Source organism: Pyrus communis, chromosome 8, assembly GCF_041283825.1.
Source record: "Pyrus communis isolate YQ-2024b chromosome 8, ASM4128382v1, whole genome shotgun sequence".
Taxonomy (NCBI): Eukaryota; Viridiplantae; Streptophyta; class Magnoliopsida; order Rosales; family Rosaceae; genus Pyrus; species Pyrus communis.
Window position 1 is genome coordinate 6,897,448 of NC_142572.1, and position 68,991 is coordinate 6,966,438.

Below are 68,991 nucleotides of genomic sequence, written 5' to 3' on the forward strand. Positions count from 1 at the left end.
CTTATCTCGTACTAGTTTCTTCGTCTCCTTAGGAATTTCTGCCCAAGACTGCCACTGCACAGGAAAATTTTGTCGAATAACAACTCCACAGCTACTAACGACACTGCTACGTTGCTGTAAGGTAGCCGCCCCAAGATATCGCGAGTCATACGCAATCTTGATCTTGGAAGCGGTCTGACGTACACTTTGTACCAGCTTCAGCATTCGATTAGGCCCTCTGGTGTTTTTGTTAGCTAGCAAAAATACGTAAATGGTGAAAACCTAAGCTTAAATTTGTACCAAAAATTCGACACGACCTCCCCTAATAGTATAGCATTTCCCAAAACCTTAAAATAGTAAAATAACAGTAATTCACAACCTACAACACATTTTCACATTCCAGCAAATTTTCACCATCATAAAAATAATAGTTTTAAAATGAAAAAAAAAAATACAACGTAATGAGAATTAGAAAAAAATACTCTCGACTCTGGATGTTGAGGAAGTGTGATCAGAAGGCTCCGGTGAGGCTGTCATGCATTAAGCGGCTGAATCGACATTGATGATGTCGATGAGGCGGACACCTGGGATGCCGTAGGAATAGCCTCAGTAAATGGTGTAAGCTCCCCAATCAACGGAGCACTCACGCCTAGAGCAGTAGATGCTGATGATGCGGGAAGCACATTGGTCACACTCCGACAACGAGTGATCAACTGCAACATCTATACACTTTTTGAACCATAAAATTATAACATTAGAAACTAATCCTTTCTTGCATTTGTTCACACACACAGATATATATATATATATATATATATATATAAAGCAGTAGTGTAATGGTAGAAACAATACTAATTAAAGATGGTTAATAGCCAAAAATTAAGAGCAAGAATTCCTGTAGAACTGAAAGTAATAGTAGATAAACTTAACAAATCCCAATAAACAACTAAAATAAGAAGTACTCTATAATAGATAACACTAGTGACACATCAGCTTAAGTGAGCTGATGTGTTGTCTTAAGATAGTTAAGTGGTGTAAATATAAGTTTGCTATGTAGTGAGCTATATATATTATCCTAAAGGGATAAGGTCTGTAATGTTCATTCTTCACATAAATAAGAAAATCAGTCTTCCTCTCTTAGCTTTTATCTTCAAGCTCTCTCTGTTACATGCATGGTGGTTTATGATTTCAATCATGGTATCATCGTGAGCCATATGCTTAGCAGCATTTAATTTCTTCGTATCTCGTCGTCTATGCTTCGTTTGGTACTCATTCTTCGGTTCGTCGACTATGCGATCTATCTTGGGACTTCACGATTTCCACTCGCCATTGAGGTTTTTCTTTCGGATCTGATTCTCGTTGCACTCTGTTATTTGTGGAATTTAATCAATCTTGCTGCTATCTACGTTCTTGTGCACTTAAATTTTATTTTTAGTCAGGTTGGATGTTCTGATTGATTTGGACTTGAAAACCCTAGCTCTTGATCTTTGCAATTGCTTTGAATCTCTGATTTTGGGAAGATTTCTTGTTGCTGATTCTCTGCTTTATTGTTACTTCTACTAGAAGTTGTCAATTGTCTGGAATTCATCAATTGTGCAAGTTTATCATGCCTATCTCTAACTCTTCCGCTATGGATATTTTTCGCAACATTTCTGATTTCATGTCTATTAAATTGGATGACACAAATCATGTGTCTTAGAGTGCTAAAATCCAACGATTGTTGAAAGGATATCATTTGCTTGGGTATATTGATGGTAGTCTTCCATGTCCTAATTCTACGATTGATCATGATACCGTTATCATGAACATGTTTATTGCTACCATAACTGAGGAGGCATTTTCTGAAATAATGAATTATGAGACTTCCCTTGAGGCTTAGGATACATTGTAGGAACATTTCTCTTCTATTTCTGAGGCAAGTCTTATGCAATTGAAAACTAATTTGCAAACCATTCAAAAACAATCAGACTCAATTGAAGTCTATTTGAGAAAAATTAAGACCGCTCACCAACATTTAGCTTGTGCGGGTTTTACTGTCACTGATAAGGATATTGTTTTGATTACATTGAATGGCCTTCTGGTTGAATATAATCACTTATGCTCCTATATTCGAGCTCGACCGGTTGCTATTACTATACCTGAGTTACGTTATCTACTTATTGCTGAAGAAAGTGATATTTCTAAAGCTAATACTACTATCATGAACGCTCCAATGCTTGCTACCATGGTTGCTAAGGGTTTATCTTTTTCTACATCTTCCACAACTGAACCTGTACTTAATTTTTCCAGTAAGACTTATTCTCCGTTAACTCAAATTTGTCTGAACATATGCTTGGAAGTTCATCTTAGCCACCATATTCTTAGGGCAATTCATATGACGTTTCTTGGTCTCGTGGAGGCTATACTGGTGCTCGATTTAATTGTGGAAAAGGAAATTACAAAAACAAATATAATGGAGGGGGTCGATATAATGGAGGTTACGGTCGTTCTCAATATTCTGGCCATAATTCTACTTTATTTCCAGTTGGTGGACCTCAGTTTTCCAATGGCGGACAATCTTTTCACCCTGGCATTTTTCAAAATCGTAATCATGGTTATAATGGTGGACAATTTCCTTCATTTCAATCTGGTGGATTACAGTTTTATAATGGGGGACAATTTCCTCAATCTGGTAGTTATCAAGGTTCTTATGGTGGTTCCTCTCAATTTTCCCATGGAGAATGATCTTCTTCACATGGAGGTGGTTCATACTACTATGTTCCTCCACATAATGGACAAGGAGTTCTTGGTCCAAGTGCACCATTATATCTTACACCACCACCATCTCCACCAATTTCTAGTGTTTCAACATCTAGCTCATCCATAATACCTTGTCAGATTTATAAGCAGCTGAGTTATACTGGTGTTGATTGTCCTCATTGCTACAATTATGTTGTGCAAGGAAACAGTCCCCCTTCAGTGCAAGCCTTCACTGCCATGTCTCAGTGCCATTTCAACCTCCAAATATTTGGCTCACAGATGGTGGTGCAACTCATCATATGGTCTCAGATATCAAATGTCGTACTGCAGTGCGACCTTGCTCTCTAATTGATACCATTACAGTAAGTAATGGTGTTGCATTCCCTATTTAACATATTGGGGATGCTACTTTAACTCTTGGTTCTCAAGTTTTTCATTTGCGTAATGTGTTGCATGTTCCTCAACTAAGTCATCATTTTTTATCAGTAAAACGATTTTGTTTGGACAACAAATGTTGTTTCTTCTTTTTATGAGGTTATTTTTGAAATTCAGGAAAAAATGGGGAAGGTTATGTACCAAGGCCAGAACACTGATGGCTTGGCACCCCATTCTTGTCCAAATTAAGCTTGATCCAACTTTTATCAAACGTGTTTTTCTTAGTTAGAAGATCAATTCACACCTGTGGCATCAACACTTTGGTCATCTGCTAATGATGTTATTTCTATTATGTTGTCTCATGCTAATATCTCTTGTTCTATAGATTCATCTTCAATGATTTGTCAATCTTGTTTAAAGGGTAAAATGACTCGTTTGCCTTTTTTTTCTAGTGTAAATAGAGCTAGAGAAGCTTTTCATAAGGTCCATACTGATGTTTGGGGGCCAAGTCCACATGTTTCTATCTCAGGATATTGATATTATGTTGTGTTTGTTGATAACTGTACTCGCTATTGTTGGATCTATCCACTTGTGAATAAATCCGAGGTTTTGGGATATTTTGTTCAATTCTATGCATATATTTCCAATTATTTTTCAAAGTCTATAAAGATATTACAGAGTGATGGTGGTGGTGGTGGTGAGTTCATTAGTAAAGTGTTTCAAGAATTTCTTGGATCTAAAGGCATCCAACACATGAAATCATGCCCATACACTCCACAACAAAATAGGATGGCAGAGAGAAAGCATCGACACTTGGTTGAAACAGCTATTACTCTTCTTTCTATAGCCTCATTACCTCTGAAATTTTGGTTTCATGCTTGTTCCACAGCAAACTATCTTATTAATCGGATGCCAACCAAAGTTCTAGATATGAAGTCTCATTTTGAGAAGCTTTTTGGTTCACTTCCTGATGTTACTACTCTTAAAGTTTTTGGTAGTGCTTGTTATCCACTATTACGATCATATAATCACAATAAGTTGCAAGAAAGGACTGACCAATGTGTGTTTATTAGGTACACTCTTGACTGACCAATGTGTGTTTATTGGGTATACTCTTGATTACAAAGGCTACATGTGTTATCATATTGCATCTGTAAGGGTTTATGTATCAAGGCATGTTATTTTTGATAAAGGCGTGTTTCCTTTTGCATTAATTAAGGCCATTGATCCTACACCGATGACTAGTTCATTTTTTAATCTTATTACTCCTTTATGTGCTACTCCAAGGTCTTCAGAAGCTATAAATTTGGCTCATATCCATATGCAGTCTGCTGATACTTCTACAGTGGTACAAAATATTCCTCCTCGAGTCAATCAAGATTCACAGCCTCCAGCTGCTCATTCTGTTCCAAAGAATCATTCTGCTGCTTCTATGTCATCTGCATCCACTACTTTTAATTCCTCATAATCACCATCCTATGATCACTTGAGCAAAGTCAGGAATTACCAAGAAACGCGCACTTCATGCCTCCATTTCTCCTAATGCTGGTCTTGTTGAACCCAAGACATATCGACATGCCATGAAAGTTCCTGAATGGTATAAAGCAATGCAAGAAGAATACCAAGCTCTTCAACAACAATAGACATGGTCTCTTGTTCCATTTCTTGCTTTAAGGAGCTTAGTTGGTTGTAAATGGGTTTTTAAACTCAAGAAGAATGTTGAAGGTTCAGTATCTAGACACAAAGCCCGATTAGTTGCCAAAGGTTACTTGCAAGAGGAAAGAGTGGATTATGATGGAACCTTTAGTCCGGTTATTAAGCACACTACTGTTCGAATTGTTCTTGCCCTTGCTACTAATTTTGGTTGGACAATTAAGCAATTAAACGTCAAGAATGCCTTCCTTCATGGCTTTCTTTCTGAGGAAGTATACATGCAACAGCCCCCTGGCTTTGTGAATTATACTTCTCCTCACTTGGTTTGCCGATTACACAAATCTCTATATGGTTTAAAACAGGCTTCACGAGCCTGGAATGAACGTTTCGCTACTCATGTTTTGGGCTTGGGATTTCAGCAATCACAATCAAATTCTTCTCTATTTGTTCAACGCATAGATTCCGTTGTTATCATTTTATTACTCTATGTTATTGATAGTCTCTTAACTGGGAATAACTCGACTGCTTTGGATTCCTTTGTCAAGACTCTCAACTCCGAATTCGATATGAAAGATCTTGGTCAGTTGTCCTATTTTCTTGGGCTTCATATTCATTATAAACCTGAAGGTATCTTTGTGAATCAAGTTAAATACGTAACTGAGTTACTGTTGAAAGTTGGTATGACTGAGTGCAAACCTTGTGCAATTCCTCTTATTCCAGAAGCCAAACTATTAAAGTATAAAGGAGAACCTCTAGCTGATCCATTCTTGTTTCGGAGCTTAGTAGGAGGATTGCAATATCTTACATTTAGTAGGCTTGATTTATCTTTCGTTGTTAATACGATTTGCCAATTTATGCATAGACCTACTACACTTCATTTCATGGCTGTCAAACGTATACTAAGGTATCGTAAGGGCACTATTGAGTATGGTATTCAATTTTCTAGAGGCAATTTAGATTTGCAAGCCTATTCAATTTTCTAGAGGTAATTTAGATTTACATCTGGTTTTGTTATCTTTTTGGGCCGCAATTCTATTGCTTGGGGTGCAAAGAAGTAGCCTACCGTGTCTCGCTCTTCGACCTAGGCAGAATATTGAAGTTTGGCTCAAACTGCTTATGAGTTACACTGGATCCAACAACTTTTATGTGATCTTCATCTTTATCTAGCTAGACCTCCTAGTTTGTGGTGTGATAATATCTCTGTAATTGCCTTAGCTCGTAATCCTGTCTTTCATGGTCGTACTAAACACATCGAGGTGGATGTTCATTTTATTCGTGAACGTGTTCATAAGAAAGATTTGGTGATTTCTCATGTCTCTAGGTCTAATCAAATTGCCGATATTATGACCAAGGGGATTCATTCCCCTCAATTCTTATTTTTACGTAGCAACCTCATGCTACAGAATCCTACCATGAGGTTGAGGGAGGCTAATAGATAACACTAGTGACACATCAGCTTAAGTGAGCTGATGTGTTGTCTTAAGATAGTTAAGTGGTGTAAATATAAGTTTGCTTTATGTAATGAGCTATATATACTATCCTAAAGGGATAAGGTCTGTCACGTTCATTCTTCACATAAATAAGAAAATTAGTCTTCCTCTCTTAGCTTTTATCTTCAAGCTCTCTCTGTGACATTCATGGTGGTTTATGATTTCGATCACTTTATGGTTAATATTAGGGGTGGGCACGGGCAGGGCCGAGCCCAATTTTGAAGGGACCGAACTGAACCATGATTTAAAAGAGACGGGCTGGGCCAGGCTGGGGATAACACTTTCCAATATAAGAACCGGACCTTACCCGGCCCAATTCAAACGGGCTGGTTCGGACCAGGTCTATATATTCTCCCAATGCAGTGTGCATATTTTACAATTTGCACAAATTTACTCCCTGCATAGATTCTCCTAGGGAAATGAATAGCCTTATGGTAAAGTTCCTTCGTTTTTATTCCTAGTTAAATTGCAGTAGGCCCCCTTGACATTTGAAGAGGGCTAGCAAATTTACTTTAGGTGAGATATGGACATGATGTCAATCCCAAAAGGGTGTTGGAAGATCAATTTGATGAAATATTTGTCGGAATATCATAGCATGACCAAGCATGAAAAATCGGCTACATTGCCCACAAAAATAGATTAGGATTTAGGGTTAGAATATGAACTGATTTAATTGGCTCTGCCCCATCAAAGTTTTAAGGGGCACTCGGGCCCTGAAAAAAAAAAAATAAATAAAAAGAAAAAGAAAAAAAAGTGATACAATTGAGGCAAGCTTAAATATGGTTATGGTGTCAATTTACAAAATAGTGAAATGAAGTTTGTTCCAGAAATGTGCATCAATGACGGGTTAGATGAAGGAGCATGACAGGCATGACTTCTTTCTTAAGAAAGAAAAGAAAGCAAAGTTGAGCTTACCTAAAACCTTCTTCTTCCTTTGTCCTTATAGCTTGGGCAGAGTATATAGTTGATCCAACTGCAATTGCATAATGATTAGGAATAAGAATCAATACAAGACATAGTTGAAGAAGGATAAGGAGAAAAGCAAACTATAAGTTTACACACATTCCCGAATTTTTTTGGTTTACCAAATTAGGGGCTGAGGTTGAGAAGACAGAAACCATGTTACATGTACCTGGAATGAAGATGTTTGCCGCCTCCTTCATGGAACCTATATCTGTTATGTCTTTGGCCTGTCCAACTAGCATGTATCAAATAAATTTGTCTTACATTAGCATTTATCAAGCAATTTAGAAAGAATAGATAACGGAATTGCCTAATGTGGATTCATGACGATATAAGAAGATGTTATGCTTCTAAAACCTAATCAACAGTGAACAAGATGGTGACTTTACTCTAAGATATCTATACATATTGTAAGATTTATAACTAAAAAAGCCAAAATATCTGAAGGCTCAACAAGTAATGAAAGGTGAGGTTTTCGACAGAACATTACTGAAAAGTAGGCATAGTTTGTAAAAGTAAGACCACCCATGATACATGAGCTGAAGAGGAAGTCAGAGAGAGAGATCTAACTCTAAAATTAAAACCATCAACTGAAACCATACATGCTATGAGAATATTTGGATGACAAACTCCAATCAAAAACCAATCTAAGAGGAGATAAACAGCTAAAGTATGTCTATATAACTGTAAAAGTTCCACACCACCAGCCATCTCCTCACATAAATAACACCAGAAAAATATATCAGTATGCTTATGCAAAAATAACACTACCCTTATGTCCATAACACATTCGGTTTGGCCAGATACCACCTCAATAAACAATTAAACACAGTGGTTACAAACCAAAAAAATTAACAAGAAAGAACGGGGGAAAGAACAAGAAAAAGGCACGACATTCATCAAATTAACGCAGTACTATTGTTAATTCATGTATGTGCACAGACATGCTTTAGTAATATAGCCATAGGGTAAATCAGTGACTATCACTACCAACCTCTAAAAAGGTGATCTTGAGTGAATTGGATAAGTGAATTCAATATCAAGGATCTTTGTCTAATAATCAAAATGAAGGAATCCAATATTAATACATGGGAAGAAAAAAAAAACATTGGAGAAACAGTATATAAAACAGAACATGAAACACAGACATTCGATTGTAAATTTTAAGAAAACCCTAAATGGTGGCAACAAAACAATCATCAATCTACAAATTCTAATTTAAAAACCCTAAAATCCCTACACCATAAATTCACATTAATAACAAAACCCTAATTCAAAATTACCTAAATTTTAGAGGGATGATGGCTGGTAGCAGTGTCCTCGACGACAGTGACGGGGTGATGGTGGTTGCGACGACGGGGGTGTTGTCGAAGTGGAGAGAATTGACGGTGGGGTGAAGGGTTGATGGCCTGGGTTCTCTAGGATGTCGTCGAGAAGGATGATGGGTGGTGTCGTTGTGTTGGTCGACAGCGGTGATGGCTGGTAAGCACTGTGAGGAGGCGGACGATTGAGAGTTGGAGAGTCGAGGGACTGAGAGTCTAAGAGAGTGGAAGGCTTTTGCACAAAGTGCCTATTTTAAAAATTTTAAAAAAAAAAAAAATTTGGGAAAACTGGGGAAATTTTTTTTTTTAAAACGCCTATTTTTTACTATTGCATTGCCAAAATTATCCCAAATGACGTGACGCAGGTATACATTTCGATGTAGCGCAAAGTGCTTTTGCGCAATGACCACATTGTGGCGTCGTGCAAGGTTTTTTTTTTTTTTTTTTTTTTAATATTATAAATTATAATGAAAATTTACTTAATAAATGTATATACCTTTGAACTTGATGGGATATGCATTGTATGAAACTAATTCTAACAATCCAACTATCAAAATTGTTTGTATATATTCCGAGATTGCACATGCCAAAAATTGCAAAAAACAAATATTCAGAGATCAAGTAACGGGACAAAACTTTTCGACGGTTATAAACGAAAAATCACAATTTCACGGTTATTTTAACTCCAATTTTGATGATTTTTTACAGCTACACTCCTTGACCCTATATGAACACAACAAACTGATTCGATCGTCAATTTAAAATATTTACATAAGTGGATACCACAAAATTTTATGTTATACTTAATGAAAGTATAAATAAACTCTAAAAGTTAGGGAATCTATCGTTTTGATGGGATACGCATTCTACGAAAATAATTTCAACAATCCAACTGTCAAAGTTGTTTGTATATACTTCGAGATTGCATACACCAAAAATCGCAAAAAACAAACATTCAGAGATCAAGTAACGGGACAAAACTTTTCAACGGTTATAAACGAAAAATCATGATTTAATGGTTATTTTAACTCCGATTTTGTTGATTTTTTACACCTACACTCCTTGACCCCATATGAATACAAGGAACTGATTCAATTGTCAATTTAAAATATTTACACAAGTGGATACCACAAAATCTTATGTTATACTTAATGAAAGTATAAATAAACTCTAAGTGTTAGCGAATCTATTATTTTGATGAGATATGCATTCTATGAAACTAATTTCAATGATCCAACTGTCGAACATGTTTGTATATACTTCGAGATTGCATACACCAAAAATCGCAAAAAAAAAACATTCAAAGATCAAGTAACAGGACAAAACTTTTCGACGATTATAAACGAAAAATCACGATTTAAAGGTTATTTTAACTCAGATTTTGATAATTTTTTTACAGCTACACTATTTGATCCTATATGAATACAATGAACTAATTTGATCATCAATTTAAAACATTTACACAAGTGGATACGACGAAATCTTATGTTATACTTAATGAAAGTATAAATAAACTCTTAAGTGTTAATGAATCTATCGTTTTGATGGGATACGCATTGTACGAAACTAATTTTAACAATCCATCCATCAAAATTGTTTGTATATACTTCGAGATCGTAAAGCAAAAGATCGTAAAAAACAAACATTCAGAGATTAAGTAATGAAACAAAACTTTTCGACGGTTATAAACGAAAAATCACGATTTAAAGGCAGTTTTAACTCCAATTTTGATGATTTTTTTACAGCTACACTCTTTGATCCTATATGAATACAATGAACTAATTCGAACATCAAATTAAATTACTTACACAATTGGATACCACAAAATCTTATGTTATACTTAATGAAAGTATAAATAAACTCTAAGTGTTAGTGAATCTATCATTTTGATGAGATATGCATTGTACGAAACTAATTTCAACGATCCAACCGTCAAACTTGTTTGTATATGCTTCGAGATCGCATACGCTAAAAATCACAAAAAACAAACATTCAAAGATCAAGTGAGGGGACAAAACTTTTCGACAGTTATAAACGAAAAATCACGATTTAACGGTAGTTTCAACTCCAATTTTTATGATTTTTTACAGCTGCACTCCTTGATCTTATATGAATACAATGATCTAATCCGATCGTCAATTTAAAATATTTACACAAGTGGACCACAAAAAGCCTTTGCGTAACGAAGACTGGCATCGAGCTAAGCAGTTCTGCACGAGATAGGTATACAATTTGACGTTGCACAAAGTATTTTTGCGTGATGAGCACATTAAGGCATTGCCCAAGGTATTTTTTTTTTTAAATTATTATAAAAATTACTGAAAATATGACTTTACTCATTTCAAATTCAATTTTTTTTTTTTAACATAAAACCCATAATAACATATTTTTCTAAAAAAAACCCACAATAATTTTTTTTACATATCATTCAATTTCTTAAGTGTTATAAGTACAAAATAAATAAATTTAAATCTACTTAGTAAATATATATACCATTGAACTTGATGAGATACGCATTATATGATACGAAACTAGTTTCAACGATCCAACTGTTAAACTTGTTTGTATATACTTTGAGATCACATACACCAAAAATCACAAAAAACAAACATTCAGAGATTAAGTAACGGGAAAAAACATTTCGAACGTTATAAACGAAAAATCACGATTTAACAATAGCTTTAACTCCGATTTTGATGATTTTTTACAACTACACTCCTTGATACTATATGAATACAATGAACTAATTCGATCATCAATTTAAAATATTTACACAAGCGGATACCACAAAATCTTATGTTATATACTTAATGAAAGTATAAATAAACTCTAAGTGTTAGTGAATCTATCGTTTTGATGGGATACGCATTGTACGAAACTAATTTCAACTATCCAACCGTCAAACTTGTTTGTATATGCTTTGAGATCGCATATGGCAAAAATTGAAAAAAACAAACATTCAGAGATTAAGTAACGAAACAAAACTTTTCGACGGTTATAAACGAAAAATCACGATTTAACGATAGTTTTAACTCCAATTTTGATGATTTTTTTACAACTACATTCCTTGATCCAATATCAATATAATGACCTAATTCGATTGTCAATTTAAAATATTTACACAAGTGGATACCACAAAATTTTATGTTATACTTAATGAAACTATAAACAAACTCTCTGAGTGTTAGTGAATCTATCGTTTTGATAGGATACACATTGTACGAAATTAATTTCAACGATCCAACCGTCAAACTTGTTTTTATATGCTTCAAGATCACATACACCAAAAATCGCAAAAAACAAACTTTCAGAGACTAAGTAATGGGACAAAACTTTTCGATGGTTATAAACAAAAAATCACAATTTAACGGTAGTTTAAACTCTGATTTTGATGATTTTTTTTATAGCTACACTCCTTGATCCTATATGAACTAATTCGATTGTCAATTTAAAATATTTACACAAGGGGATACCACAAAATTTTATGTTATACTTAATGAAAGTATAAATAAACTCTAAGTGTTAGTGAATCTATCGTTTTGATGGGATGTGCATTGTATGAAACTAATTTCAACTATCCAACCGTGAAACTTGTTTGTATATGCTTCAATATCGTATACGCCAAAAATCGCAAAAAACAAACATTCAGAGATCAAGTAACGGGACAAAACTTTTTGACGATTATAAACGAAAAATCACAATTTAACGGTAGTTTTAACTCCGATTTTGATGATTTTTTTATAGCTACACTCTTTTATCCTATATGAATAGAATGAACTAATTCGATTGTCAATTTAAAATATTTACACAAGTGGATACCACAAAATCTTATGTTATACTTAATGAAAGTATAAATAAACTTTAAGTGTTAGTGAATCTATTGTTTTTATGGGATACGCATTGTATGAAACTAATTTCAATGATCCAACCATCAAACTTGTTTGTATATGCTTCGAGATCGCATACGCCAAAAATCGTAAAAAACAAATATTCAGAGATCAAGTAACGGGACAAAACTTTTTTACGGTTATAAACAAAAAAATCATGATTTAACGGTAGTTTTAACTCCGATGTTGATGATTTTTTTACAGCTACACTCTTTGATCTTATATGAATGTAATGAACTATTCCGATCATCAATTTAAAATATTTACACAAGTGGACCACAAAAAGCTTTTGCGCGAAAAAGACTGGCATCGTGCAATGTTGGGAAAAAAGCAGTAAACATTCTTGGTTTGGTGCCAAAATCTTGTGCGACGCCTCCTGCTTTACGTCGCACAAACATACTTTGTGTGATGAAATTTGCACCGTCACGCAAACATTTTTTTGTACTTGTGCATAAAACTATATCGTAAGATGCTTTCAGGGTGTCTTCTCCTATTAGGCTATATTTTAGTACTTGCTTGGCTTAAAGCCAACCAAAGCTAATATGACCCGAACGTCATTATTTTTGCTTTCATGATCAACCTCATATGGTCTCGATCTATTGAATTAATTTAAGTGACCAACAACCCGTTAATTCGACAAAAATCCAAACTTATTGGTCTAAAGTCTACTTTTTGGAAATTAACATTTCAATTGTTTGTTTCTCTTCTTTGAACTATTGACATCGTTTTGTAGTCTCGAAGCTACTCACACTTGAGTTCCTGAAGCAACCCAAGTCTACTATGCTTGAGTGGTATGTTATATTATATGTTATTACATGTACATCCTTTTATGAACGAGAAGTTCATACTAAACTCGAACTTGTAGTTTCGAATTTAGTGTCTTTGTAACCCAAAGTTTTCGTAAAATACTACATCCATAGAATACCCGAAGTTTTTCTTGTAAACCATGTCTTGGAATCGGAATGTTCTAACTTTGATGCTTACGGAGGTTTTATTGCCCATAGCACAAATCACAATCTTGTTTCCCCCATTCAATGGATTGCCGAACCATCACAAGTTTGATGTCACTAATTTGGACGTTTCAAGCAGAAACTACTTTATGTGGTACATGACATGAAGTGCCATTTGATTGTCAAGAAGTTGAGAAACCATTGAAGAGAACAATGGCATGGAAGAGCTGAATAAGCCTTTACCATGATCTTCATTCGAAGACTTATGCCTGAATAATTACAAACAGAAGTACCTCACTGAAGAAGATTTCATGGATCTTTGGCTCGCTTTACATACCGTTTAATCATGAAAGATGATCTTGCCTAAAGCAATTGAAACCTTTACGTCCATAAATAAGTACGATTCTGAAGTTTATAAAATTCGATCAAATTTTGACTAAAGAATATTTTCTCATCCTTCAATATCTTTAACTTGCTCCTGAAGCAGTAATGTAGAAAACGGAAGTTTACTAAATTCATGAATCTAAGTATTACCACAAATGTGAGAGAACGGTACTACAATGATTCGAGTGGGAGGTATTGAACGGTATAGACCTAGTTAGGCTCGAGTTTACCAAATGGCCTAATCCAATTTCGTCTAAGCCTACCAAATGACACATGCTCTTCTTCGGCAGGAATTTACTGAACAAACTCACATTGTTTGGCAGAAACCTTTCGAAGTCCATCTCTCTCTCACCACTATAAGGTTTGTTTTTTTTACAATATATAGTAGAATCAGGGTTTATCAAAGGGTGGCATCATGGCCAGAAGCGTGATCCTTGGCACCTAAGACCTAAAACTTTAATAATAACAGACACTATTCCTGAACCTCAACTCTATAGAATCTAATTCCATTTTAATGGAGGAGATCAGTGGTGATGGACCATTTTTTTTGTGCCCCTACCAATGTTGTTGATGAGTATCATTCCTGTAGTCAATATGTGAGACTTATTTTGCTTTACATGACATATTTGAAAGATATTCGAGATGAAAATGATCATCAAGGAAACTATTCAAGGAAATAGAGTGGAATATCTTTGCACCACCTCCAAATGCGAAGCCTAAAGCTATATTTTGAGGCCAATGAGCTACCTCCTAACTAGGACGCTCCATATATGGCCGGCAGGGAGCTAGGGGATTCGAGCAATTTACTTGATTTTGGATGACCATTTGGGACACTTTGGTAGAACAATGTTGCCATGTATTATATGACACATCTCCTTACTCAGAATAAGATTTTTGTGCTTACAAGCACACTTTACCAAGCCTGCTCGTTAGGGAACTTGAATTTTTATATCAATCTTTACAAAGATATAAAATGACCTTCTTTTCACTGTGTGTTCAAGGAAATAATTATGGAATAATCCAACCAAAATACAGACCTTGTAAATATTTATGGTTTTGATTAATGAACCAACAAACTAGTCATATGTTGTCCACGCACATTGTTGATAACCTCCTGGCCAATTTTAACCTAGGGTTCACCATTCTAATTATCCCACAAAGTCTGGAAGAATAGATGATGCATAAGAGTTTATATCGAATATGCTTCGATAAGTATTGCATGTCTTTTGAGTTTGTAATTGAACATCGCATTTTCTAAGTTCACCCCAAAACAACATCGCAGAGTGATAAGCAAGTGCAATGAATTCTAACTTTCAGAATGTTGCTTCAAACACATTCCTCTAATCTAGCTAAAGTGATGAGATCATGTACCAGCTACAAACATGCCTGCAAGGATAGAAGTACTTAACAAATGTCGAGTTAACATTACCCAAGGGTATGCCGCTTCTAAAGGATGGGTTGGCCGTCTCTGTTGGATGGTCTGGTACCTCAACTACTAGCTAATCAATCTGTCTTTGGCCTGACGTGCGATATATCACTTAGTTCATAGGATTCACTTTCCTAGAAGTGGAAAGATAAGGCACAAAATGAATCTATATTTGATGGATGTCTAAATCATTTTCATTTCACGAAGAGACTTGAAGTTCTTGGTCCAGTATACTAGTTTGGAGGAGATAAGGAATTAAAATGAGATTATCATCAATGACGTTTCCATTTATATAGTAGCTACAGAAATAAATGAAAAGCTACAATATCGAACCTTCCGTTGATTAGTGACAATGTGAACTGATTGGACAGCTGAAATTACAATCCATGTTTAATTCCTTACCAAAGTGTGTTTGGATATGTCATCCATATACTACCCAAGGTAACTAGGTTGTGTTACTAGTGGGAAAAGAAGCGTAATGAGATGAATGAAATAATGCAATGTAATGCACGCCTTAAGGCGCAAGGTTTCTTTCAAACGCCCTGTGATTAATTATAGCACTATGAATGTGGTTAGTGCTTGTCCATAAGGATACTGATACGGCGATTTATATGTAAGTTCTTGAAGAATTACATAGACTGGTCCAAATAGTTCCAGACCACATAGCACCTTCTTAACTCGTTTCAGGTGTTCACTTTACAAATTGAAGCAATTAAAGTGGATGTGTTATACCTAGCTAAGTGATTATTTGATCAGTCGAAGATATGAAATTATGCCTTTGCTTATAAAAGTAAGAAGTCGTACTCAAAATTGCTAGAGTTGTAGTTTATATCTATGACATGAATCTCGCTAATACTCTAAAAAGCTTGAGAAAACTACATTGCACTTGAATATGAAATTTGAGATAAATGATCTTGGGAAACCTCATTTGTGCCTTGCCTTGAAGTTCAAGCATTGTTCTGAAGGCATTTTGGTCCACCAATCGAACTACAACCTAAAGGTGTTACCTTTTAGTATACCTATGATCTTCCATATATTATATGCAAATGAGACCTTGAAGAGGTTATGGAATCCGAAGTTTCATATTTGAGCTCCACTTTGAGCTTTATTGTACTTAACTCATTGTGTTAGACATGACATCTCATTCATTGTTAATCTATTCATAAAGATGTCGCACTGTGTCTATATGCGGCTATTGCATTGGAATTAAAGACATTTTTTTTGTTACACTGAAGGTACTACGGATTTAGGCTTATCCCTATGTATCCCGAGCGGATTTGACCCCCCTAATCCTCGAAATGAAGTTTGACTTGTGTGTTATGTTGATGAATGTTACTTATCCAACCCACACAAGGCACGTTTCCAAATGGTTATGTCTTTACTTTTCGTGATATCGTAATACCTTGGAGGTCCACGATATGACCTTAGTTGCAAAATCTTCGAATCTTTCCAAGACTCACCCTCACTACAACACATGTGAGACATGATTGAGAGCTCTTGTTGAGCATATTCAAAGTAGCTATTGCATGTAGCAACCAGACCAAGAGATGATACATCAACGAAGTCAACATCACATTAGCAAAGCATCAGGAGATTGAAGTCAAGTAATCTAATCCCAGACAACCTTACCGACCTCTTAATTACGTCACTGCCGAAGTCTACCTTCCAAGAACTTGTCCGAGGAGTTGGTATGCGTAAATATCTCATTTGCAATGCTTGTAGTTTTCAGTTGAAATTTTTGTCAAACCCAAGGGGAGTGGCCACTGGGTTTTTGTTACCTAACTAGGTTTTAACAAGGCACCCATTCTGGGCTAGTCATACCCTTGTGGTCTTTTCTACTTTCGTTTAGAAGACGTATAGTTTTAACTTAATTCAAACGTCTCACGTTCGTCCTTAGACTATGGGTTTTTATCCCACCTTGGGTTTTTCCATAGAGAGATTTTGTGTTTTATGTTTTTATACATTCTTCCGTTAGTTTGAGTCTCGCATTCGCTCATTGTGCCGACGACTTTATTAATTGAACTTACTCTGTCACTGAAGACTTGATGCACCATTTACTTGAGTATTTACACACTCAAGGGGAAATGTTGTAATCCTAATTATATTAGGAATGTGATTGTGTAAATCCTAGGAAATCCTTATGGGATTCTACCATATCGTTTAGAAAGTATCCTATTTAAGTTGTAATACCTACTGGATAAGGAATTTACCTTCTCTACTACTATAAATAAAAGCACGATGAGGTGAGAAATCACACCTCAAAATTCACCCAAATCTCTTTATGCTTGTCACACCCTCTCTCGCAATCTCTCTAAAACTCTCCAGTAATAGGTCTTACAACAATTTTTAGTTTTTAGAAAAATAAAATATGAAAACTAAAAATTAAATGGTTATCTTCTCATTCTTAATGTTGGTTAATTTTAAGCTCGCTAATGATTTCTTATTACATTTTCCCCTCTTTTTTTTTCTTTCTTTTAATGTTTTCTGTACGACTTGAGTGCCACACTGCTGTGAACAGCTTAAAATATCCAAAGTTTAAATTTTTTGTTTCGTACCTCTCTATTCGGCACAAAAAGGATAAAAGATGTTCCCTCCTCAATTGTGTATGTCGTATGGTTAAGTGTATGTTTGCAGTGGGTTGTATTGTTACAGTGAAACAAGCCGTAGTATTTTTTTGACAATAGTCTAGATCTTTTCTGTAAGTGTGCACTTAGCCATATGAAGATGAGTTTTTTTATTATCAAATGATATTCAGCATTGGGTGAACTCCAACCAGGGAATTTTGTTATTTTTTATTAAGAAGTATCCATAAAATCATAATTCTTGAAGTTTGTTGGATCAAATATTTGCTAATTTTTAGGCTGTTTTTCTCTCCTAAGCCTAAACAGAATTCACATATGTTGTGAATGTCGTTTATGGCCTTGAGATTAAACCAATGGCCCAGATTTAAAAGCTTCTCTTTGTTCAGGTGTCTGCTTCTAGATATGATTTTCAATTCAAAGCAGTATTTTTCTAGGATTTTAATCCTTCTGGGATTATTTATGGAATTGAACCGGTAACGAGTGAAAAGAAATTTCTTCGCGCAAACGTTACTTAAGGTACATGCTTTCAATTTTCCAATTTTATTTTTTATGTAAAATATTGGGTTTTGTCCATTTGTATAAACAATAAACTATTTGGTATCTTTGAATAAATATTGACTTGTGATAGGATAGGAGTGTATTTATTACGAACACATCAAAACTTTTAGTAAATCCAAGTGCTTTGGAAAGCACTAGCCTTGGACGTGCATATACTTCTCCAAAAAACACTTCCAAGTGCGAAGTGTTTTTGACGTTTTTGTCAAACATTTTTATAAGCGGGTTGAATGTTTTCTTGATTTCCAACTATATATAACCCTCTTGTTTTTTGTCAAACATTTATTTCTAATAATTCTAGTTCCAACTTTGTAAATTACAATTTAGTGGGCGACATGAAACATGCATATGGGGCTTCATCCTTGTTAATTATCTTCCATCAACCGCATGCCATATCAGCATATGAAACAAATAAGCCCAATGGTCTCCAGTAGATGATGGAAGACCTTGGAGTCGGAAGAACTTACAAGCCCTTTACATAATCACAGAACTTGGGTGATACCTAGACCAATGATTGGAGTAAAGATGGATAAACCAACTTGATCGGGTTTGGATCCACTGGTCTGTTCGCTTTCGCTGGATTTTTACAATTATTTTCAATACAAAAAAAAATGGTCTAAGAACGCAATTGATTGGTGCCCCTTTCAATTTCATTGAGCACATGTATGTATTTGTGCTTTTTAAGTGTCATTGAGCACAAAATTATCTCAAATGTGCATTTAGAACAAAAAGACACATTAAATTGTGTCTACAAAAAGGTGTATTGTGCCTATTGAAATTTGAGTACTAAAGTTTGTGTTACTTTTTATGGATATTAGTAAGTATAATTTTTATTAATTTCTGAACGCATGAAAACAGTTTTGTGCCCTTAATTTTAAATCATTTGGTTTTAATGGTTGGTGTATTCCTTCACAAGTCTGGACACAATTATGTATTAATATAAATTTTATTGATCAACACCTTATAATCCCACTCAGTATTAAAAGTAGCCTCACCCACACACTACTCAACCTTACTATCTTTCATCTCTCTTTCCCTTTACTTTCCTCTTCCACTCTGCCTCCCTCGGATTCTTTCTCATACCTTTGTTTCTCTCTTTCTCTCTCTCTCTCTCTCTCTCTCTCTCTCTCTCTCTCTCTCTCTCTCTCTCTACCTTATCCAGACAAATTGTGGAGGCTCTTGAGCTCCATCATCGCTAAAATCCCCTAGCAGAAACCCCCTACACTCGATGAAGGAAGGTTTGGGAAGATTGGGTCTGGTAGGGAGGGATCACGGGAGAGGGTAGGTTGGGTTTGGGAAGATCGATGGATGTAGAGCCTAAATAGGAAATCGCGTTGGGATCCAAGTCTAATATGGAGGGATCATGGGAGGGAGGTGCATCGGGTTAGGAAGTGTTAGTGAGGGAAAAGCAGGTGCGAGTCGGATAGGGAGTGAGGAGTCATGGTCCTCATCAATATTTCATCACCGTCGTGGAAACCTTCGAATTCGGAGTTAGCCGCACCTCTGATGTTGTATTTGTGCCTCTGGAACAGTTGCATATCTTTTTGCTGAATTGTGATGTTTGCTGCAATTTTCCACTTCAGACATACTTAGTGAGTTTGGTGTTTCGTATTCCTGTATGTTAACTGGAAGCTTATTGCTTGGAAATATAGATAAGATTTCGAAAAGTTAATTCCTTTTATTGCTTCTTGTTGTTCATCATTGCATATGCTCATAAAGGATATAAGGTGATGGGTACAATGTTAGTAATTAAAGGTTAGTTTGTTGACAGACAGCTTGAACTATTGAATATTGTTGCAACTCTCCCCCATATTCCTAATGCTCTTTCCTCTTGTCTTTTTGTCAGGCCATACTTTGTTTTTGGGTTCATCTATAAGTTTCTACTGAATCTTCGAACCAGTTTTGGCAGTTGGTTGATCCTGCCACCAAAGAACTATTGCATTATACTGAGAAGCCAGAGACTTTTGTATGTACACGATGCAATTACCGTCCCAAAATTGTTCATTTAGTTGGTGCTTGATGATCTTAATTCTTTGTTTTATGTGCTTTGTTCCAGGCCACATTATGTAAGGGTTATCTATTTTCTAAATGCAAGTGAGTGATTTGATCAATTGTGGTCTATATGTATTTGCTCCCACATATTTTACTGCCATTCAAGAAGTCTCCAGTCATCGAGAAGGCAGAGGTTGGTCTTTTTCTTTACTGGCATTATAGTTGTGGATTGGTTTGCACTTGGGATCAAATTCTGGCTCTAAAAATATTATATCACTTGATTTGTAATTATTGAGAACAAATTTGGCCTCAACACGGGCTATTTTCTTTTATCCCTATTAAGTAAATATTCATGAATCTTTCACAATAGGTGAATCATTTGTTTTCTTGTTAGGCGAGATACTAAAAGGATTTGGTTGCTTACATGGTGCTTATATATGTATAAATCGATTGTAGAACTAAATTTTAGAAGCATGTTTTAGCTTTGCCCTTAGTTTAATTGGTATTTTGGATGTGCATGTAAAACCAGCCAAATAATTTATTACTGATGGTATCACTATTTGGTTTGATTTTTTAATTTTGAATTTATGTTTTTTTTATATATATATATATTTAACCTATTGGGCACAATAACAAAATTGTGCAAACATGGCTTGGAAAAGTCATCTGACACAGGTGTCAGAACAGAGGCACAAAAACCCCTGATTGGTGCTTACCTGTTTCAGCACAAAACACCTTATTGTGCCCAATGACCAAGGGGCACACCCATAAGGGGCACACATGATGATTTAGTTGATGCACTGTTGCTATTGCCCTATGGGCACATATGGTGGTGTCCTTAGGCCTCATGAAGCACATTTAACCTTTTGTGTGCAATGGCCATTTTTCTTGTAGTGTTTGAAATGCTTATGTAAGAAACACTTCTATTTGTTATGGCTTATTTAATCTGACAAAGGAGAAAGAGAGGGGGCGCAGCAGAGAGAGTAGAGACTGAGATGTGTTTGTAGAGTTTGTATTATTCCCTTTGCGCATTGCATTTATTTATAGTAATAAGGGAGGGAAGAATCCTTCCCCTCTAAGGAATACAATCCTAATAGGGAAGAATAACTATGATCAAATCTAATTTAAGATTTACACAATCACACTTTAACATAATATCTATAACACTCCCCCTTGAGTGTGTAAATACTCAAGTAGATTCGTCATCAGATAGAGTTGAGGAAGTCGAATCGTCAACACTGATTCTTGGAACACGTTAGTCTCAAACAAAAGGAACTTGCCTATGGAACTAAGTCTCACAAAAAACCCAATGGCTATGGTAATACCTGCGTAGGGACACGTCTAAGAAAAAATATGTGACGTCATCAAGGATATGATCAACCCAAGGTGAGTGCCTCGTCAAAACCTCATTAGGTAGCAAAAATCCAAAGGGAAAAATACTCCTAATCGTAAGGAAAAAGAATACATTAAGATCAAGCAAATATACTTCAGGATATTCCTCCTGAGTTTGACACAATTCCCTTTAGAATTATGTTACAACTCAGAAAGTTTGCGCATACTAATGTAGTGACTTGGTGAAGAGTCCGCTAAGTTGTCTTGTGAATGGATTTGCGTAACTTCAATCTTTTGATGCTCTTGTTGTTGATATGAGAAAAAGAACTTCGGCGCAATGTGCTTGGTGTTGTCTCACTTGATGTAACCCTTCTTCAACTATTCAATGCAAGCTGTGTTATCGTCATAGATCGTCGTAAGGATTTAAACAACAGGTTAAAGATCGCAAGAACTTCGAAGGTGGCCCACAATTACTCTCAGCCAGAAGCATTCCCGAATAGCTTTATGTAAGGCGAGTATTTCAACATGGTGAGATGAAATGGTAACTAAAGTCTGTTTGGTTGACCTCCAAGATATTACAGTGCCTCAAATGGTAAAGATGTAATCTTTTTGAAAGTGCACATTGTACATGTTAGATAAGTAACCAGCGTCGGCATAATCAACAAGGCACAAATCAACTTAAGAATCGATAATGGTTGCAGCATTACTCAAGGATCCGTTAGGATAGAATAGGCCCAAATTAGTCGTACCCTTAAGGTAGCGGAATATGTCTTTAACACCAGTCCAGTGTTTGCATGTCAATGCATTATTGTATCTTGCCAAAAGATTAATTGCGGAGGAGATGTTGGGTCTAGTGCATTGAGCTAAGTACAATAAAGCACCTATTGCACTTAGATATGAAACTTCGGGTTCCAAAATCTAGTCTTCATAGTCATTCAAACGGAAGGGATCTTACTTTGCATCTAGCGATCGAACGACCATATGAGTACTCAAAGGCTTCACTTTATCCTCATTAAAAAGGCACAACGCCTTCTGGGTGTAGTTCGATTGATATACTAGGATTCCATCCGAACAATGCTCTATCTCAAGACCGTGACAGTATCGAGTTTTCCCAAGATCTTTCATCTCAAATTTTGACTTCAGGTGTGTAGCAGTTCTCTCGAGCTCTTCAGAAATTTCAATAAGATTCATGCCATCGACATAAACTACAACAATCGCAAATGCTTACTTTGACGGTTACACCACATTCTTCCGGATTGCTTCAAATCGTAGAGTGAACGCTTCAGCAAAATGGAAGGCATGTTCCATGGTCTAAAATTATTTGATCCAGTTAATGTAAGTCATTCGAAAACTTTCATAAAAATTTCATTATCATGATCCCCATAAAGATACGTGGTTACTACGTTCATAAGCTGCATACTCAGTTTTTTTTAAACTACCAAATTGATAAGGTAGCAAAAAGTAATCACATCCATAACGGATGAATAAGTTTTGTCATAGTCAATCCCAGGGCATTGTGAGAAGCCTTGCACAACAAGACGAGCTTTGTAACGCACAATTTCATTCTTCTCATTACACTTCCGAACAAAAACCCACTTGTAGCCAACAGGCTTCACATGTGGATAAGTAGGAGCTATGGGCCCAAACACCTTACGTTTCCAAGCGAATAGAATTTGACTTGGATTGCTTGTTTCTAGTTTGACCAATCAGTTCTATGTCAACATTCATTAACGGAATGGGGTTCAATGTTATCGCTTAACATGATCTTAGTAACTACTACATACGCAAATGCATCATCAATTATCACTTCATTTCTACACTAAACATCATCCAAGTTAGCATAATGGACCGAAATATCTCGATTCTCAGGAGGTGGATTCATCTCTTCCAAGATGCTTTTGTAATTTAGAATTTTCGCATAATTTGGATAGAATAAGTAGGCGATGGTCAGATTTGCAGTAGGCTCAATAGCATGTGTCGTGGATTTCCTCTTTCGGGGTTATGAATCTTTTGAACTAAAAGGTCTGCCACATTTTTGCATAGGAGCAAAGGATTGGCTAGCCACTAATGTACGTGGATCAGCCACTAGGGCGTCCTGAGCCTCTAGGAAAGAAAGTTCTTCATAAATTTGGTACATCCATCTTTGCAGGTACATTCGCAATTGGTATGTGTGATCTTGTCACTTTTGCTAGATCTGTGAAAGCATTTGACATGCTCTAAGCTACGCTCTGAAGATCTAATATGCATTGCACTTCAGTTTCAGACTGAGCGGTGTGGGGATCTAAATGAGACAAAGTGGGAGTCGTCCATGATAATTCACGTCGCTCTTCAAGAACGGAGACGTTATTAACTATCCCTAACGACGGGAAGGCTCTCTCATAGGATTGATAATCTACGAAATGAGCGATAAAAAGATCGTCTGTCAAAGATTCTAAGTAACAAATAATAAAAGGAGATTCATAACTAACATAAATTCTCATCCTTCTTTGAGGACCCATTTTGGTACGTAAGGGCGGCGTAATTGGTATATAAACCGCACAACTAAAAACACGCATATACGATATGTGTAGTACGTATCCGATAACTAACTGAAGGGCGTTATATAGTTAGGTTAGGATGGGCCTCAAGCGGACCAACATGGCTGTGTGCAAGCATGGCCACAAGCAGCGATCAGGAGCTTGGTACGTATGACCAACGATCGAGCAATCATTTATAAGTGCTTAATGAATGCCTTTGCTGAGCCATTCTGTGTGTGAACATGGCGTACTAGATGTTCAACTTCAACCCCAATCGACATGCAATAGTCATCAAAAGTTTTCAATGTGAATTCTCTAACATTATATAATCGATTTGATCGAATAAACAGCGTGGTGATCCCTGAGCTTGTTAATCTGAACCACCAGGTTGGAGAGGCATCATTTCTTGTAGACAACAAGCACACGTGTGACCAACGTGTGGAGGCGTCAACCAATACTATAAAATATCTAAATCGTCTGCAAGGAGGTTGAATCTATCCACAAATGTCCCCCGAAATTTTTTGTAGAAAAGTAGGAAGATTCGAAAGAATCTTTTCATAAGAAGGCTTAATGATAAGTTTTCCCATAGAGCAGGTTTGACATGCGAGTCCCTGAATCAAACCTAAAATTAGGGTTAGTGAATGCCCGTGAGAGGATTTGAGGATACGGTGCATCGCTGTTCGTCCAGGATGTCCTAAACGATCATGCCAATGTGTAATTTCGTGCACAGTCCATAAGGTAGGGTCGGCCACATAATGGCTCTCTATAGGGCTATGGTTGTAGTATACATTCCACTCAGGATACGCTTTATCTTTTCCCGAATACGCTTCTGGCCATATTCGTAAAAAGTGATGCACAACTCCATTTTCTATTTAGGTTTCAACGAGATGGTTATTGTCTAATTATTGTCTTGAATATCTTTAAAAACTCAATAACATTCTTCCGGAACATGGTCAAAATAATGTCACTAGACAACATTATACAAGCCTTTCTATATCCTTCAATCAGGTTGGATGGACCTAAAAGGGTTGTCAAATGTGCATTCTTAGGTAGGAAGTTAGTGAAATAAATGCATTCACACAAAACGGTGTCGTGGTTGCACTATCTGCCAGTCAACTAACTTTTCCACTAGTCATACCTAGAAATAAAATATTTGAATCGGTCACATGCATACGAAAGCTTAAATCCATTCAATTAAATTTTTTTCGAGAAAAGTTTATGAACTTCAGGTTCATAGTGCGTGCAAACAAACGCAAATATATACAGAAATATGTAACAAATATATACAAGTAGGTTTGGAGGGCCTATGATTATAATTGAATTCAATATTTGGACTTTGGGCCAAAATTAAGGGTTGGGTGAAAAAAATTAAAAACACCATAAGGCCTTAAAAAAGATAAATAAGACTATGTGGTCCTTAATAAGGCTCTGTGGCCCAAATAAGGACCAAAGCCCATAGGTGGGCTTAAAAATTATTGTCGTGGGGTCCAGGCCCAAATCTGGGTTGGACATGAGGCGGGCCAAGCTAGGACAATAAACCCATGCTCACAGAGGTGGGCTTCAGACGAAGGCCTAGATGGCAGAGGCCCAAAAGAGAGCGCCAATCCTATCCATTGCATACATGGATGCACTAGCACAGAGGCTAGGATCCAATGTGGTATGGTGTAGGGAATCGACAATAGCCACGCGAGTTGGGTTCCACTGCGGGGCCAGACATGGGAACACTAGAGCCCAATTGGCTTGGTGTCGTGTTGGTTGAGCGGGATAGGCGGCAAGTCGCGAATGCAGGCCCCAAAGAAAATTATACTGAAGGCCGAGGTGATCTAAGCCCAAAGGGCCGTGGTTTTTGGTCCAATCAAGAATCCCAGCCCTGATGGGCGGGTTCACGGGGAAGAAAGCCGAAGCCGTCACTTCTGGCAATTGTGTCTTGGTCGGGAAACCTTGAGAGTGAGTCGCAATGCATGGTTGTTCATCGAAGGACCAGTCTCAATGATGGAGGAGGATCCTCAACGTCCGGAAAGGGTAGAACCGAGAGGATTCGATTCGAGGAATCTTCAATTTCAATGAATTTCAATGGGAAATACAAAGGACGTCGTCGGAAATGACGATGTAAACCCCAAAGGAAAAGAACGGCAAAGCTGTGGACTCGGCTTCCAGCGAGGCTAGGTTTTCTGGGTTGGGGGTGACGCCAAAAGCGTCGTTTTTTGGGTTTTCAGCACAGCAGAGCTGTGCTCTGTTGCATTGCAGCTCCGTGTCTTGCGTGGTGGCGCGGCTCAATGTCTACAACTCGCTGGGTTGAGGTTTCAAAACCGTAATAATTTTTTTTCAATTTTTAATTCAATTGCAGATATAATAATTCACAGCAATAACACAATATCATTTCACATAATTCAACAAGATTATAATTATATGCATACGTAATTTATGTAGAATTTAAAATTTGTAAAACGTAAAGTTGGGTCATGTATTATGGTGAATGTTCATGTTATTAGGACTGCAAAAATATCGAGGTAAAAACCGTTATTTAAAAAAAACCTGATTGCGTGATGATATTTATTAACTAGTTTGATGCAAAAAATTCTTTCTTTAATTGCCGCTTTTCATAATAAATCAAATCAATAAAAGGATATGAATTCAATAAAATCAAAATTTAATCAATTAAGAAATAATTGAAATGTAATACTGTCCTGATTGAACATGAATAATTTCCGTATCAGATTCCTAAGTCAAACTGTATGAGCTTGTTGATAACATGTTGTGGTGGTATTTAATCTGACAAGGGAGAGAGAGAGGGCGCGAGAGAGAGAGTAGAGAAAGAGATGTGTTTGTAAGGTTTGTGTTATTCCCCTTACACAATACCTTTATTTATAGTAATAAAGGAGGCAAGAATCCTTCTCTCCAAGGAAGACAATCCTAATAGTAGACCTGGCAATTTCTTACACGACCCGTTAACACGACACGTAAACGACACGAAAATAACGGGTTTCGGGTCAACACGATAACTAATCGGGTCATTATCGGGTCACACGATAATAACCCGTTAATAACGGGTCCTTAACAGGTTTACACGAGAGTGACACGCGGGTAACCTGTTTCGACACGATAAGAAAAATGCTATTTTGATGATTTTAATTTTTTAAACTACTAAAAAAAAACTTACTATAAAATGCAATAGATATAATGAATATGTATATATTGTTTATTAATTATTATTCTATATAAACTTTAAATTTTAAGTTTTATTTATTTATTTATTTTTATAGTATATTATAGGCAAAGATTGAGATTAAAAATCATAAAACACATTAAAAATAAAAATATCAAGTAATATAAAAATACCAAACACATAAAAAAAATTATAATAATTAATTTCCCGCCTAATATTTCAAGAGTTTCATCCATTTCCTGCCTAATTTTTGGGAAATTTTGCAGCCTATATCCATCCATTTCCAGCCTAATATTTAACCCAAAGAAACTCTAAGTGTTAGTTAATGTATCGTTTTAATGGGATACGCATCCTATGAAACAAATTTCAATGATCCAACCGTCAAACTTGTTTATATATGCTTCGAGATCGCATACGCCAAAATTTGCAAAAAAAAAATATTCAGAGATCAAGAAACGAGACAAAACTTTTCAACGGTTATAAACGAAAAATCACGATTTAACGGTTGTTTTAACTCTGATTTTGATGATTTTTTACAGCTATACTCTTTGACCCTATGTGAATATAATGAATGAATTCGATCTTCAATTTAAAATATTTACATTGGTGGATACCACAAAATCTTATGTTATACTTGATAAAAATATAAATAAACTCTCAAGTGTTAGTGAATTTATCATTTTGATGGAATACGCATCTTACAAAACTAATTTCAACGATCCAACCGTCAAACTTGTTTATATATGCTTCGATATCGCATACACCAAAAATTGCAAAAAACAAACATTCAGAGATCAAGTAACGAGACAAAAAATTTTGACGGTTATAAACGAAAAATCACGATTTAACGGTTATTTTAACTCCGATTTTGATGATTTTTTACAGCTACACTCCTTGACCCTATATGAATACAATGAATGAATTCGATCTTCAATTTAAAATATTTATACTAGTGGACACCACAAAATCTTATGTTATACTTAATGAAAGTATAAATAAACTCTTAAGTGTTAGTGAATCTATCGTTTTGATGGGATACGCATCCTACGAAACTAATTTCAACGATCCAACCATCAAACTTGTTTATATATGCTTCGAGATCGCATACGCCAAAAATTGCAAAAAACAAACATTTAGAGATCAAGTAACGAGACAAAACTTTTCAACGGTTATAAACGAAAAATCATGATTTAACGGTTATTTTAACTCTAATTTTGATGATTTTTTACAGCTACACTCCTTGACCCTATATGAATACAATGAATGAATTCGATCTTCAATTTAAAATATTTACACTAGTGGATACCACAAAATCTTATGTTATACTTGATGAAAATATAAATAAACTCTCGAGTGTTAGTGAATCTATCGTTTTGATGGGATACGCTTCCTACGAAACTAATGTCAACGATCTAACCGTCAAACTTGTTTATATATGCTTCAAGATCGCATACACCAAAAATTGAAAAAAAACAAACATTCAGAGATCAAGTAATGAGACAAAACTTTTCGACGGTTATAAATGAAAAATCACGATTTAACGGTTATTTTAACTCCGATTTTGATGATTTTTTATAGCTACACTCCTTGACCCTATATGAATACAATGAATGAATTCGATCTTCAATTTAAAATATTTACACTAGTGGATACCACAAAATCTTATGTTATACTTGATGAAAGTATAAATAAACTCTTAAGTGTTAGTGAATCTATTGTTTTGATGGGATACGCATCCTACGAAACTAATTTCAACGATCCAACCGTCAAACTTGTTTATATATGCTTCGAGATCGCATACGCCAAAAATTGCAAAAAACAAACATTCAAAGATCAAGTAAAGAGACAAAACTTTTCAACGGTTATAAACGAAAAATCACGATTTAACGGTTATTTTAACTTCGATTTTGATGATTTTTTACAGCTACACTTCTTGACCCTATATGAATACAATGAATGAATTCGATCTTCAATTTGAAATATTTACACTAGTGGATACCACAAAATCTTATGTTATACTTGATGAAAGTATAAATAAACTCTTAAATGTTAGTGAATTTATCGTTTTGATGGGATACGCATCCTACAAAACTAATTTCAACGATCCAACCGTCAAACTTATTTATATATGCTTCGAGATCGCATACGCCAAAAATTGCAAAAAACAAACATTCAAAGATCAAGTAATGAGACAAAACTTTTCAACGGTTATAAATGAAAAATCATGATTTAACGGTTATTTTAACTCCGATTTTGATGATTTTTTATAGCTACACTCCTTGACCCTATATGAATACAATGAATGAATTCGATCTTCAATTTAAAATATTTACATTAGTGGATACCACAAAATCTTATGTTATACTTAATGAAAATATAAATAAACTCTAAGTGTTAGTTAATGTATCGTTTTGATAGGATACGCATCATATGAAACTAATTTCAATGATCCAACCATCAAACGTGTTTATATATGCTTCGAGATCGCATACGCCAGAAATTGAAAAAAACAAACATTCAGAGATCAAGTAACGAGACAAAATGTTTCGACGGTTATAAACGAAAAATCACGATTTAACGGTAATTTTAACTCTGATTTTGATGATTTTTTACAGCTACACTCCTTGATCCTATATGAATACAATGAACTAATTTGATCGTCAATTTAAAATATTTACAGAAGTGGATATATACCACAAAATCTTATGTCATGATGATCTATGAAAATTGAGGATTTTGTAAAAGGAATAACATGTAAGCTTTGAGTTCCATTGGCAAGGTTACATGGTCGTTTAGATTTTTAAAACCCTCCAAATCTCATGAACAATGTTATTTATTTTAGTGAAAAATTAATAAAATTAATAATATTTATTGTAGAAGTGTGAAAAATGTAATCACTCGTAATAAAAAGCTTTACAACTTTCATTAAGGGGTCAACTCCGAAATTTAGTATGCATATACTGATTTAGTATTATGTTTTACATTTTTTTGGGTCAAATTATGTTTTTCATTTTCATTTTTATTGATTTAAAATATATTTTTCTTAACGGGTAACGGGTTGGGTCATATTACCTGAAAATATTAACGGGTTGATTTCGGGTCGGGTCATATTACCCGTTTACTTTAACGGGTATTACACGACACGACCCGTTAAGCTATCGGGTATGACACGAAAACGACACGAACACGAGAAACACGACACGAATGCCAGGTCTACCTAATAGGGAAGAATAAATAGTATCAAATTTAATCTAGGATTTACACAATCACATTTTAACATAATATCTATAACACTATTCTGATTTTTCAAATAATATTAAAGAGTTTACCATCCAAAAACACTTTTAAACCCACACCCCCCCCCCCACCCCCCCTTTTTTTTTTTTCTTTTTTGCAAACGGTGCTATCTGAAAACACTTTTAATTATCCGAAAGCAATTTTAGTCCTAATGGGAATCACTCTTGCAGAATCAAACAAAACAACTTTGCCAAGATCATTCCATGAGCACTAACCCAGAATAATCTTATCGTAACAAAATGCGATAACTCTAATAATTCACAAGCATAAGAATCTATTCTTACCTTTTGTTTCTTTCCCAACTTTACATCAACAACCCAAAAATAATCAAGGGAATTCATCCCCTTTTTCCCTACTTACATACACACTCACACATATATACATATAGCTGGGGGTGTGCCAATATAATTGCAAAAACTAAATACAAGTCCTTGATCATCAACCTTATTCCATGGCTCAGCACATCTCCCTCTCAGCAGAAACTGAGACACTGAGCCAAGTGCTAGGCCTAGTAGAAGCATTTAGAGCTTTTGATGCAGACAATGATGGCAAAATTACTGCTGCGGAGCTTGGTGGGATTTTAGGGTCACTTGGGTACAACCCTAGTGAAGAAGATGTAAGGGCAATGCTGCAGCAAGGGGACACGAACAAAGATGGGTTTCTGAGCATCGAGGAGTTCTTGGAAATGAACACGAAGAATATGGAATTCGGGGGACTCGTTAATGTTCTCAAGAACGCTTTTGAGGCGTTGGATGTCAATGGGGATGAGATTGTGACTGCAGAGGAGCTTTATGAGGTTATGGGAGATGATTTGGGGTTTGAGCTCACAATTGAGGATTGCCAGGGGATTATTGCTTCAATTGATATAGATGGGGATGGGGCTGTTAGCTATGATGACTTCAAACTTATAGTCAACTCACTCTGAGATTTCTAGTGTTGTATGATCAAAAATATAATTATACTAGTGTCTAGTGCGTAGTCAAGTATGTAATATGTCCAATCCCTTGTGAATAAATTGGCTGGCCCTAGCTTTTCTAGCACATATAAATTGGCTGGCCCTAGTTGTGACTTCTAGCACATTTTTCTACTGCAACTGCATGGTGCATGCATGGGCCCTTTTTTTTTTTCTAGGTGATTCTAAAGGAACCATCTACTTCAAGCATATTTTGTAGACTATATGACACAACAATCGGTGATTGGATTCCTTTTCTAATGTTTAAAGAAGCACCATCCTTGTTTAATGTTTAAAGAAGTACCATCAACCACATAATGTGGTTTACAAGATATGATACAAAAGGTATGAACCTTATCAGCTAACCAACTCTGATATTATATCAAAATTTTAGAGAGATAAACCGCAATTGCCAACAAATAATCGGCATCGAATTAGCTGTCTCCAATTTGATTTCTTTCTTCACGTCTAAATTTTTAATTGTTTGACATTTGGTCATTTACGTACATTTTAGTGATAATCATGTTTACTTATAAGTAATAAATTTTAAATTTAAATTTTATGGATAGCTTAGGAGATATATAAGGTCGTTGGCTGGCCCTTGTTGTTTTGGCTTTTCTTTTTTGGGACCTTGGCAGATAGGAAATTGGTTAGGGTTCTTGAAGAATTTCAGACTTTTACTTTAAGGTGTTTTCAATCTTTTTCTTCATAATAATATTTGTTTTGCTAGGGTGAGGCCATGAGTTTTGGCATGAATATGTAGTCTTTATTCAATTGCTTATAATATTATGCATGCATATTTTTATGCAACGGCCCCAATTTCTTGATGGGATTTTGTACCACCTGCAAAAGTAGGGATAAAAACACTTAAAAATACTTGCAACAGAACAAGGTAATTGTTGTATAAACGGTTCAAGCAATGTCGTTATCCATAGGGAGTGGATCAATAATTTGTATTTAAACCAATTCTTAATTAATTATTTGAAAAAAAAAAGTTGGAAAATGTTGATTTTGGGAATTTAAAGTAAAAACAATTAAATAAATGGCAAAGTAAAATTAACTAAAAGGAAAATAGTTTTAAAAATCATTTTAAGCACTAAGGTTCCGCCGCCATCATTAACAATCATATTCAATTTTACCAATTACTTATGAATTTCCACATACATGCATTGAAGGTTAAGTTTTCCTAATACATATTTTCCTCTTGATGTTCAAGCGAAACCCTATATCTAACATGCAACTTGTCTGTGATGTTAAATGTAAATATTCAAGACTCATTAAGTTTTGTGAAAACCCTTTGAAAAACCATGCAACCCTTAAGAGCATGATGTTCGCCTTAAGTGAACTTACAATCACTAATCACAAAAAGCTCTCCTCAATTTCAGGGTGATGTTCCAGCAGAAATTGCATCAAATTACTTGTCTAAATACCTTAATGGTCACGAATCATTAAGTCAATTAGATAGTTTAAACAAGGTGATTAATAATTCAAAGCAAGCATGCATAATCATAATAAAAACTAAAGAAAACATCATTAACTAGAAAAATGATTGAAAACACCTTATAAGTAAAAAATCTGAAATTCTCCAAAGTTTGCTAAATTATCTTAATATCGCGTAGAGAACCCTAATGGCTAAATAGCCTTATTTATACTACTACAAATTAAAATCCTTGCTATAAAAGGTCTTCTAAAACTATGAAATATAATACCAAAAGGATAACTTAAAAACACAATCCAAATCCGATAAGAAAATCTGTCCAGCAAAGAAATAGTCATGTTTCTGGACCTTCAGAGCTCCAAAACAGGTCCAAAACATCTTGAATTAAAGATTAGGACCTCCTCTTCAAGTTCCAAGAAGAGCGCAAGTTCAAAATTCATCATCTTCTAGCCCAAAAGTCGTAAATAAGCTCTGCAACCCAATCTGTCAACACCACACACTAGGCATAAATCAAGGGAGATTATATTCATACACCTCAAATTATTTTTTTTCACACCTTTTTAATTTTTTTTAATATTTTTCTATCCAGTGTTAGTATTCTGTGGAAAATATTAAAAAATTAAAAAAGTGTGAGAAAAGTAATTTGGGGTGTGTGAATATAATCTTTCTAAATTAATTTGTCACAATCAGATGCTTTGGAATAAAATTATGAAATTTTGATATAACCTTCTTGGCAAAATCACGAACCCACTCCAATTGGAATCACTCAAGAATTCCACCGCTTGATTACTTTATGCCCAAAATAGATTCTCATGTCCCATATTGAAAATACATAAAATAAAAAAAAAGCATCAAAATCTGACCAAAATATACCAAGAACAGAAAAAAAACATATAATATAAAATTGATTCATCATAGATGACAAGTTCAATATCAATTTCTATTAAGTGTAAATATATCATTTATAAAAAGGTACAAGAAATTTATAATAAGAAGAAGTAAAAAAGCAATCTATTGAAAAAGAAAAATAAAAATTTTAAAAAACCCATCGCGTGAACCACACACAACCCACTATCCACCTATACTCCCACCACTGCCACTCCTCCTTCTCTGACCGGTCTTCCCTCAAAATTTGGGCTCATTAGTAGAAAAACCTATTTCCGCAATGAAATGTTGCGTGATGAAGGAAATCTCGTCGTGCAATTGTGACCAGCGCGACAAATTCAGTGCACAATCGTGCAAAAACATCTTAAAAAAATAGTAAAAAAAACTTGTGCAACGAAGAACTGCATTACGCAAGATAACTTGGCATGACAAATGCATGCATTCGTCGCGCAAAGGCATAGAAAAAAAGTAGAGAAGGTTAGTTTTTGGTGCCAAAAACTCACGCAACGAACATTTTCCCGCTACTATCTTGTTCAACGACATCTCACCGCTCGAAGTGATTTGAGATGGCAAGTTGAACGTTTCAGCTAAGATAATTACTGCAACCTTTGCGTGATTGAAGGTTCATCGCACAAAGGTCCCATTGGTACTATAAATTGACAGGTTCTCTATCCCTTTTAAAGTTCATTCCTCCCTCTAACAATTTTCGCCATTGAGAGGAGGGATTTTGCACGCACTTATGAATAATTGGGCATTCCTTATATTGTCAATTAGTTTTAATTGGACTATTCCCCATATTGTGTAAAGCTCAGTTGTCACACATGTTCCACGTCACCCGATTAGTGTTGCCTACGTGTTACGCTTGAAAATTTGTCACACATAAAGAGGCGTGTTGTGGATGATCCCACATTGACAGGATGAGAGATCTTACATGTGTTTATAAATAATTGAGTTACTTCCCATATTGCTACTGCAAATTAAAATAACTATTAAAATCATGCAAAAATGACTCTAGTGGCCACGGATGGAAACGTGTCCACCCTTACACCAAAGTAACAAAAATAGAATGAATTAGAGTAATGGTTTCTGGAGGACAAAAAAAACCAAACATGTATACACTGTTAAAATAACAATGGCATGAATTGCAGTTTCTGCAATCTGCTGTTTAACATGCATTGATGATCAAGTTGGCGAAGGTAATTTGGTCCATTTGAACCTGCATTAATCTCTCAAATGATTGGTAAGGACTCAGGTGAGAACCGGGGCTACGGTTAGTAGAATAGTTATTACCTTCAATGATAGGGAAATTGTTATTCTTGGGTCGTTCAAACTTAACAATTTTGGTCAAAAGAAGGGTATATTTTCAAAGTTTCATTTTTTCTTTCGTTGATGAGAGTGATATTATAAATTGAAGAAATTAAATAATTTTTCTTATTTCTTAATAGTTATGTTCACGACGTATGTGCATCAACTCAAACACAACAAATTAATAGATCAGTTAGATTATTTATGGGATAAAAGCTTTCCATAAGCACAACCCTAATTTCCCTTTCTGCATTTTTTTATTGTCATCGATGGATCTTGCAACTAAGAAATTAGAAATACGTTTTTTTATATCCTCAAACACAAGCTTGTTTGGTGTTCTCATATGATTTATTCTATTAGACGATTAAAATAAATAGAAGGTATGTGAGAAGTTAAAACGGTGCATGAAAATCATCTCTCTTCCACCTAATAACCACCAAACATTTGGTTGTAGAAAATGCTAAAATTGTTGAATCCCACATCAGCCAAAGGGAAAGAAGAATAAGAGTTTAACTAGGATTACCCACTCTAATTAATACCAAGGTCTTTTATGATAAAACCCCACACCTAACAGATTGGGCAAATGGTAATTACCAAATTGAAGATAATATCGTTGTTATTGGAGTGAGGCTCCCGATCCGTCAACCTGAAAAATTCAACATAGTATCAAAGCCAAGGGACGGGCTTGTATTGCCACGTGATTGGGTGAGTCATGACTTGGCTCCACGTAGGCCTGTATTGCCACGTGATTGGGTGGGTCCTCTTTGGCACCGAATGTTGGGTGGGTCTTCTTTGGCACCGCGTGTTGGGTGAGTCCCAAATTGGCTCCAAGTGGTTGCCGATATATGGATCTTCACATGTGACCCACTAATTGGGGTCTCACGTGTTGGGGCTTGTTAAATCCCAAATTGGCTAGAGGGAAAGAAGAATAAGAGTTTAAATAGGATTATCCCACTTTAACTAACATCAAGACTTTTTGTGATAAAATCTCACACCTAGCGAATTGAACAGGTAGTAATTACCAAATTAAAAACAATATCAATACTATTAAAGTGGGACCCTTGGTCCGTCCACCTGAAAATTTCAACAGAAACCTTATTATTTCTGACTTAGCTAGGAATGAATGATTTGAGTATGGTTGTAGAAAAAGGGCCGTAATTGACAACTTTGAACCCAGAAGCAGAAGGGCACTTTAGACAGACAATGAGGTTTGAGAGAGAGAGAGAGAGAGAGATGCATTTAGCATTTAATGCTTGTGTACGAGAGAATAGAGAAATTTTTAATTATGACGGAAACACGAATGATACATCATGTATTTCTATGTAAGTGGTGGAAAATTTTAATTTTTAAATTATTAACCGTTTAACACATATATTCCATCATTTATATAAGAACACGTGATATATCATCTCGTATGACAATCGTACTAAAAAATCTCTGGAGAGAATGATGGCCTTTCGTTTATGCATGCATGGGCTTTGACCGACACCAAATCAATTGGTATCTGAGTTTACCCAGTACGTGCAGCGAGCAAAACATGAAGGATTTGTTGTAGCAGTTTTTACCATTTTTTAGCTCACAAACGAGCCCTGCAAAAAAGATATCGGAGCTCCAAAATCTAAAAGGCTTCAATGCCTGTTTTGAGCACACAAACGAGGCCTTGCTGTAAAGATATCCGTGCTCCAAAATCTCGAAGGCTGCAATGGCTGCCTTGTAAAGGTTTACTTTATATAATATATGCAAACCAAGAAAATAAGAATTAATCTATATATTCTCTTTGTTTCATCACTTTGATTTACAGCCTCTCACTTATTATTCTTGCTTTTGCCTTAAGTGATATTTTAAGTTTGTAAGTTTATTATGTTGGAGAAAATGTCTAAGTAACAAAAGTTTAACATAAGATTTTAAAGTAAGTATAATATTCAAAATGTTTAAATAATTTTCATTTTGTAGTGTTATTTAATTAATATGCACGTCAAGGTAAACAAAAACGATTATGATTGATTGACATATATAATTATTGAAATTGTAATGTAAATGGAGCTTCCAAATAGTTGAGAAAGGAAAAAGAAATGTGGAAAATGATAAATTCTCTCCTATATATGTTGTTAGCTGAGTTTTTTGAGACATGCAAATTTCATTAAGTGACAAATGTATACAGATTAATTAGCTATATGAAGAGCACAATCTCAAAAGAGGCATACAATAAATCTATATGAACACCATGATATATAATAATCATAATACTTGGTTATGTAATTTTGACTTTGTTAGGAAGGATTAGGTTTGTTAGAAAGGATTGGAATATGAGAAGGGTAGTATTGTAATTCTGTAATAGTTAGTTTCTCTACAAATGCAAATCTTGTAAGGCATTTGCCATTATCTTTTCTTCTCTCTAAAGAAAGTCAATAAAATAGTATTCTCTCTCTAGCTTGTCTCTCTGAAATTGTTCAAGCAATTCTTTCATTCTTCCTAGTTAATATGGTATCATCGCCGAAATTGGTTCATCATCGATTCCGATCCTGATTGGCTCCACTATTTGTCGCTAGATTGGTGGTTCGATTTGGTTCTGTTGATTGCTGGAATTCATTGTTTGCGATTCATGAAGATGGTGCTAGAGATTTCAAGTCGAAGAAAGATTGTTGGGGTATTCCTGAATTCTACTTTCATTTCAGGTGGTTTTGTTCTTTCCTGATTACTCAGTTTCTTCAATCGAAGCATATTGGTGGTGTTTGCAAAATAATGATTTGGGATGTTTTGTTGATATGTATATGTTGATTTGTTGCGATAGTTAGATTCATTTTGCTAAAAGTGTTATTCTTTCATGCGTTCAAGAAAGTGTCATTCTTTCTAGATCCAGAAGCTATGTGTTCAAGAAAGTGTTATTCTTTCTCAGTCAAGAAATTGTGTGTTTAAGAAAGTGTCATTCTTTCTCATCAGAGTGTCAATCTCTACGTATAATCTCAATTGGTGATTAGTTGCTATTGTTTGAGGATAATCATGAGTAATTCAACTTTTAAAGTCAATGGAATACTAGGCATGCTTACCATAAAGCTAAGAGATGATAATTTTGCCAAATGGGCGTTTCAATTTCAATCCATTTTGAGGGGGTATAAATTGTTTGGTCATTTCGATGGCACTACTCTATGTCCATCAAAGTATGTTGTTAGTACAGAAGTTGGGGTTACAAAGGAGATTACTGAGTCTTTTATGGATTGGGAGTCTACAAATATGGCGTTGCTCAGTTTACTTCTTGCCACTTTAACTAATGAGGCAATGGAGTATGTTATTAGTTGTAGGACTGCTCATGAGGCATGGATCAATTTGGTTGATAGATATGCATCTATTTCTAAGTCTAGAGGCAACCATCTCAAAACTGAGTTGCACACAATTCAAAAAGGAACTGATACAATTAATAAGCATCTCTTGAAGCTAAAAAGTATTAGGGATCAACTCACTGCTGCAGGTGAATCTGTATTTGACAATGATATAATGATTGCTAGTCTTGTTGGTTTGCCGAAGTAATATGGTGTTATTCGTACAGTCATTTTGGCTAGGGAATCATCCATTACCTTGAAGGAGTTTAGAGCACCACTATTGGGGGCATAAAGGGAAATTGAATGAGAGATTAATATCCTGTCTCATAACTTATCTGCATTGTATGTTCAAGGTTCAAATCCAAGTTCTAGCTTTAGTTTGGCATCTTCTTCGAATTCTCAAGCACATAGCCATATTCCTACTAATACTGGTGGGACAATCACTGCAATACCAAATGGTTCTACTTCTCAGGGTCAAGACAATCCATTCAATCATTCATTACCACCAACCTTCAAACATCCATTGTATCATACTTCTTCATAGCATCCTACACCATACTTTCCATCATCACCATCTACTGTATATCCTGGTGAATCTTATGGATATGGTTTTGTTGGTAATTCTAGTGATCAAAATAATCCTAGTGCACAATCTAATATAGGAGTTTAGTTTGGGCCTCGAGCATCACATGACAATCAATATAAAGGAAATAATTATAGAAATAGCAACAGTTTCAGGGGAAGAGGATATGGTTCGAGTAACTTAAGGCAACATGGCAATAATTCTTGGTCTAGGAATACTAATACTAAGATAAATGTTGTGATATAGTGTCAAATCTATAATAAAAGAGGGCATACTGTAGCAAATTGTTATCACATGAATATCAACTTTTCTAATTCAAGTTTTGTTGTGGAATGCCAAGTATGTGGCAAAAGAGGATATTCAACTGCTGATTACTATCAGAGAAGCAATTATTCTTATCAAGGTCAGCCTCCACCACCATCATTATCTGCCATGAATGCTTAACAAAACACACAATTCATTCCTTAGGATGCCTGGATTGTTGATTTCGGTGCATCTCATCATATGACAGTTGACATTAATTCTTTGACTCAAGTCACAGCGTTTGAGGGTTTTGAGAAAATAACCATTGGAAATGGTACGAGTATACCAATTCATAACATTGGGTCATTTACTTTACAAACTAACAATCACTCTCTTATTCTCAATAAAGTATTACATGTTCCACATATTACTATGAGCCTATTATCTGTGAAACAACTCTGTGCTGACAATAAGAGTTGGTTTATATGTGATGAATCTGAATTCTTTGTGCAGGACAAGAGGACAAGGGAAATAATGTATCAAGGAAAGAGTAAGCATGAAGAATTATTCCAGATTCCAGTTGTGCAAAGTAAAAGATGAGTGCAGTCTATTACAAGTAATCCAGTTGCATATATGGGTAAAGCTATCAAGTTTAACACTTGGCATCAGAGGTTGGGTTATCTTACTCATGAAATCATGAATTCCATGCTACAGAAGTCAAATATTATAGCTAGTATAGATAATAAGCATAGTATTTGTGTTCCTTGTATTCAAGGAAAAATGTCTAGAACCCTATTTCCAATTAGATCAAATACTTGTACCTATCCATTTGAAAAAGTGCATTCAGATATTTAGGGTCTTTCTCCTGTGAAGTCCTTAGAAGGATATTGGTACTATGTAACTCTAATTGATGAATATACCAAATATGTGTGGATTTTTCCAATGAGTAATAAATCAGAAGTGTTTACAATTTTTGTATGATTTTACAATTTTGTACTTACTCAGTTTGGGATGCACATCAAAAGCTTGCAAACATATTTTTGGGGGGGGGGGGGGGGGGGGGGTGGGAAGAGTAGGTTAGTCCTATAAGGTCATAGATCCTGCACAATTACAGGTAGTTCTACCTTTTACTACGTCTTCTTCATCTATTGCATTAGATACTAGTCCTATAAGGTCACATGGGATGCAAACTCGATTGCAAACAAGTGCAATCACAAGGAAGAATTATGCTAGTTATCTCGCATTACTACCTGAGTTGTCTTCTTTACAACTAATGAATTTCAATTCTAATAGTCAATGTCTGGATCAATATCAAACTGGTTTTTCATTCCTAGCTAATATATTTGATCATGAAGAACCAAAAACCTTCAAGGATACTGCTGGTAAGAAAGAATGGCAGAATGCAATGCAAGAGGAATTTGATGCTCTCAAAGCTTAGGGTACTTGGATCTTAGTCCCACCTCCATCAAATAAAACTGTTATTGGAAGTAAGTGGGTCTACAAGATAAAGACGCATCCATATGGGTCTATTTCAAGATTCAAAGCCAGATTGGTTGCACAGGGATTTACTCAAGAACATGGCCTTGATTACTTTGCAACTTTTAGTCATGTTGTTAGGCATACTACAGTCATAATTATACTTGCACTTGCTGCTCAATTTGGTTGGTCTTTGAGACAATTAGATGTCAAAAATGCATCCTTACATCGTGATTTAAAAGAGGAAGTACATATGAAGCAACCCCAAGGGTTTGTGGATGCTCAAAATCCAAATCATGTTTGCATATTAGTAAAATCTCTGTATGGTTTAAAACAGGCTCCTAAAGCTTGGAATTCCAAGTTTACTAGCTATCTTTCAGCATTTGGTTTTAAAACATCACATTCAGATACAAGTTTGTTTGTCAAGTCTGATAATGGAGACATTGTTTTGTTGCTGCTATATATAGATGATATGATAATTACTGGTTCAAATCCAACTAATGTGAAAAAAATAATCAACAACTTGGCAGAGGTGTTTGATCTCAAGGATATGGGTAGACTTAGTTATTTCTTGGGATTACATATCCAATATAATGATGATGGTTCTTTGTTCATAAACCAATCCAAGTATGCTAAAGAATTGTTGCTACACACTTAAATTCTTGCTGGTGAAGGGGCTTTGTTATCTGATCCAAGTCAATATCGTAGTATTGTCGGTGCCCTTCAGTATTTAACCTTCACAAGACCAAATCTTGCCTATTTAGTGAATATTGTTTGTCAATTTATGACACAACTAACTAATGCACACTTACATTTGGTGAAACGAATACTCAAATATGTTCAAGGGACTGTCAACTATGGTCTACACTATACAAAAGGTTCTAATTTTCAGATCACTGCATATTTAGACTCGGATTGGGCAGCTAACATTAACACTAGAAGATCCATTTCTGGTTTTGTGGTCTATCTTCAATCTAATCCGGTTTCATGGCAATCGAAAAAGCATTTTATAGTCTCCAGAAGCTCAACTGAAGCTGAGTACAAAGCCTTGGCACAGTGTGCAGTTGATGTGTTTTAGATTTGTTATGTGTTTAAAGATATTCATCATTTTCTATCTAGACCTCCTTCTCTTCATTGTGATAACCTGTCTGCACTTGCATTAAGTTCTAATCCTGTGTTTCATTCCAAGATCAAACATCTTGACACAAATTACCATTTTGTTCGAGAAAAAGTACAAACAGGTGATATCAATATCCATTATATTCCAACAGATGATCAGGTTGCTGATGTTTTCACCAAGGGGTTACACAATCTAGTTTTCTTCAAGCATTGTAGACATCTTAGTTTAGGTTTATCACCAGTTGTGCAATAAACTAAGCTAGACAGCTCCACACTTAGTTTGAGGGGGGATTAATAATCATAATAGTTGGTTATGTAGTTTTGAGTTTGTTAGAAAGGATTGGACTATGGAAGGGTAGTATTGTAATTCTATAATAGTTAGTTTCTCTACATAAGCAAATCTTGTAAGGCATTTTCCATTATCTTTTCTTCTCTCTAAAGAAAGTCAATAAAACAGTATTCTCTCTCTAGCTTCTCTCTCTGAAATTATTCAAGCGATTGTTTCATTCTTCCTAGTTAATAATATTGTCCACAATAAAACTAGTTGTTGCTAATATTTTCTTTTTGGTTCCTTATTCTCATTCCATAACTTGATGATGGAGAAGAAAAACCAAATTGATTATCTTTGTGCATAAGGATAACCTTTGTAAACAAAATATATGAAGAACATGACAATAAAACACAAATTTGACCCAACGAGGGATATAGAAGTACCTGTAAGTCGAAGCGAATATAACGTTGCTCAACTTCAACAAGGGATAATTTCGAGAAGGTCACATATGTGTTCAAATTAATCTCCTCCTGATTCTGAAACATTCTTCTAACAAATCAAACAGCTCAACATTCTTAACTTAGAGATTGTTCATTGACCTATTTGATCGAGAGTTTGGTCTCGATCTCTAGCTAGTTAATTAGTTTTTGCAATAGGTATGAGAAAGTCTTGCCCATGGAATAAGGGACAACGTGGGTTGAAATGCCTCATGTGAAACTGCTATGGCGCAATGCAGGGCAGATCTAATGTATAAGGACAAATGTGCCCATCACGGTTACATACTTTGTTTCCTTCCTCTCCATTATTCTGGTAGGATTCTCTCCCCTCGTATTACCATCATTTCCTATCCCCTCATCTAGGCCTGGCAAACGGGTCGTGTCTGTTGTGTTCGTGTCATTTTTTTGTAACACATGTTATCTTAATAGGTCATGTCGTGTTACACCCATTATCTTAACAAGTACTTAACAGGTCGGGTCACTTTACACAACGGGTAAAGTGACCCGACCCGTTAAGAAAAATATTTTTTTTCTTAAATTTGCAAATACCACACATTGCCACATAAATATTACTTCAAAACATTAAAACACATTTTTCGTTTAAGTACTACATCTACAATCGAAAATAAGAGCCTAATAAACAAACATCCATACACTACTAATATCTTACAAAATATTAAATGAGCAAGGATATGCAAAATGAAAGAGTTTTTGTTTTCAACGTTGTGAAGCCTTTCTCAAAAGTTCAAACCTTGCCAATGGAACTCGAAGCATCCATGTTATTCCTTTTACAAAATCCTCAATTTTCATCAATCATCATGACATAAGATTTTGTGGTATCCATTAGTGCAAATATTTTAAATTGAAGATCGAATTCATTCATTGTATTCATATAGGGTCAAGTAGTGTAGCTGTAAAAAAATCATCAAAATTGGAGTTAAAATAACCGTTAAATCGTGATTTTTTGTTGATAATCATCGAAAAGTTCGGTTCCGTTACTTGATCTTTGAATGTTTCTTTTTTGCGATTTTTGGTGTACGCGATCTCGAAGCATATACAAATAAGTTTGACGATTGGATCGTTAAAATTAGTTTCGTAGAATGCGTATCACATCAACACGATAAATTCACTGACACTTAATAGTTTATTCATACTTTCATTAAATATAATATAAAATTTTATGGTATCCACTAGTGTAAATATTTTAAATTGAAGATCGAGTTCATTCGTTGTATTCATATAGGGTCAAGGAGTGTAGCTATAAAAAAATCATCAAAATCGGAGTTAAAATAACCGTTAAATCGTGATTTTTGGTTGATAACCGTCGAAAAGTTTTATTCCGTTACTTGATCTCTGAATGCTTGTTTTTTGCGATTTTTAGCATATGCGATCTCGAAGTATATACAAACAAGTTTGACGGTTGGATCATTAAAATTAGTTTTGTAGAATGTGTATCTCATCAAAACGATAGATTCACTAACATTTAAGAGTTTATTCATACTTTCATCAAGTATAACATAAGATTTTGGGGTATCCACTAGTGTAAATATTTTAAATTAAAGCTCGAGTTCATTCATTGTATTCATATAGGGTCAAGAAGTGTAGCTATAAAAATCATCAAAATCGGAGTTAAAATAACCGTTAAATCGTGATTTTTTTGTTGATAACCGTCAAAAAGTTTTGTTTCGTTACTTGATATCTGAATATTTGTTTTTTGGATTTTTGGCGTATGTGATCTCGAAGTATATACAAACATGTTTGACGGTTGGATCGTTGAAACTAGTTTCGTAGAATGCGTATCCCATCAAACAATAGATTCACTAACACTTAAGAGTTTATTCATACTATCATTAAGTATAACATAAGATTTTGTGGTATCCACTAGTGTAAATATTTTAAATTAAAGATCAAGTTCATTTGTATTTGTATAGGGGTCAAGGAGTGTAGCTGTAAAAAATTATCAAAATCGAAGTTAAAAATAACTGTTAAATCGTGATTTTTCATTGATAACCGTAAAAAAGTTTTGTCCCATTACTTGATCTTTGAATGTTTTTTTTTTTTTTTTTTTGTGATTTTTGGCATATGCAGTCTTGAAGCATATATAAATAAGTTTGACGATTGGATCGTTGAAATTAGTTTCATAGAATGTGAATCGCATCAAAACGATAGATTCACTAACACTTATGAGTTTATTCGTACTTTCATTAAGTATAACATAAGATTTGGTGGTATCCACTAGTGTAAATATTTTAAATTGAAGATTGAATTCATTCATTGTATTCATATAGGGTCAAGGAGTGTAATGGTAAAAAATCATAAAAATCAGAGTTAAAATAACCGCTAAATCGTGATTTTTTGTTGATAACCATCGAAAAGTTTTGTCCCGTTATTTGATCTTTGAATATTTGCTTTTTTGCGATTTTTGGCGAATGCAATCTTGAAGCATATGCAAATATGTTTGATGATTGGATTGTTGAAATTAGTTTCGTAGAATGCGTATCCCATCAAAACGATAAATTCACTAACACAGTTTATTCATACTTTCATTAAGTATAACATAAGATTTTGTGGTATCCACTAGTGTAAATATTTTAAATTGAAAATCGAGTTCATTCATTGTATTCATATAGGGTCAAGGAGTGTAGCTGTAAAAAATCATCAAAATCAGAGTTAAAATAACTGTTAAATCGTGATTTTTCATTTATAACTGTCAAAAAGTTTTGCCCTGTTACTCGATATCTGAATGTTTATTTTTTACAACTTTTGGCGTATGCGATCTCAAAGTGTATACAAATATGTTTGACGGTTGGATTATTGAAACTAGTTTCGTAGAATGCTTATTTCATCAAAACAATAGATTCACTAACACTTAAGAGTTTATTCATACTTTCATTAAGTATAACATAAGATTTTGTGGTATCCACTAGTGTAAATATTTTAAATTGAAGATCGAGTTCATTCATCATCGTATTCATATAGGGTCAATGAGTGTAGCTGTAAAAAATCATCAAAATTGGAATTAAAATAACCGTTAAATCGTGATTTTTCATTGATAACCGTAAAAAAGTTTTGTTCTGTTACTTGATCTCTGAATGTTTTTTTTTTGCAATTTTTTGCTGATGTGATCCCGAAGCATATACAAACAAGTTTGACAGTTGGATCGTTGAAATTAGTTTTGTAGAATTCGTATCCCATCAAGTTCAATAGTATGTATATATATATATATATATATATATATATATATTTATTAAGTAGATTTAAATTTATTTATTTTGTACGTATAAAACTTAAGAAATTGAATGGTATGTATATTTAAGCTGATCCAATGGTCACCAATTTTTAATATTTAATTTAATATATATATATATATAATTATTATAGTTTTTAGGGTCATAGAAATGTTAAATTAATATATATAATTATTATAGATTTTTTTAGGGTTATAAAATTATAAAATTAATATTTTGCTTATCGTGTGTCATGTTACCCACGTGTATATCCGAATCAACCTGTTATCTTAATAGGTGCTTATCGAGTTACCCGATAACGACCCGATTTCTTATCGTGTCGATTTGAACACTTGTTGATTTCGTGTCGTGTCGTTTCAGATTATTGGATCGTGTTAGGAATTTCTAGACCTACCCTCATCTCACTCTTTTTTCGTTTTTTCTCTATATAAAAAATTCAAAACAAAATATAAACATGACGTGATCATAGCTGTTTAAATAAGAGAGGACGTAAGATGAGAGATATTAGGAAAAGAAAAAAAATCCTATTCTTTCGCCAACAAAACTCTGCAACTGCGTGTGTATATGTATAATATAGCTGGGAAGAAGATCATCTCTGAATTCATTTTATGGGAATCCAATTGTACATCGTACGGTCAACTTTTATCAGGTATTATTTATGTTTAATTTTAAATTAAAAAAATCAAATAATTTATAATCGCAAGATGCATAATAAAAGATTAAGATGTTAGGATCTCCGTATTTTGGATCAGGATGGAGTACAAATCCATATAGCTCCTAGTCACCGGACTAGAGTATGCGGTCAGGTTGGTCAGTAAAAGTCTTCACGTCAGTTCTTTCGCAGGTTTTTTATTTTTTTATTTTATAGTAAATTAGTAATTCTTGCAATAAACTAGGTCAAGCTTACCCAAATTTGCATTACTCCAGTTTGGGGCGCCATGTCTGACACTCCCTTTGTTTCCCATTACTACGGAATGATATCTCTCGTCTTCTGAACTTTTATCTGATGGAAAATATGCATGCCATCGAAGGGAAGAAGGCTCAAATTTCAACCTACCCACCTCTCCTTTTTAATTGAATTTCACAAGTTAATCCTTAAAATATGCTTGAAATTGAAAAGACATAAGATTAATAAAATTTAAGAAACTATTTAACTACATCAGCAGTTGGCACCATGGCACAAAAAACATGAAAACTCAGAAAACCATAAATAAGCAAATCCCAGATTAACATTACACATGCATGCTAATCAAAACTAAAACCTACTAGACAAAATTAGTCATGATCTTAAACCCTATGCTTCCACTTCACCCTACATATTGCAACCAAACCAAGTGCTGATTTTCGATCTAAGTAAAAATCAGAAGTGCTGATTAGACTACTCCAGCTAGGGAGAGAATGAAAACACAGGTCACCCCAGCTAGTCTCTCCTCGCACACTGCCATCAGATCTCTCACTTAACCTCTCTATAATCCACGAAGGGCAACCCTACACGTGTCCCCACCGGAGTGACTTTGGGCTGCTGCATAACACCTTCACCCGGAGGTTCCACCACCGCAGGCAAATACTCCTCCGTGTGGCACCAAAACACTTTACTCTCAAAGTTCTTCTTCAGAGCTTCTAGCCCCTACAACATGTCAAAACCAAAAAGTAACCGGTCAAGTTCAAAATATCAATGAAAAAAATTCGAAACCTAAAACCCGTCCAGTAAAAGAGTAGAACTTTAACCTGAATCTTAGCGGAAGTAATTTCACATGTTTTCTTGTTGCTGCGTACCTTCCATTGTTCATTGTGGAACTTCTTGTAAAATCTGTTTGCGCCGGTAAAACTGGTGAAATTAACAAAGGCATAGCCCAGATTGGCAGTCCTCTTGTGGTTCCAAAATTGCCTACACGGATCCAAAGAGAACATTAAATTGGACTCAATAAAATAACATCCATTAGTAATTTTTACAATCTAATCTAAAGAGTTTCTGAAAATTTTAAACTTACTTAAAATCCATTGGAAGATAAACAAAATCGAACTCAGATTTCGTGGAAACACCTTCTCTGCAAGCCCGTAGGTTCTCATCACGGCAGTGATTTCTCAGGACGGTCAACAAATCACACCTCCTGCACATTTTACTATTAATTTTTCTGTATGAACAGATTTTATCAAAAAAAATAAAAATAAAAAACAATAAAAACAGTAGATAAACTTATATCTATGTTTCAAGTTCCCTCAGAAAAAAAAAAAAAAAAAAAAAATTCTCGTTTCTAACACAAAAAGGAAATAGAGAGAAAAGGGTTCAAATAAAGGTAGACAAAAGAGTTACTTAATTCCTTCTTACAAGCTCTGATAAAGTAAAAAAAAATTATAAAAAAATAAAAAAATAAAAACTGAACCTTCATGTTAAATCCAAACCCTACAGTTATTGCATGTACGAAAAATAACCAAAGAAGAGTAAAAACAAAACCATGAACAGAGAGAGAGAGAGAGTATACTGAAATTGGTTTGGGATGTTTTTTATCATGATCGTTGTAGGACCGGAGCTATTTTCCAGATCAGGACTTGCAGGAAACGGAATTACACCACCACCACAGCCGCGCACAGAACCTTTCTTCATCTGCCGATAAGACGGCGCATACGTTGTCCCAGTCGGCAGATCTTTCTTGGTCACGCATGCGACAACCCTAGGAGCACCCACCACATGGGTCTCATCTCCAAGCTTCTTCAAAGGGTTTCTGGGCCTCGGTGGAGCAGCAAAGCTCCTCTTTCCCTTAACATTCTTTATCCGCCTCTTATTTGTAGTTGGGTCAGGTTGTACCGGGTTCATTTGGCAAAAAAAGTACCTGGGTTGGTGAACGATTGAATAAGCGCAAACAGGCCGAGCAGGAAAATAGGGTGTCTGAAAACGGTTCAAGAAAAATGGCTCAGCCATAGGGTTTAGAGGTTTGGAACCCATTGACAAAAGAACTGAGAAATGTGGACTTGAGTGAGCCGAAAAACCGAGGAAGAAGGGGAGTTCATAAAATAAATGTGGAGATGAATCAAACAAACGGTGGGGGTATGGATACGGATCCCTGAAATGATGAAACTTGAAATTCGCGTTATACTCATCATGGCTTAAATCCGGTTTTGCATTGGCGGCGTAACATGGAGACAGAAATATCAGAGGGCCAGAGTGAAGAGAGAGAGTTTCATGATTTAGTGCTCGCAGAGGGTTGCTTTATCTCTGCAATAATCTCAAAGCACCAAGAAGGTAAAACGTTTGGAATCCTTGGGTGGCGTGCATGGTGCCTATCTTGGCTAAAAGTGCTTGGGTTTTTATAAGGGGGTGGGATATGAATATCAACCGAATCACATCCAACCGTTTCATGATTTAGGTGTTCGTTTATTTTTTGGTAAATGCAAGGACTCATATTTTGGAACTAAATTTTTATATTTGAGTTCTAAAAGAAGAGAATGCTCTTTGGAATAATTGTATGTTTTATTTATCTCTCAATGAGGGGTTTATAAGATGTTACAATCTTATTATTAAGGGAAAAAATAATTTACATAAAAACATATTAAACTAAGAATCCCAAGATTACAAGAATATACATAAAAAGTCAACACTAAAAAGGGAATTGTTATTAGTACTTTAAAAATCTCATTCTGCACTCTAAATTTTCTATATTAGGTAAGAAAAATACACTTGTAAGGAGTATAGAATGAGATTTTTAAAGTGTTAATAACATTTCCCTCCAAAAAAATAGTGAATTTATGTATCAACTTTCTTCTCCAATGTCTAAGAGTCATTTTGAATTTTAAAATTTAAGACATTGCATTAGAGGAGAAAATAATGAACTTAAAATTAAATCGAAACTCAAATTATTTTCTTCGTTGAATAAAACTCTTCATTATTGGCATGAGCTCCATGATCTCATAAAGAAACCTGTATTTGGGGTCTCAATTTGCCTCAAAAACCAAATATGTGTGAATTAGAGGTGATGTGTCTTATATTTAAACTTATATAAAATTTAAGTCCTTGTGTTAAGAGATGGTCTAGATTCACTAAAACTCAGCGTTACTTATAAATTAGAACTCAGTTCTAAAAACCCAGTTCCTACAAAATCAGTCCATTAAAATTCAGTTTTAACTATGAATTAAAACTCTTTCCTACATGCTTCTTGTAATTTATAGGTCACATCATGTCAAATTTATGGAAAAGAAAGTAGAATTGTTAATTGTTTTTTAACAAACAATATTATTTATACTAAAAACGTAGGAGAGTGAAAACTAAATCCCTTGATTATTTTCTGTTACAAATAATATTTTGAGATTTCATTTGTTGATCACTTCCCTCTAACAGAGGGTTTTACTTATATATGTCGGACTCAATTGTACTACCGAAGTGGTGAGCAAAGTTGTCAGAATTAAGTCCAACCGCATTTTTTAATTTATTTTTACTAAGAACGGGTGATAGTTATTTTGAAGTGCACATAATAACTTTAGAAGAATTTGTAGATTTTCTTTTGAAATTGTAAATAGCCGCTAATTTGTTTTTGAACTTTAATTTCTCGTCTAGAATTTTTATAATTGGCCAACTTTAATTTTAGCTGGCTACCACTTGAACATTTATGATTGGCCAATTTCATTCTGGGCTTTAGTTTTTGCAATTTTTCATCTATCTTGATCACATGCACGGTTTTATCTGTAGTGTGGACAACATATTGTTTCTTGATCTTCTTCTTCTTTTCCGCTAGTTCACTTCATACACTTTTATTTGAATTTTACCTTAATGTGGACAACTATGAATCTACTACATGGTCTTGCTTTTTTCAGCAACATGTTGGGATTGTGATGCCATTTCATCATTCTTCCTTGTGATTTAATTCACATTACCGTCTCAATTCACCTATTTCAATTCAAGACCCAAATTTAAATAAGAAAAGTAAGTACTCATTTCAACAAATTCATTACTATAACCCATCCCTAATTTTACGATTTTATAAATTTTTAAATGTGTGAATTGACAAAAAGCCCTAGACGCAAGATTATTGACTTTCGTTGACCAGTATATAGTGAGATGTATCAAACATTCTCTTAGCGTATTCTGGTAGTAGTCGACGTTACGAACGTGTGGGTGCAAACGAAATCGAATTCAGAGTTACGAGGAAGATTTTATGTGATTACAAAGGTGAAGGGTAATCTAGTAAATTCACTATTATGGATAAATTGTCCCTCATTATTTTACTAATTTTTGTTGAGATTTTTGTGATGCCAACGGGGCCCACGCCCATTTCTCCTAAGCCATCACTCATTTTCCACCACCTCACTTACTCTCTCTAAGACTCTCTCATCTCTCAGTTCCCTCTCATTTATCTATCTGCAAGTGCAGAGAAACCAGTGACTTCACCTTACCACCTCGCCACTCCAGCGAGCCCTCAAACCACGAAACCACCATTACTTTACCAGACCACCCATATATGTCCCTTTATGTCTCTCGTCCTGCATCTCTCTCCCTCACCTCTCTTCCATGTCTCACCTCTACAACAACAACGCCGACACCGGACCACCATCTCTCGACATCGTCTCTGGCGAGCTCCACCGAGCCACCACCTGGGATCCCTCTCTCTTTCTTCCTTATGTTAATTCCATCTCCTTCTCTCTCTCGACACTCAGTTTGGGAGTTGAGCTCCAATCAAATCTGAAAGAATTCCTGTGATGACATGACAAATCCAACCAAGGTAAGGGTCTGGACCACTTGATTTGTCTTCCCCATCTCATTTTGATGATGAGTTTGTATACGTGTGTTTTGGCGACGTTTTGGTGCAGATCAATTTGGGAGAAACTTTCTTCAGTTTTCCGATGAGAACCCGACGGCTTTCAAGCCATTTTCTGGTCAACTCCGGCCATGGTAGGACCTATTGTTGGTATATTTTGATTCCTTGTTTCTTGGGCTTTAATTTGATATATTATGGTTGAGTTTTAAAGCTAATTGGAGTCGTGAAAGTTTTCCCGCCAAATTTTCCAGAAACCGATGACTGGACCCGCAACAGGGACCGGGTCGATCCAACGGAAAAAAATAAAAAACCCAAACCCGGATATGACCTGACCAGCTCCTAATTGGATTTTGAATATACTTAGAATATTCTCTGGAATATTCCTTGCATTGACTTTTTCAAAATTTTCTTGAATACTCTCCTAGGTTAATTTCGAAGTTTTAACATATTTGACTGTCGGGATGATTCGTTGACTTTTTGGTTGATCGTTGACTTTTAATAAAACTTGCCGGGACCCTTCTTAGCGTATTTTGATGCCTTGATTCCAAATCTGCACTCCGTTTTCTCCAAATTCAATCGTTTTAGTTGAGTTTTTACTAATGGGTCCCAATATTATGCTTAGGTGCAATTACTATCAGAGACTCCGACTTTCCTAGTTTGAACGGATGTGACCTCGCAAGTATCTGTGAGTGGGTCTTTTCTTTTATATATTATATATGTATTTGTTTAGTTTCTATATATACATCTAAATGAATTTTCTATGTGATTGCCATAATTAAATTAACGTTGGTAAGAAAGGTTGTAATGTTGATTAGAATTATTGATTTACTATTGCATGATCATATTTATGTTATTTGTTCATCATTGCTGTACCGGTGTTAGTACTCACCCGGGGCTAGGGCCAATCTTTCACATGTATGTTCACATCACACTGTACACTCACTTTGGATCCATTGTAGGTGCCAGTCCTGTCTTAGATTGCCATAGGCAATTAGGACTCGTTTGTGATGCGCATAGTGCCACTCTTTATGTGACTATAGTACTAGAGCGTATATCATTATTACACTCAGTTATGTTCATGTCCATATCCATGCATGAACTCGTGTGTCAACATATGTCAATGAGTACTTGATATGATATGTTTGTTTGTGCGAGATTATGTGATTACCGGACGTTAAATGTTTATTTACGAAATATTGTGACATATTGAATTCTTAAGATATTGCAAGCTACGGTAAGTATTTTCATACTATACATAGTATGTATAATTTGAAAACTATACTTGTTTTACAGTGAGGGGTTATTACATTTTGAAAAGGTTCTTCAGAGCTCTATTTTTAGGCCCACTCACTCTTGTTATTCGCCCCTTTAGGTTTTAGTAGCAGAGCTTTCGTGTCAACGAGGATTCTTGGCAAATCTTGTTATAGAAGGTTACCTTCAATGGTATAATTCTCAATCTACTCTACTGTACTTTATTTATGCTCTGACATTGCATGTGAAATGGGTTCATTCCCGTTTACCAGTGCACTTTTACATTTAGGCACTTTTAGTTTTAAATTTTCTCACATTTCCACATGTGCCCATTAGTAATTTGAATGTGGTAGAAAGTCACACATTCTACCACGGGCTATGCCCGTTGTCAATTGTAATACAACCACAGATTGTGCACATTGTAGATTAAAATCTAACACCACGCACACTATAACCATTGTGGATTACAAATTGGTCACGGCTAATGCCGTCATAAAAAAAATTCGAAAAAAAAAATATTGTTTAATAAATGTATTATATAATATTTATAAACAAAATTACACACTTACTACAATATAAAAATTAAATGAAAAAATAGATTCAAACTTTATAGTTGTACACTAAACTAAAGCTAACAACAAAACGATGAGATATACAAAGAAATACCAAACTATCCAGAGACCTCCAACAAACAAGGACATTGTCACTTGAAGACTTCACATGTCTTTGAACACCTCCAAACAAAGGACCTTGAGAGCGCACTACTGCCCTTAGTCTTTGTGTCGTGATGGAGAGCGACTAACGCCAAATAAATGGGTGCACCAGTAAGAATTTCCAAACTCCCGAGCTTAACCTTCTTTGTTGCTTGCCTCGCAAGAATACCGGGGACCTAAAAACAACAATAATGGAATAAGAAAGAAGGCCAAACAAACGTTGATAACAAATTTCAGTAAGTTCGCAAAATGAATGATACAGAGTTCATTAGAGATTATGAATTGAAGCAAAGCTAATATGCATCCCACCCTACTCAAAATGAACACATATATAACCAAAATCTCAAAACAAGTATCAATGTTTATACTTGCTACATGACAACATGTCAAATAATAGGAGCAGAAACAAGAAAAGCATCACCTAGGCCCTAATTAATCACATGTTGTCAATAAATAAAGGGGACCATGATTCTTTTAGGACAAGGGGAAGGGTAAAATTCCCAAGTTTCCAACCTATACAGTTGCAGCAGTCACTGTATCCAAAAAGGTGTTGGCAGTGTAACTATTTGACTGCATGAGAAGAAAAATAAATATACAAATTACTTTTACCTCAATACATAAATTAAAAGTTCCTTATCGAACTTGATGCTAAAGTAAAATGAACTTACATCACATCTTGTAGAGATGTCGAGGGGAAAAACTGGGGATAATGGACAAATAGAAAATGGAGAATCGAAGAAAGCAATGAAAGTTGAAAACCAATGCACGGTTACAAATCAGTTTTCTTTGAGAACAAAAAACAAACACCTGGTGTGCAAGTCTGAAAGTTGAAAACCAAGCTCTGATGCTGAACTTGATGATTAAACCTTGATGGTGGTGAGAGTAGATATCAGAGAGGCGCACTGCATTACCTGTTTTTCTTAGAAGTAGAATCGAAGAAAGCAAGCCAGAGTAATTCATTAAAAATCATCTTACATGATTCACTAGTCACGACAGAGTGATGATTTGCAGACAAATATGGGAGGACTTGCCCGCTATTGGACAATTATAACTAAACCGAACCTATCATAATGAAATTGCCTATCCCTCCTAAACACTAAACCTTCTATGCTAATAAATGGATAGACTTCAAATGCAGAATGTCTACATTCCATTTTGGGTACTCAAAATCACGACCCATACTACTCTACCTTATCACCTCCGTAGGCATAAACACTGTCGCCATACCCGCATTGGGACCAGCATTATACCGCTTCCCATATGGATCCGAACCTAAATCGGATCGGCTTTGGTTGTATCCCCCATACCTATCATCTAAATAGGAGCCGCAAGAGCCACCGCCGTGATCGAATTTTAGAGAATTCTTGTATGGATTTTCATATACAGAACACATTCATGAGCATATTGGAACAAGCTTTGGGATTTTTACTTTACAGAAGAAGCCGCAAACTTGGGTGCGCAGTTAACGGAATGGAGGATGAGTTCGCGAGGAACTCACCAGGTTTGCAATTAGAGATGGTTTTGTTTCTGATTCCAAAAAGGTGGAATTGGGCTCGGGTATGCAAAGGTAGAGGTGTTTGGAAATTTCTGAAAAGGAAAGGCAGAGAAGCTACAAGAGAGAAATGAAAATGAGAAGGGAGAGCTAACACGCTCTCTTTGAAAATAGGGAGTGAGAAATTTTGGGCGCCATTTCAAAATTTTGGCAACCCTCCAAATTTATCTCCTGCCTCCTCCTAATGTTTTCAATTATGAAGATCAAAACATCCACCACGGGCCAAAGGCGTGATGAATTCACAAAAGACGATGTGGTACTTTGAAGTAACCACTACGAGCATATCTCGTGGTAATTATGATATTTCATCACAGATATAAATGTCTGTTGTAGATTATTGACTTTTAACAACGGGCCAAAATTTGACCGTGGTGGATTAATGTTATCTACCACGAGTTAAACTTGGCCGTGGTAATTGAATAGTTTTTACCACGAGCTATATATGCTCGGGATAGAATTGACGTGGTAGATGAACTGTTTTGTTCTAGTTACACTTTATGGCTTCATCACCTTCCTGGTGTCGGTCAACAGAGCTCTATTCGAAAAACAAGTGGACATTCCAGGTCAGAGTGTGTCATTTCAGAAGGAAAATTGGTTAATTATAAATGTTTATCAGGTTAACCGACTAAAACTAAAATTTAGAGGGGAAATTAGCAATAAAAAAGGTTCAAGGAGTAATTGGCTGAAACTAAAATTTAGAATATAAATTAACAGCTCTGTATAAGTTCGGGAGAAAATTCACAAATACCTCTTAATTCTATAATAAATATAAAAATAAAGCTTAGATGATAGTTAAAGTCAGTTTAGGTTTGACGGAAAACGGGAAAAGCACACCCATGTGTTTTTCCTTATAAAAGTAAGTAAACATATATATAGTAAAAAGGCGCGTAATGATAAATTATTTTGATGTGTTAATAATAATTTCTAAATATAGTGTAGTAGTTAGTGTGATTAGGGCATCACCAATGGAGAGATGTAAATTTGAAATGTAAACATTACATTTACATCTTTGGAAATGTAAATAAGAGTGTCACTCCAATGAAGAGATGACAACTTGGAATTGGCTAGATTTATTTTCTCTATTTGACTACCGGAACCCACCCTCTAAAAATGTAAAAAGAAGATACAAATAATCTTTTTTATTTGCAGCTTCCCTCAAAGATGGATAATTTACAATTTGTCATTGAAGAGCTTTCCAGCAAAGAAAAATTGTAAAATGTTCATTTCGAGGCTTTTTTCATCCAATTGGATATTGCTCTTAGTTTTGTGTGGTTGAATTATTTTAGAATGGAACAAATTCTATGATATTATAAACATAAATCTCAATTTATTATCACAAAAAATCTCAATTTATTTATGTGGTAAAAGGATGTTGTAAGATGATTCTATATAAGTTATCCCAAGTCTTGAGATTATGCTTGGCCGACAATTAAACTTGTTATGTATGACTATGATTATCTCTTGAAGAACAGTTCTCATTTGTTTGTTAATATGCATGAATTCATCTCCCATCGCCCCATCGCTCCATCGCTCCATCGCCCCATCGTGTATACTACTTTAAGGTCTCGTTTGGCACACCGTATAAGACACCGGATTGTACTATATAATACGAAACAGGTGTTTGGTGAGTTTTGGATTAAATAAGCACCGGATTATTAGTCCGGCCCCACCATTTTTTATATCCCTTACGCCCGCTTGCTTATCCCGTCCAATACCTTGGTATTATTTAGTCGGGTTCATCAACTTCACGCTAAAGCAAAAATAATTGCTCCAACCATCTTGCCATCTGCTTCTACACATCAGGAACTCCTTCTCAACTAAGGTACTCCTTCTCTCCCTCTTTCTCCCTCCCCACCTCCGATTAGCATCAAGCAGATTTTGAATGGAAAACCATAGGTGGCAGATTGAATCCAAGTCACGCCGTTCCCATTATGGAGAGACATTATCTGAGTTTTTGGTTTAATTGTTATTTGATTTTGATGATGTTTGGTGATTAAACTCAAAACTGGAAAAGATTTCATCTGGGTTATGGTTTCAATGGAGTAAAAACTCAAAACTGGGTTTTTTTATTTCACCTGCGTTTCTGGCTGCACTGACTCCCTTGTAAAGCATGGACATGGACTTTCTGCTTGCTGGGTAAGCAAGCTCTGATCAATAATTTGGAGATTTGCTTCTGCAAATTTGATTGGTTGGTGGATGAAAGAAAAGGAAGACAATGATGGTGACGAAAGAATTGATGGTTTTTTATATGCTTTTCGCTTTTTTTTTTTTTTTTTTTTTTTTTTGGATTGTGAAATTTTTTTTTTTTTTTTAAAACACATTTGTAATTTCTTTTTCTTTTTTTTTAATTATCAATTTAAAAATATTATTAACAAGTACCAAACACTAAAAAAAGTACCAAACACAGTATAAATAATACGGTCATTAGTCTGACATTCACTAAATGTCCGACTAATTTAGTCTGTATTATCCGATGACTATTTATCCTATCCGGTTGAAATAGTCAGTACAGTCTGAGTTGCCAAACGAGGCCTTAGTACTCTACGTACTGGGGTAAGGGTTGACAGAAGAACTACTCAGGCAAAGGCTGTATAAGTGTTGTTTTTTATGACCAAATTTATTACTTTAGGGCATATATAAGATCGATCTTTATTTAAAACTGCATCAACTACTTTCTGAATGATTGGGAAACAAAGTTGGCCAAGTAATTACTATGGGCCTTCGTCGGGTACTTATAAACTGGAACATATTTGGAAAATTTGGTAGGAGAACTGCGACTCTAGATCTATCAAAGTCAAGTTGTTTATGTTCCATTTTCCTTTCTTTTTTTTTTTTTTTTTAATTTTTTTTTTATATATATATCTTAATATTTAGGCAACTTATCAAAAGTGAGTATATTCCTATGATTATCAGAATTATTCCCTATATCAATGTCGTAATTAATTTGTATTTCTTCAATCCGCTGTTTGGTTTCTAAATTAACATGCATTGATGATCAAGTTGGTGAAGGTAAATTTGGTCCATTTAAACCTGCATTAATCTCTCAAATGATTGGTCAGGACTCAGGTGTGAACCGGGGCTAAGGTTACTTCAATAGTTATGGTCGACCTTCAAGGATAGGGGAAATGTTATTTTTGGCTTAATTAGTTCAAAATTTTGGTTAAGAAAAATATGTTTCTTTTCAAAGTTTCATTCTATGGATCTTCCACCTAGAAAATGATAAATACACACTTTTTTTAGCCTCGTACACAAGCTTGTATACTATTCTTGTATGATTTATTCAATCTGACGGTTAAAATAAAAAAAGAATATATGAGAAGTTAAAAATAGTGTGTGAAAATCATCTCTATTACATCTAATAATCACCAGCCAGTCCTCTTTAAAAAATAAAAATAAAAAAATAACGAAAAGTTAAAAAAAAAATTCCTTTTAATGAAAAGCCTTTTTTAAAGGTATAATGAATAGTAGCAGGGAAATGTATAAATGTAGTTTTTAGTTAAAAATGAACATTACCAGAAATGTTTTGTTAAACCTCCCAAAAAAAATCACCAAACATGTGGTTGTTATCAGGAAATACATTATTCCTGATTTATATAGAATGCGTGTTCCCAAGTGTATATTTCCATCAACACTTCAGCTTTTCACTGCAAATCGTTCATGAATAAAACGGTTTACAAATGTAATATCATCAAATAATCACAATTTGAGGAGGAGGGGGAGGGGGAGGGGGAATTGGTCCGGGGAAACCTGTTGGTTATTTAATTTATTATTTAAATTATATTCCACGACTTGGCATTGCGTCTATCATAATTGTGCTTATGAACCAGACACTTTTTGAAATTCAAGGATTGTATCTTAAAGTTGTAGATAGCCGTTATAACCTACACGTAGGGAGGCGTCTACAACTTTAAGACAATAACAACACGCCTCTCTTTATATTATAGGCCAAATTATTGCTTATTCTTTTTCTATTTACTGCTTTGTTTATTGATATATATATATATATATATATATATTTGATGCTTATAAATTTATCTAATTGAATGTTTTTTCATGTGTAGTATGATGTGAATTATATATATTATCCTATAATACCTAAACAAAATATAAATGAATGTAAAATCATCAAACAATCACAATACTGCATGTGATAGTCACATATAGTGCAAAAATCCTCAACTACAAAAATATATACAATTAAATATAAATATCGATGAACCAGTTTAAGAAAAAATTAAAAAAAACCACAATGTATTGAAATTCAGATTGTAAGGGGAAGGCTAATGTATTAGCTAGGAAGGTTCATAACTATAACCTAGCTAAGATTTGAGTCTGGTTGCAGAAAAGAAAGGGTCCGTAATTGACAGCTTTGAACCCAGAAGCACAAGGGCACTTTAGAGAGACAGAGAGAGTGATTGAAAGCGATGGAGCTGCATATAGCATTTAATGCATGTGTACGAGAGAAAGACGGGCCTTTCGTTTTTTTGCATGGGTTTTCACCAACTCCTACATTTACAGTTGAAACAAAGCAATTGGTATCTGAGTTTCCACAGTGCGCAGCAATCAAAACACGAAGAATTTCTTTACGCATCAGTTTTTACTATTTTTTAGCGCACAAATGAGCCCTGCTGTAAAGATACACTCCAAAATCTCTAAGGCTGCAATGGCTGTTTTGCAAAGTTTACTTCATGTATGCAAAACCAGAAAATAAGAGTTAATCTATATATTCTCTGTCTTTCTATAGCCTCCCTCTTCTATATATCCAGCGTATTTGAAATTTCATTTGAATTTCATCAATGTTGATCGTTCGTCAACCACCGCGGGGCGTCGGAACTACGTGCAAGTCCAAGGGCATATAACGTTGCTCAACTTCCCCAAGGATAATTCCAAGAAGGTCACACATGTTTTCAAATCAATCTCCTCCTGATCTAGCTACTTAGTATTACTGTTTAGTGGTGTTTCTCTTCACTTGTAAGTGAGAGGTTTTAAGTTTGATTCTCGCCAAAGTTGAATAATTTGAACTACATTATTACTAGCTCATTGTAAAACTTAACCCAAATATCGTTTGTTAGGGAAAAAAAAAAAAAAAAAAAATCTCCTCCTGATCTTAAAACATTTTTTTAACAATAGATCTACCAAATCAAACATGCCAACTTCCTCAACTTCGAGATCTGGTGATTGAACTATTTGATCGAGCTTGGTCTCGATCTGTAGTTTGGGCTTTTACCCATTCACCCAAAATAAAAGTAACGCAATGAAAAATAATATTATAGTATATTTTGAAAATAATATTACAATTGGAATATTTCATGAATGTCATTTGCATTATTTTTCTTAAATCATTAACATCATGTTGATCTTAAAAACTATCAAGCCAACGTGACGCACATGCCGAGAAATTAATAAGCTAATTATGTCATTCTAGTGAATGCGGGCATGCCAACTCTCAACCAAGCTCAGTCGACGAGTAAAATTGATGTGATGGTGGTGTCAAATGCGCTGTTAACTTCTAAATTTGAGCAATCACGACCAAGGAAGGTCCTTGGGTTCTAAAACCTGAAGACAAGGCTGCTAGTCACTACAAAGTTCAAGATCTTCTGCACCAGATTCGGCTGTCTCAACTATATTCATGAAAAATATAGGTGCACCGAATCAGTATCAAGATTTAAGGACACAAATACTCAAAAGAGATAAGCCTCTTCATGGTAAATGTTTTTTAGTCATCAGAATGCCGAACTCTAAAGTGCACCTAAGAGTAACCAATCAAGGACACCTCACTCGGCAGGGAAGCTAAATGAAGCGACTTTGTTCAGCAAAAGAATCAAAGAGTCCTCACCGATTGAGACTTGAATAAATAATCAATCAAGCTTGCAATAGTGTTGTTAATCTAAACTGAATATACTTCTCAATCGCTTAATTCTATGGCTCTAGTGCTGTTAATCCAAGCTGAAGATGTTGCCGGTTACCAACGCAGTACTGTTACTTCAAACTGAAGATATGTTGACGAAGTTAGGAGAGTCAATGATTTCTCAGACAATGAGAAGGGCTTGCGTAGAGTGAGTTTTTGTGTAGGGTGTTTGTGTGTTGAGTTAAAGGTTCTCTCTATGTAGCAAATCCCCGTGTATTTATAGAGACGAATTCCTTGATACGCAAGTCTGCCAAGTGGTAAAATTCTGATAATATTTCAATACCTTAGATTATTCTCTGAATATACTCGGATTATTCTTGGCTGAAACTCCATCATCAAGCCTTGCCTATTATACAATTTAATTCAAACTTCATCTAGAAGCCAATCTTGATGTTCAAGCACTTTCAAGATAATTGTCAATAAAGCTTCAGATAATACTATAATTATCAAAACGTACCATAATAATATCTAAAAAAGTGAGAAAATTATCTTGGCCTTCCTTTAATCTGACAACTCCAAACTTATGGCCCGAGTGCAAAATCAAGTAACAGCATTGCCCTCTAGTTTCCTTGAGCTTCGGTCCACACATCCAATGGCTAAGGAAAGTAATCCTTAGACCGTTGGCTTCCTTAAGTTTCTCGGTCAAGAAGTACAAGACCATATATAAGATACCGTCGAACTCAACTAGATAATGATATAAAACCTTTTCAGCCGAAACTAGGTATGAACCTTCGGCTGAACTAACTAGTCCACATGAAGGCCTGCAAACTAAAACGGGTGGCCATTAAAATTGCATTTCTTTTGTGTTTTTTTTTCTTTTGCAAACAGCGGCCTTTTGCTCCTTTATTTTCTCAAGCATCGGTTAAACAATTGAATGACTACGAAAATAAAAATTATTTAAAAAACAAAAATAAAATTGACCATAATGGGGAGGAGGCCAACAATGCTTTATTCCAAGTTGAGATCTTTTTATATCATTATCTTCCGTTTGATTTTGCTCCAGGCCGAAAAAAGACCATCTCCGAATCTTTTTAATTCATCTAAATATTGTCGATTCCCCACCGCCAAATGCTTTGAGTTATTATGCCCCTCGAGCATAATCACTTTGCCAACATTGGCTTTGACTCCAATTCAACTGAATGGGATTGCTCCATACCGACTTTATTTCCAATAATAATATTAATTGACATGGTTTTTTAATCTGAGGCCATGTTTCAGCCTTGTTCGTCATTAAAGCACTCTTCTAACGAATCATCTTCTAAGTCAATTTTTGTATTAGGCTCAGAAACTTGAATATTTTTTTCCAGGCCAACCATATTTTCCCTTTTAGGCAAACGAACAGGTGGCCTAACTTTTTCCTTGGCCAGATTGATAATCCATTTATTTGTATTCCAAATGTAAGGAAAAAGCTTTTCATCTAGCCAGGTATTAAATCAAGCCATGTCTTCGTTCACCCACTATTCTTTCTTGTAAGGCACCAGGAACTTTCATTTTCAAAATGTGAGCGAAGGATTTTCACCTCTCTTCATGGGCATCAAGAATTTTTTTTCGCTTCCTATGCTCTTTATTTTCCTTACACTTTTCAATGTGTTTCTCTAGTTGCACTTGGATTTTGTCTAATTGGCTGAATGAGCCGGATTGGAATATTGAAATATCATATGAACTTCGTAGTTTTAGCACTAGGTACCACCAGGCGTGCCAAAATGTTGACCCTTAAGACTAGCAAGCCTATGTGGCAAGCAAGCCGAGCAATTAATAAGTTGACTATGTCCCTATGGTGTTTGCGGCCATGCCAACTCGTGACCAATGACCGAGCGCGGTAGGGAAAGTAGAATAGATGTGGTGATGGTGTCGAATACGCTGCTGACGTCTGTGCTCAAGCAATCAAGTTCAAGGATGGAACGTGTCTCGACCTTGGGTTTAGAACGTAAAGACAAAGTTGTTAGTCACTGCAAAGTTCAAATAAGGTTCGACTTTCAATGTGCCTAACATTAAATAATCTGGTAACACTTCACTTCGTCTAGAAGGCTAACGAGATGACTTCTTTTAGCGAAAGAATCAAAGACTCCTCGCTGGCAAAGACTTGGATAGATAACCAACCAAACTTGAAGTAGTGTTGTTAATCCAAACTAAAGATACTTTTCGATCACTTGATTCTACGGCACCAGTGCTGTTGATCCAAAATGAAGATGTCGCCGGTTATTAACACAATGTTGTTACTCCAAACTAAAGAGGTGATGGGTGGAGTTAGGCCAGTTAGTAATTTCTTAGAGTGTGAGAAGGGTTCGCGAAAAGCAAGGTTTTATGCAAAACTTTTGGTGTTTAGTTAAAGGTCTCTATGTTGCAAATCTCCTTGTATTTATAGAGACGAATTATTTGATACCCAAGTATGTCAAATGGTAAAATACTAATAATATTCCAATTTCTCGACATATTTTCTAAATATATTCAAAATTATTCTCGCACAAAACTCCATCATCAAGCCTTGCATTTCTCGACTCAAGTTAGAATTATGAACCTAGTCCTATTATACAATTTAATTCGACCTCCATCCAGAAGCCAATCCTGGTCTTCAAGTACTTTCAAGATAATTATCAATAACACTTCAGACAATATTATGATTATCAAAACCGTAATAATATCTAAAAAAGTTATTGAAAATCATCTTATCTTTCTGTTAATCTAACAACTCCAAACCTATAGGCCGAGTGCAAAATCGGGTATAAACACATCATTTGCAGTAGAAATGAGAGTCTTGCGAATAGAATTAGAGACCATATGGGTTGAAATGCCCATATATGACAACTGCTATATATGGTACAGTGCATGGCTGACCAAATTTACAAGGACAATTGTGCTCATCACGGTTATGACAATGGATAAACATTCACAAGACACGTGTAAATTATACATGCATGCCACTGTAACACTTATTCGGAAAGAACAGGAAATACTTGCTTCCTTTCCACCCCATTGTTCCGAATGCCCAAAACACAGCATCTACGCATATATATATATATATATATATATATATATATATATATATATTTCTTTATTTATCATGTAGCTCCTAGTCGCCGGAGTAGAGTACGCGATCAGGTTCATGTCAGTTTTCTTTTGCAGGGTTTTTATTTTTTATCATATTGGTAATTCTTGCAACAAGCTCAAGGTCAAGCTTACCCAAATTTGCTTCACTCCAGTTTGGGGCGCCGTGTATGGCGCTCTCCCTTTGCTTCCCATTATACCAAGGAATGATGGCTCTCTTGTCTTCTGACCTTAATTTTTCTATGGGAAATATGCATGCCATCGAGGGAAGAAGGCTCAAATTTCAACCTAGCCTTCTCTCCTTTATAATTCAATTAATTTTATAACTTATTCCTTAAAATATGTCTGAAAAGACATGAGATCAAGAAAATTTAAGAAACTATTTAACTACATGAAACATGAAAACTCAGAAAAAATTATTAAGCAAATCCGAGATTAACATTACACATGAATGCTAATTAAAACTTAGCTCAAGAAAAAAACTACTAAACAAGACTAGTCATGATCATAAACTCTTATGTTTTCACTTCACCCTAGATATTGCAACCAAATCAGAAGTGCTAATTAGAGTACTCAAGCTAGGGAGATTGAAAACACAGGTCATCCCATCTACTCTCTCCTCACACTCTACCATCACATCTCTCACTTCTCACCCTATCAATAGTCTACAAGGGGCAACCCTACACGTGTCCCCACCGGAGTGACTTTGGGCTGCTGCAGAACACCGTCACATGGAGGTTCCACCACCGCAGGCAAATACTCCTCCGTGTGGCACCTAAACACTTTGCTCTCAAAGTTCTTCTTCAGTGCTTCAAGCCCCTACAACACGTCAAAACCAAAAATGATCAAAGCTCAATAACATCAGTCCATTTCAAACCATCAAATAAAACATTCTAAACTATAAATAAAAAAACCGGTCCAGTAAAAGAGTAGAATGTCAACCTGAACCTTAGCGCAAGTGATTTCACATGTTTTCTTGTTGCTGCGGACCTTCCATTGTTCATTGTGAAACTTCTTATAAAATCTCTTTGCAGCAGTAAAACTGGTGAAATTAACAAAGGCATAGCCCAGATTGGCAGTCCTCTTGTGGTTCCAAAATTGCCTACAGGGATAAAATGACACAAATTAGCAATTTTTTTACAATTTAATTAATTAAAACACAGTTTCTGAACATTTTAAACTTCCAAAAAATGGCAGTTACTGAACATTTTAAACTTACATAAAATCCATTGGAAGATAAACAAAGTCGAACTCAGATTTCGTGGTAACACCTTTGGTGCAAGCCTGTAGGTTCTCATCACGGCAGTGATTTCTCAGGACGGTCAGCAAATCACACCTCCTGCAGAGTTTATATATTATTAACTTTTCTGTATGACCAGATTTACAAAATTAAAAAAAATAAAATAAAAACAGTACATAAACTTATATCTATGTTTCATGTTCCCTCAGAAAAAAACTGAGTCTTGTTTCTAACACAAAAGGGTTCAAGGAAAGTTAGACAAAACAGTTACTTCCTTCTTACAAGCTATGATAAAGTACAAAGAACTGAACCTTAACGTTAAATCCGAACACTAAAGTTATTGCATGTACGGAAAATAACCAAAGAAAAATAACAAAAAAAACCTAGAACAGTAATTTGACCAACAAAAAAACCAGGAACATAAAGAGTTTTTACTGAAATTGGTTTGGGATGTTTTTTATCATGATCGTGGTAGGACCAGAGATATTTTCCAGATCAGGACTTGCAGGAAACGGAATTACAACACCACCGCCACCGCCATCATCACAGCCGCGCACAGTATCTTTCTTCATCTGCTGATACGACGCTGTATACCTCTTCCCAGCCGGCAGATCTTTCTTGGGCACCCAGGCGAGAACCCTAGGAGCACCCACCGCATGGTTCTCATCTTCAAGCTTCTTCAAAGGGTTTCTGGACCTTGGTGGAGCAAAATTCCTCTTATTCTTAAGACTCTTTCTCGGCACCCTTTGTGTAGTTGGGTTGGGTTGGACCAAGTTCAGTTGGCAAAAAAAGGATCTGGGCTGATGAACGAATCGATATGCGCATACAGGCCGAGCAGGAAGATAAGGCGTCTGAAAACCGTTCAAGAAAAAAGGCTGAGCCTTAGGATTTAGAGCTTTAGAACCCATTGAAAAACTGAGAAAAGAGGAACGAGATTTTTTTCGGATTTGAGTGAGCTGAAAATGGAGGAAGAGTGGGGTGTATATAAAGTAGAAGTGAACCGATGAACTCAACGGTGGGGATTGAAGAAGAGATTAGGGTTTTGTTTTCACATATCTGGATATGGGATCCCTGAAATGATGAAAATTGAACTTTAACGTATACTAGTCATGGCTCATGCATTAAATGTTCTCGGCCAATGCAATAATACAAGACAAATCTCATTTGGCATTGGCGGCGTAACATTGAGACAGAGATATCAGGGAGCCAGAGGCCCAGAGCCAGAGGGAAGAGAGAGCCAGAGAGAGAAAGAGAGACAGGGAGGGACTTTCATGATTTTGTGCTTGCAGAGGGTTGCTTTTTCTGTGCATTAAACTAAAGCACCGAGAAGGTAAAATGTTTGAAAATAAGAAGAGTAATTATCATTTTATTATTTTAAATAAGGAAAATTAGATTCATGTCTTTCTTTTTGTTACTCTATTAATTAAAATTTTATTTATTTTAAATTTTTGAAATCTTTGAGTATTAATAATATCATTAATTATTTAAATAATAAAATATTTTTATTTTTAAATATATTCCTTTAGTATTAAAAAGGTTAGAATTAATATATTTATATTTATGGCTAAATTTTTTATCATATATTTTTATTTTTAGTTTATACCTATTTTTAATTTGCAAATATTTTTTAATTTGTATCAATTTTCTTTTCATTTTTAATTTGTACCCATATATTAGTTTCTTTTTGTGCCCATATTTTTTAAAGCTTTATTTGTGTTTGTACCTATGTCTTAATCAATGATAGAAAAATTACATATGATATATTTATGTTTTATGTCTAAACTTTGTATCATATATTTATATTTTTAGTTTGTACCCACTTTTAATTTGCAACATTTTTTTTCGTAATTTGTAGTATTTTCTTTTTAGTTTTATTTTGTACCCATGTATTAATTTCTTTTAGCGCCTATATTTTTAAAAATTCATTTGTACTCATAATTTTTAATATTTTATATGTACCCTAATTTATTTATAATGTACCCATTCTTCTTTATTAATGTACCACTTTGTTATATGTGAAATGTACCAATTTTTTTAACACCATGGATACATTCTTTTGCCATTTATTATTTCTTATTTTTACATAGTTTTTATCCATTTATTCAATCAAAATGTTTGAATTTTTTTTATTGTAACCGTTTCTAATAGTATTATAATGAGGGATTTTAAATTTATAGGATTATAAATCTCATAAAATATCAAACAATTAATGTCAAAACTATAAAAATATAAATATTAATAGTAATATAATGAGATGTACAAAGTCAAGGGACCTTGATCAAACTTTGAATACTATTAAGGTTTTAATTAAAGAATGTTAAGGATTAGGGACCGTATCCAAAGTATCCCTTTTAAAAATTATAGTGAAATTTGCGTTTTAGAATGGCGACGGTTCAATTTAGGGACGAAAATATTATATTTATCTTCATAACCATAAAAATTAATCATATCTATAACTGTAAATTAACTATTGGATGTTATTCATAACCATATCCACTGGATAACGAATTCGTCATTGATTAACGGTTATATTCATCTTCGTTAATATTAAAAATATATTCGTTTCATTGATATATTACAATATAATAGATACTATTTCGTCATTATAATATAATGAATACCAGGGGTTCAACTTGGGTTAGGCCAATCCGAACCCGTCCATATCCAACACGGCTTTAAACTCGAACAAACGGGTTTTTTTTATTTATAACATGCCCGAACCCAACCCAATTTCAACCTGTTCATTGATTAGGTTGCGTTGGGTTTAACATTTGCCCGTCCATCCCAACCCAACCAAATCCGACTAACCAAACTCAATCTAACCAGATTGTAACTCATATCAATTAATGCTCATACTACACCCAAGTGTGCCAAGTCCAAAAACCAACACCCTTTCTAATATTTTTTTAATAAATTACCTTTTATCATTACTTAAGCTTTTAGGGAATAAGAGGCTTTGATTAGTCAGTCCATACTCGTAGTCTCTAAATCCTAAAGCTTTATAGTAGATTGATTTATGAAATTAGAGTAAGCTAGCTTTGATGCTACTAGACTTAATTTTCTTAGGAATTCTTGGAAACTAAGTTGTTACAAGATTAAACTTGAAAAAGTTGGGCAACCCAAACCCAACTCAAGTAAACCTTAACCCAATTAAACCCGAGCCCAAATGAACTTGAATGAAACCCAACTCGAACCCGAGCCTGAATTGTAAAGGTTGGGTTAGGATTGGGTTGACCTTCCAACCCGTCCGAGTTGCACCCCTAATGAATACATTAATGATGATGGATGATCTTTGATCTCTCCCATAAGCAGCATTAAATTCTCATTGGTTTTAATTCAAAACTTTTCAATTTTCCCACAAAATGCAACTTTTGTAATTCTCAAAATAATGAGTTCGGTGAATATACATAGTATTATTCAGATCGGATTCGAGGACGAATGTGAATCGGGAACTCCTGTAACCATATTCGAAACCATAACTGAATAATGTTTTCAGTTTTTCGCCATAACCGAATAATATTTTCATCCCCAAATCCGTTCCATTTAGATGATTATTCACAATTATCGAAATTAATAATTTGATTATCATCCCT

General features: G+C 35.0%; 3 protein-coding genes and 1 long non-coding RNA gene across 4 annotated transcripts; 1 reads left to right on the forward strand and 3 right to left on the reverse strand.

The window, feature by feature from the left end:
• Positions 1–6,800: 6,800 nt before the first annotated feature.
• LOC148694680 (uncharacterized) lies at positions 6,801–8,764 on the reverse strand. Its single transcript, XR_015964977.1, has 2 exons — positions 7,369–8,764; positions 6,801–7,209 (listed from the first exon to the last, which is right to left on the reverse strand). It is a non-coding gene; the product is annotated as an uncharacterized LOC148694680 (long non-coding RNA).
• Positions 8,765–30,982: 22,218 nt separating this feature from the next.
• On the forward strand, positions 30,983–31,676 carry LOC137718600 (putative calcium-binding protein CML29). Its single transcript, XM_068458149.2, has one exon. It carries the CDS (start codon positions 31,060–31,062, stop codon positions 31,531–31,533), a length of 474 nt encoding a protein of 157 aa, XP_068314250.1. The 5' UTR covers positions 30,983–31,059; the 3' UTR covers positions 31,534–31,676.
• Positions 31,677–47,395: 15,719 nt separating this feature from the next.
• Positions 47,396–48,886, reverse strand: LOC148694681 (protein MEI2-like 7). The gene is made up of 4 exons (XM_088698288.1): positions 48,426–48,886; positions 47,934–48,053; positions 47,671–47,830; positions 47,396–47,569 (listed from the first exon to the last, which is right to left on the reverse strand). The coding sequence occupies exons 1-4, from the start codon at positions 48,884–48,886 to the stop codon at positions 47,396–47,398; spliced, it is 915 nt and encodes a 304-aa protein (XP_088554414.1).
• Positions 48,887–64,814: 15,928 nt separating this feature from the next.
• LOC148694682 (protein MEI2-like 7) lies at positions 64,815–66,306 on the reverse strand. The gene is made up of 4 exons (XM_088698242.1): positions 65,834–66,306; positions 65,378–65,497; positions 65,101–65,260; positions 64,815–64,977 (listed from the first exon to the last, which is right to left on the reverse strand). Exons 1-4 carry the CDS (start codon positions 66,304–66,306, stop codon positions 64,816–64,818), a joined length of 915 nt encoding a protein of 304 aa, XP_088554368.1. The 3' UTR covers position 64,815.
• Between the last annotated feature and the right edge of the window lie 2,685 nt (positions 66,307–68,991).

Coding starts and splice junctions, on each gene's coding strand:
- LOC148694682 (XM_088698242.1), bottom strand. CDS start 66,306: ATGGGTTCTAAAGCTCTAAATCCTAAGGCTCAGCCTTTTTTCTTGAAC. Junction 65,261..65,377: donor TATCTTCCAATGGATTTTAT/GTAAGTTTAAAA, acceptor TTATCCCTGTAG/GCAATTTTGGAACCACAAGA. Junction 64,978..65,100: donor TCACTTGCGCTAAGGTTCAG/GTTGACATTCTA, acceptor GACGTGTTGTAG/GGGCTTGAAGCACTGAAGAA.
- LOC148694681 (XM_088698288.1), bottom strand. CDS start 48,886: ATGGGTTCCAAACCTCTAAACCCTATGGCTGAGCCATTTTTCTTGAAC. Junction 47,831..47,933: donor TATCTTCCAATGGATTTTAA/GTAAGTTTAAAA, acceptor GGATCCGTGTAG/GCAATTTTGGAACCACAAGA. Junction 47,570..47,670: donor TTACTTCCGCTAAGATTCAG/GTTAAAGTTCTA, acceptor GACATGTTGTAG/GGGCTAGAAGCTCTGAAGAA.
- LOC137718600 (XM_068458149.2), top strand. CDS start 31,060: ATGGCTCAGCACATCTCCCTCTCAGCAGAAACTGAGACACTGAGCCAA.